Source organism: Pelobates fuscus, chromosome 13, assembly GCF_036172605.1.
Source record: "Pelobates fuscus isolate aPelFus1 chromosome 13, aPelFus1.pri, whole genome shotgun sequence".
NCBI lineage: Eukaryota > Metazoa > Chordata > Amphibia > Anura > Pelobatidae > Pelobates > Pelobates fuscus.
Genome location: NC_086329.1, coordinates 100,078,231 through 100,146,605, shown reverse-complemented (window position 1 = coordinate 100,146,605; position 68,375 = coordinate 100,078,231). Strand labels below are relative to the sequence as shown.

The following is a 68,375-nucleotide window of genomic DNA, read 5'->3' as shown; positions in this document are numbered from 1 at the left end:
AGCCAGTTCTCCAAATCATTATACATTAAAGTTTAGTGAAGGGATCCCAATGCCTGATCATGTCAGTCTCAAATTTTGGTTCTGAGTCATATTTTGCATTTTAAAAGTCTTGTTTATAATTCTCTTCTTAGAATAATAGGAGCAATTTATGTATTTACTTTTTTTTTATTATTAAACATGCATTTTTTCAGTAAACACAAATGTATCAGAGTTTCTCTTTTTCCCAGGTTTGTCCTTAGTGCAGCAAAAATTTAAAATATAAACAAACCCAACTTTCTTTATATATACATTTGCATTAATTAATGATTTGTTCATTTTGCTGCTAATATTTTTAAATCATGGAAATCACAAACAAAATCCAAGTTGCACACCCAGAGGACAATTAAAATTAAGCTGGAAATCATTCAAAATACTAACTTAGCTCAAAGAAAACATAATTCTTTATGCATTAACCCCTTAAGTACCAGGGACATGGTTTCATGTGTCCCCCCCCCCCCCCCCCAAAAAAAAATGCATTTTAAATATATTAAGCATAGCCGATATAAAAAACAAAACTGATATATTGTGAAAAGATTGTCATTCAGGGATAACTAAAAAAAAAAAAATCAATCTGGTACAATTACAGAAAAAACATATTAGTTCATCCTTTGTAGAAATATTGATTAGACATAAACTATTAGCATATAACTATAAGTTATCATGTTATCCCTTCACTCTATGTCCTTTTTAAGGGGTACTCCAAGCCAGAACTAACCATTTTCTTTTTAATTTGTCACCATACACTGACTTATTTTTAGCTCATTTGAAAAAATACTCTTGCACCACAAAAGGAGTATTCTTATTGCGCCCTCTAGTGACCAATAAACATTACAACATTCTGCTTTATTTTAATCAGAATTCCTCCTTTTACAATAATATAATCAAAGAGTGAGGTAGTCATCAGCCAAATCACTCACAACATTTTATACATGTGTACCCAAATACTGCATTACATGAAAGTTGACGGGTCACTCAAAATGACAATTAAGATATTGATCAACAAAATTTCTATCATTATTTTTATTATTATTATTGCCATTTATATAGCGCCAACAGATTCCGTAGCACTTTACAATATTATGAGAGGGGGGATGTAACTATAAATAGGACAATTACAAGAAAACTTACAGGAACGATAGGTTGAAGAGGACCCTGCTCAAACGAGCTTACAGTCTATAGGAGGTGGGGTGTAAAACACATCAGGACAGGGAATAGCAATCAAATAAGTTGGGAGTGAGGCAGTGCTGGAGGAGAAAATAGAGTGCTGTACTTTAGGAGAGAGCTAGAGACAGGTATGTGAGGTAGAGGTTACTCTGGGAGGCCATAAGCTTTCTATTCAGTTTCTTAAAAAATAAATGCATTTTTTACTTTGCTCAAGGAGATATGAAAGATACTCACTACAGTGTAAATCGTAGGGCTTCAAAGTGAATTAAACGTGAATTTTAAATTTTGAAGTAAAATAGATATCTCAACTGACTTTTTCCTTGACTGATGTTCGGTTTTTTTGTTATGCAGTTTATTTTTTTTTGTCTGTTGATTTAAGCTTCTTGAATGCTACCTGTAGGCACTTCAAAATCTATGTGCACTCCTTTGATGTGCATTTGTACTTTGCTTCAAATAAAATGCAAGTAATATGAATACTGATGTTTTCCCCTTGAAATATGGAGTGCTTTCTAACTAACTATACCTGGGTTTTAGACCAGTAGTGAAATGTTGCATAACGATATTGGTAACACTGTAGCTCTGTGGTAGAGGTCCGCTAGCCTCCAAAATGCATCCAAAAGGGAAGAACCACATGCTGTACTGCATAGGGTGAAGACTCAGATAGGTTTACTGAGTAACCAATGACAATCAAGCACAGAGCAAAGATATAGCATTTCGGCCATGGGCCTCAATCACCATTAAGGCCTCGCGGGCAAAACATCATATCTGACACTTTTTTCATGTCATTTTGTACAAAAGAAATAGGGCTTTCATTGCACATCGAATATTTATATATGAAACATAACTTAATATGAATAAAATCTTTCAAAAAGTGATAGTTGTTATTTTTACAGGATCTGCAGGGCATTTTAACTGTGCATGTCATAATACTGCGTTTACTGCAATAAAATACATATATTGGGGGCGGGGCCGGACCGCCGAGCTGGACGGTCGCAGGCAAGCAGAGCTCCTGCAACACCGCATTAAAAACGCCTAAAAACCATGCCTTTTAAACTGAAAAGCAGACCGATAGCAACGATGCCTAAAGCAGAGGGACTGCTGGATCCAGGGAGAGGCTGGCTCATCGAGCTAAAGTCCCCTGGAGGAGAAATTCTCGTGGAACTATCTGAGGCCTTCTCCTGCGGTGAGCGGGGCGGACGGCCGCCACCCTGCTATCCTGTTATCCCTGTTCCCCCCCCCATGGACCGGGGGGGTTATCCCGGTCCTCACCCTGGAGCCTTTATCGGGATGCCGCGGCTGAATTTGGGAGGTCAGACCTCTAGGTCCAAGATGGCGGGCGCCATGTGCGCAAGTGACGAAAGGAGGAGCAGCAACCAGCACCAGTGCCCACGGCTGACAATGAGACTCCTGCCTTCGGACCCGGCAAAGCTGAGAAGCGAGATCGTTATCTCCTACCCCCGCAGCCATTTGAATCAGCGACGACAACAGCGGCACAGGGTGGACGGAGGTAACCCGCCAGCGCGAAGACAGACCAACCACTCACCCGACACCCGGCCTGCAACAAAAGCACCCAGAGACCGACAACCACATGCCGACGACACCAAGCTCCCCTCCTCCATGGCTGACGCCGACCCTCAGAGAACCTAGAGGGACAAGCATACTGAAGCACAGCTGCAGAGTCAGAGGAACCAGCGAGAACCTTACAGCGCAGCATGGGTGGACTGTGTCCTGATGCCTGCTCTGATGGACACTCGCTCCATGTTACACAGATAGGGCAGAGCAGGTATCGAATGATAGAGGGACTCCCACTGAGTGTAGGGTCGCTGGACCACCAAGAAGAGGCAGCATGGATGGTCCCGGTCGGCAGGGGTGATAATAGCATTAAAGCGATTTACCTATACCTGTTGCTAACCAAGGCACGATTAGTGTTTAATTATAAAGCTTTAGTTTACTTTCAGAATATACATAAGCATTAACCCAGTTACCATATAGCTACTTCTACAATCGATTGTTTAGAATTGTCATTAATTTAAAATGTGCTTGTTCATCCTGTGCCCCGCATGTTGAGCGTAGGAAATGCTGGAGGACTGCTCTTCGGGCACCTCTTGCCTGCCTGTAATACACATATGCACAACAAAAAGAAAGAATTAAAAAAAAAAAATACATATATTTGTATAATGTGATGTTCCATGAGTACAATAATGCCACCCATGTACAGGGTTTATGGATTTTTGGAAAGTTACAGGGTCAAATAAAGAGCTTGCCTGAAGAGTGGAAGCCGCTATAGCTGCAAAAAGGTGGACCAACTATATGTTAATGTCTATGTATTTAGAATGCATAAAAGTCCCTGTTAGTGTAATGGTCAGGTGTCCAAATACTTTTGTCCTTATAGTGTATATATAATTAGATGATTTTATTAATTATATATCGGGGGATCTCCTTGCAGCCAATCCAAGTCATGTGATCGCAAGCGAAGAGGAGAATAAGTATCTTGGACGGGGAGGGGGCCAGATCGTTAGGACGTGCTTTGCCGCACTCTAACGGCGTTAAAGTCCTCATTTTGTAGGACGGCATAGCACGCCCTAATGTCGGTAATGGGTTAGATGAGAGCAGGTATTTGTACAGATTTAAAGAGGGCTGGATTACCCAATTGTGTTGGACCCATCTATTGACACCTGTCCACTAAGAGGTGCCTGTTCTCAGCACTTATACTTCTTTTATTTGCTTAAGTGAGCTAATAATGGGACCAAAGTAAGTACCAGAAACCTTGGGCAGTGTCATCTGATGACCAGTCAGCTTCCTATCCTTGACAGCAGAGTTGCAGGAACAGTTATAGAGAGTGTAAAATTCAGTGCTATCCCAGCTTCTCGAGTGTCTGAGGCTGGACTGCAAGTTACATAGGCAGAAATGTGTCCATCAAGTTTAGCCTTCATCGCATTTGTTTTTTGCTGTTGATCCAAAAGAAGGCAAAACAACCCAGTTTGAAGCCCTTTCAATTATGCAACAAAGTAGGAAAATAATTTCCTCTTGACCGCAGAATGGCAGTCAGGTTTCCCACACCTCTGGGGAAGTATAGACTCTTAAGCCCCAGGTATCCTCTGATGCCTCCTTTGGAGGTTGGGGGACCAAGCGATTCCTGTTCAAATATTGCCCAAACCTCAGCAGAGTCCCGATCTAAAAAACAATTTCAGAGTGTTTCAGGGTATCTCCCGGACAGGTGTTCGATGTGTAAAATGAGTCCAAGAGATACCTAGAGGTCCACAAGTGCGGCAGGTAAGCACAGTGAGTGTCCAGGGCAAACATACCCTCCACCCCTCAGTAGCAATAGCTAATTCCAGGGGCTCCTGGGACTAGGCCCTTAGTTATTGGGCAGAAGGCAGGCCTTCAAGTCTCTCCAAAAGTATGTGGCAAAGAAGCTTTGGGAAGCCTACTGTTGTGTGCCAAAATGGTGCATTCACATTCGGCTACACAGACCAGGATTTACCATTCAGAGAACCATAAAACGCAGGATTGAATTTTTAACAGTATAACAAACATATAATTAACTCCTTCAGTATTACCAACTCACTTATAATACCCCTTTTGTAAAATGCACTTTTCCCACAAAATGTTAACCCTTTGTGGTTCACAACAGTCTCAGTTCTCAACAGACAACCCTTTAGATTCCAGTAAGGATTAACCCACAAAGGCCCATTCTCCAGTTCCTGTTTCACTTAACCCAATGTTACATTAATTAACCATACATGGATCTCACTTTGTTCTCTAACCCCATTGGAGCTAAAGGGAAATTTTTCATCATAGGGCTTATCCCTGTGCAGGGTTTCCTTACATTCACAATCATGGAACTCGTTTTGCAAGCTTCAGGATCCTTTCCAAAAAAAACATGTTTCCAAGTGTCTTGTGTTACATTCCTAGCCATCCTTCACTTAGAATGTAAGCTCCTTTGAGCAGAGCCTTCAGTACTTTCTGCTCCTGTACATTCAACTTGTCTTTTTACAACTACTGGTTGTTAGCCCAGCTGTTGTACAGTGTTGTGGAATTGTAAATAATAATAATCCATGCAACGAGTCACTGGGACGTCACCTGTGTTTGACACTGGATGATCTGACCTTATGTAATTTCTTGATGCTAATACTTGTGCACTGTGCGCCATCCCATATCTTTGGATGATGTTACACCAACTCCACAGTGCAGTTGTCATTTTACAAGTATATTCCATCACAAACCACTGACCTGATCTATATACTTACTTTCCAATATTGGGAGATATCCCTGAGGATGCATCAACACTGACGTAACTACATAAGAGAGTGATTACTATATATGTAGGAGCCTCACATATGGTTACTGAAGTAATCTCAAACAGGGGGTAACTCTTACTGATCAATTTAGAAGCAAAAATAGTTAGAGAAACCAAGCAGAGTGGAACTTTCACTACGAGATTACTATAAATGGGTAAAATCCACTTAATTAGGATAAAAACAGAACTTTATTAGTTAATATTAAAAAGGAAAAAACGTGTCTGCAAACGTGAACAAACTAGTGTGGCTAGTGGGCAGAAAATATTGTAACAGCAGATATTCTTCAATAGAAAAAGGGGGATTAACCACTGTTAGATATAAGGTCAGTAAAGAACTAGTTAATACATTTAGATCACATAGAAGAGGAGTGTCAGAAAACTGGACACACTGTGTCTAGGCAACGTTGCCACAATATATCAGATAGATTGTTACAAAGTATTATTTAAGAGCTCTTGCTTAGGAGAGGTTGAAATTAAGTAATCAATTTACTCATGTGGTAGTAGGCAGGAAGTAAGTATAGTTGCAGTTTTATAACAGATATATACGCTAAATAAACCGCTTGAGCCATGGCATAATTAGATGGATACTTAGAAAAAGGAGTAACGATACGGCAGCGCTAAGATAGATATACAAAACGTCAATATGTACTCTGCCTATGACTTCTAATAAAATTAGATAGATTATGAATAAATCTTAATGCTAGATAAACTAATAACGCCCTTGAACTGCTTTGAGGCAGCTCTCAGTACCCACTAAGGAGCCCTTTCCTAAAGCTGAAACAGCCAAACAACCTAGACACTCCGTGAAATAAACTAAATGCACATCAGTGAATAGTGCTCTGGGGTGCCGTCAACTCAACGCGCGTTTCGGCGCAAATCGCGCCTTTCTCAAGAGATATGAACAGGGTACTCTCAAGTCTCTTCGTTTAAATAGGGTGTAAACCCAAAGTAAATCCCTATGTATCCTTATTGGAAAGATCACTGCAGCAGAATTTCACTTATGGGTGGGCTTACACTCTATTTAAACAAAGAGACTTAAGTAACCCCTCCTACCCCTCCCACCCTCAGTCGTGTTTCCAGAAATATCTCAGGGCGGGATCTTTTTACTGTCTGGCCTGTGACCAGGACAAGAAAATGACAGGAAGTAGGAATACATGTTCCTTTTTCCTGGCCATATCCATGGCAGCACAACAATGGGTAATACCCAAGCAATAGGCAAGGGAGTGAAAGAAATACACAAGACTTCCAAATTATGAATGCGAAGTGATGACACACACACCCATCATAAGGACATTGGAAATGAAAAATGTATTGCCTACTATTCCCACATTAACTGAAGTGTACCAAAAAAAGATGTCTGATAAAAGTATTGGCTGAAGAACAAGTAGCCATTCTACCTGTAAGTTCCAGGAAAATGTGTCCACTGACACTCAAGAAAAAGGGCTCTAGTGGAGAGCAAGTCCATAGAGCTCAGTAGCCTTAAAATAGCCAAGTCTGTCCATCTGCTGATGGCTTTTATAGAGGCTAGAAGACCTCTCCTGATCCATTAAGAAAGATAAACAGAACACCAGCTAGCGGATCTATAAAAATATATCCTAAGCCTAGGAGAAAGTTTCATTTCTGAGTCTTCATTTTAATCAATAGAGCTGGGATAATAAGTTGAGGATTATTCTATATTGTGAAAGACAGTAAAGAGTTCAATGCAAAATAGTGCTTGAAGATTGGATCTTCTTTTGCCTGTTCTAATGTCACCGATAGAGCTAACTTAATATTAAGCAAACGAGGAGAGATAGGGACTCATGGTTAAAAGGGTTAAAGATTTCAGAGCCCTTAAAAACCAAGGGAGCACTGGTTAACTAAGGGATCATATAAATACAGTTGACAGATATTTAGATAAATCCATATCAAAGAGAGATCGGAGAGTACTGAGACATGTACCTCTGAGGTGATGTGGCTAAGTCTTAGATGAGTCCAGGATTGAAGAACTCTAAAACCTACTTGTTAGAAGGAATTTGAATAATCACTTAATTAGAAATAGACCAGGAAAAAAGGCATCCCAACTCTGTAAAGGTAGCTGAGGATATATGTTTCACTGGCCTTCAGAAGGGTATTAATTACTGAAGCAGAGAAACCCTTATATAAAAGCCTTTCTTTTCAATATCCAACCTTCAGAATGAGGAAAGTAGCATGAACGAGAGAAGAATTATTTTGCCAGATTCCATGGACGTAGTGAAGAAGATAAGCAAAAGTGGAAACCATGGACTGGGTAACAATATGGAACTGTCATTATAATTGATATTGGCTTTTGTAACCTATGCAGAAGAGAGGTGTTGGATGTTAAGGATGTCCCTTTCCTGAACATATTTGATTTTGGATAAAAGTTCCTCAACCCAAGTGGATGGTATTCATAGTTATCACTGTTCTAAAGGAAAGTTAACCTTCTCCCTTGTGCCCATATTATTAGACCTATGGTGGATGCCATAGGTCTAATAATGCCCATATTATTAGACCTATGGTGGATCAAAACGCTTTTTGCTGAGGTAACATGACAGTCAACATCCTTTACTTACTTGATAAGTCTTACCGCACTTTCTGAAGAGAGCTGTACCGTACCTTAGACTGTGTTGAACCATGTTCCCAGCTTTACCCTGAACTGGTAGGGAGCAAGGTGACTTTAGCAGACATTCATCTTGCACCATGAAGATGTAAAAATTGTCCTTCCACTGCAATCTGATAAACCTCTGGTGATGTGGGGCTATGGGTACATGGAAATAAGCATCCTGCAAATCTACAGACATCATCCAGTGAACTAGGAATACTGTCTTTATGATGAATGTTCAAGAATCCTATAAACTTATGCAGATCTAGAATGGATCTCCATCTGCCTGTTAGAAACAGAATCTTTTTTTTTTTGGCTGCTTTAGAAATCTCTCACAATAGCTCAATTTAATTAAAGGGAAGCCATGAAATTTACAAAGTGTCTCTTTTTTCCTTTTCTCTTCCTCGGTCATAAGAATGACCACTTCTCAAGGTTGAGATCTACCATACTTTCTTCCTGGTGTGAAATACCTGGGTCATGAAAGGAATGGAATGCATTTCCTTCTATTAAAAGGATCTCTTGAACCTTAGGCCTTAAAGTAGACAAGCTTTCCTGCCCTCAGCTCTTGATCCATTCATCCAGGAGGATGCATCTGCAGACCAGGTACTGAGCCAAAGAGCACGACTAGTAGACACTGAGAGAGTCACATTTCTGGCCAGAGTGTAACACAACTTACGTAGGCTATCAAGCTTAATACTAATTTCGGCTTAATGACTTAAAAAAAATTGCTAACAAACGGAAGATTATCTCCGATATGCTCCTCCAAATTATCCATACCAATCTTAGATCCTTAGAGAATGATGTAAGAGCTTACAGCAGGGTGAGGCTTTTAGAGAGGATCAAGGCCATCTATACATCATGGATTCTCAGAGAGCCCCCGTATTGTTTACAGGCAGACTGGAACATTAAGCCAGTCTAATTACTGCATCGTCCAGTTAGGAGCAGAGTCCCAGGTACTAGAATCTGAAATCCCAGGATACGAACTTGTGTTTAAAACTTCTCTCAGTGTAGAACCATTCATCCATAATAAGGATCCTAATGGTGCCGGAAACTGGAAGGATGCTCTGTTCCTTCTGATAGTGAAAAGAAAGGCTAGAAGTAGAAGGCTCGACCTTTTTCAGGTATACAGACCTGCGGATTCTCTAAATCAAATTGTCCACTTGAGCTGATTCTGAAGATACTGAAATAGGCTGAATGTCCTCATCTGAGGAGGATACCTTAGCTCTGAATGTATCCATCTTCAAGGATTCCTCAGAGGATTCTTTTCTGGGAATTGTCCAGAGGATCCAAGATTTAACAGCTTCTATAATGCCTTTAGATACCTTCTGTTTGATATTGCATAATATACAGCACAGGGTTAGATGGGCCCGTAGCCACTTTCAGACAGTCTGTGCAGAGACTTTACTTACAAGGCTGTCTTATCATATGACTCACGGGATCGTTTAGGGCAACTTCCCTTGTACGATTCAGATGATTTTCTTGCCGTAGAGCTATCATCATAGGGTAATCCAATTATTAATCCCCTTGGGTCACTGCAGGAAATAGGGTGATGGCATGATCTTGCTAACCCTAGGGTCACAGCAAGTAAATCGATATGCTCTGTATGTGCCTGCCCAACCTTCTACCCCTTGGATCACAGCAAAATATAGGGTGATGGTAAACCCCCGGTCACTAAAGGGGTATCTTCAGGGGGATACCTTTTCACAAGGCTGTGTACTGCAGACTTCCCAAGGAAGAGAGGCTTAGCACCCTTGAAGCAGAAGGTAACAACCTTCAGGTAAGTCAAATAGAAAAATGAACTAGTCTTAGAATGACCAAGTCTGTCCTAGGACAGAAACAGAAAGACGGAGGGTGAGAGGGTGTTACTTATTCTGTCTAAGTAGGGATAAAGGAGGAGCTAGCATGTTGTGCTGCCATGGATATGGCCAGGAAATAATTATTAGAAACTAAAGCAGAAAAGTGAAAGTTCTACTTTGCTGTGTGTTCAAAGATTTCCAGTAAAGAAAAATACAAACCCCAAACACTGTTAATTAAAGATGCATTTGTATTTACACATATATTTAAAAATGTAAAATATTATGCTGCGATGGCCGGGAATCGAACCCGGGTCAACTGCTTGGAAGGCAGCTATGCTCACCACTATACCACCATCGCTGATATAAGAATGCATAGTTCCCAGAAAAATCCAGTGTACTCCAAAATTCTGTGTCACGTGTATGAGCTGTGAAGCTCCTCTAAATATAGCCATAAAAAAAATTGTAAATTTGCCAATCTTGCAAGTAAATGCAATGTATGTAAAACTTACAGAATATCTGCTTGGTACGTCATGCCGTTTCTGCTCTGTGTGTGTGTCAGTTATTCCCCCCAGGCCATCAATCACAGATTATCTGCTGTACTGTTTTACTTGCAGACTACATACAATCTTTAACTCTTGCACTGTTTCAGAGTTCTGTAGGAACATGGGGGGGGGGGCTTTATACATGCCATCTAACTGATAAGGCCACATAGATTTATGAAAATTATCTATTCTATAATTATCTCGTAAATATATCTATTTAACTCCTCCAAGACCAGGGTTAGGCAAATGGAAGCTCTGGCTAGAACATTATGTATATAGGCATCAAGATTTGTTATATATGTGCCAGGTCCAGACTTTTCTCTGAAAAGCCAGTGTTTACATTGAAAAGTCTGCTAGGACAGGATCTAGACACCAAAACCACTACATTAAGCTGTATTGGTTCTGATGACTAAAGTGTCCATTTAAGAATTGTATTTTTGTTGTTGAAAATTAAGGTTTGTTTAAAAACTTTTTTAGCTGGCTCCTAGATTCCCAGCAAATTTGTCAAGCCCTGCATTATATATACACACACACGCCTTCTCTATTTATATTATACACAAACAGTTGGAAACATAAAGGTTCTATGTAGACAATGGTGGTGCAAGTTGGTTGTGGTGCCCTGAAACCGATGTACAGGTAGACTGTCAATAAAAGAGGGCTCACCAAGGTAAAGAGTAGATAAATAAATATAATTGGAATATATAAATTAAATAAGGGGTAGAGGTGGGTGGGGATAAAATGAGACGGAACAGCCCAGGTAAGAGGGGGGCTAGGGTTTATATAGGCCAGTCTCCTCCCATAAAAACAGGCCCGAAGTCTTAAAACTTGTAGAGGGAAACATAAAGGCTGTATGTAGACAATGGTGGTGCAAGTCGGTTGTGGTGTGCTGAAACCGACGTATGGGTAATTAAAAGAGGGCAAAAAGGTTGCAAAGATTGCCTGTGATTAGGACAGGAGGTGAGTATGTGGTGCCAAATACCTGTGAGATCGAGTTTTATGGTATTGAGAGACAATTTTAGATAAAGGTGGCAAAGGAGACCATGGTCTCAATGGAGTAATTCACACTGATATGAAATTCGTTAACAAATCTAGAAATACTGCCCTATCATTTTCTTGGTGTTAACTGAAAGAGTGGCTTGTAACAAGGAACGGGCATGTACGAGTAAATTGGTCAGTGTATGATTAGCTCCCGAAACTAAAAGGTTCTGGATGGACACCTGCTGGCAGAAGGATAAAGCCGAAAAATGTCCTGTTGATGACAACAGGACAGAGTGTCAACAGCATAATTATTATGACCTGGAATGTGCTCAAAGGCCAGAAAAAAACTGAAACATGGCGGCAAGCCATGTCAATTTCCGGACCAAACGCATGATGGTTCAAGCGGAGGAGCGATCTTTTTTGACAATATTGCATGCGCCTTGTTGTCTGAATAGCATTTGACCGGTCTACCAGCCAATAGGTTACCCCAAGTGTAAGCTGCCGCCACAATAGGCTAAATTTCAAATAGGGCGGTCGTGTCTTTAAAGGAAGGCAGATCAATAGCCTCTTTAGGCCACTCATCCCTGAACCATTGGTCACCAAAAATGGCAGCAAAACCGGAATGGGCAGCTGCGTCTGTCCAAAAAACTGGGGACTGGTCTGAAAGAGGGGGGATGAACATTGAAATACCATTCCAATTGGTGAGGAACTGATACCACATTATTAAGTCGGATCTGGTTGGGGGATTAAGGATGACAGTAACTGTCCTCCAGGCAAACCAGGAAGGAGGCAAAGAAGCCTTGAGATGAACAATCTACCTAGTGGGATGATCTGCATAGCAAATTTGAGAGGTCCCACTAACGACTGGAGATCTCTATGGATACACAAACCAAGCAAAGGAACCTGTCCAAGTCTTCCCAGATGCGTTGTAGCTTCTCATCCGGGAAACTTGCTGAATAGCACTGTATCCTGAGTTATACCCAAAAACATCAGCTCGGTCATGGGGCCTAAAGTCTTCTCAGGGAAAAGAGCGATATCCAGAGTGGAGCTGAGAATGCTTTTGGGTGTGTAAGAACCTACTTCCACCAACAAAAAGTCATCCAGGTAGTGTATCACCTTGGGACATCTGACGATATCAAGGCACAGCCAACACAAAGTTTTTAGCAAAGAAAAAAAATCTAACAATTTAGGGCTGCTCCTAGACCCAAACTTGAGTCTAGTTGCAGAAATAATAATTATCCCTCCACTTGACACCATGGCTTTACCTAGGGATGGGTGAATCTGTGAATTGCTCGCATTCAAAATTGCCTGGATGCTTTGTCCAGGGTAGCATAGTGGAGAGAAACAGTGAGTTGATGCTCGGGTGAGAGAGGAATGAGGAGCAGAGAGATCGATAGTCACATTTTTGGGGGGGGACATTTGTTGGTGGCCATACCTATGGAATTCGTGCACCATATGGAAAAGAAAGAGTAAGGAAAGGGGCCTAACATGAAACCCTGTAGGATATCTTTCTGCAGTACATTGTCAACAGTAAGAGGGTTGTTTGAAGCAGACATAAGATTTGGACATTCCAGTGTGCCTACAGGGAGTGAGAAAATCCAACAAGTGAGTAGAAGAGTGCGATCGTTGGTAGAAGGAAAGCATGTCAATGTCTATTTCGGTTAGTCATTTCTTGGGGAGTAATTTAGCAGGGCACATGAACTTGGCATGTGCCCTGAAGTGGAGCGAGCAGATGTGTAACAACCTGCAGATGCTGAAACTGCAAGTACCTGCATTAAAGTTGTTACACACCTGCACCTACTGAGAAAGACAGTGGGCCTCCCCAGTTTGTCTTTCAAGCTGCACTCTTGACCACTACACTGCTATACTAGGCCAGAGCTGCTGCTGCTTTGGCAGACACCGACATATGGTAATGTGAACGAATTTACCTTGATTCCAAGGTTCAAGTTTATAGGTGTCATATTAGATAGCCTATATTAAAATTGGCTAACTCGGACTCAGGAAATGCTTAAAACGACACTTAAAGGACCACTATAGGCACCCAGACCACTTCAGCTTAATGAAGTGGTCTGGGTGCCAGGTCCCTCTAGGGTTAATCCTGCCTGCTGTAAACATAGGAATTGTATCCTTTCCTTTATATTGGCACCTCTTGCAACGTTCTGCGCCATTATTCCCTGTCAACTCTTATCGCCTTCTCATTTGACCACTGCATAAAGCGGAACTCCACAGCCCCAGAGACCAGCACAGGACTCCAGATCCACTCTCCTGGACTCTACACACACAGAGATCTATCCAAGCCATTACTTATATTTATTTACTTTTTGTATTGTGGCACAGCCCCATCCTTTTGTTGCCCGTCTGTACTGCCACCCAGTGAGCTTGTGCCGGACCTGGATAATTGGAATGAGAAGCACGCAATCTGTATAGTTCCGCTTTCTAGCCGTGGCCAGGAAGGATATACCTCAATAACGCAGTTCTGCCACTAATTTTGGAATTGTCCAAGACCTCAGGGATCCTGGAGTAGCAGGGTTAAGCAACTCAACTGGGGTACCGAGTCTGGCAGGGGTGCAGGGAAGAGACAGATCCTCTTTGTGAACTGATTCTTAGGACATCCTAAAATGGAAAAATATAATGAGTTACAATGATCAAATAAGAGCCCACACAACATGACCAGAACTGGCTTGCCTTCTAGTGCCTGTGTGGCAAAAAAATTAGCTACTCCATAGCAGATGAGGCGCTGCTAGTTGCCAAAGCGGCAATGAGAGGCTCTAATTATGAGTTGGGTCGAGGGCCTATAGCCACTAAATGATGTGGTGTGGTAATGGCCACTCGGTGACAATAAAAGATTAAAAATGTGTGCTCGTGACATGTGAGGCCCTAACTATAACCCTAGAGAAGGGTGAACAAGGCTATACCTATGACTTGGGATGTTTGGATGTGAAACCTCAGTGTTGAGGCAGGAAGTTGGCCTTATAGACAAAATAGTCCCTAGGTGTAACAGACTTGGATGAACAGATACCTAAAGAAGCAAATTAACTAGAGAACACAAATGACTAAGAGGGAGAGTGAAAATAAAAATCACCACGTACCTTTAGACAATAGTGGCTAAGAGTATCTTGCTAGAAGAGGGAAGATCCTGGATGCCACCTAAGAGTAAAATCATGCTTAACAACTGCATATAACCAGAAAGTAAAAATACCAGGTGTATAAAGTAAGTTCCTATAGTGTACCTGTAGTGCCAATAGTCAACCAAATCACCATATTATCTTATTCGCTCGAGTATGGCAATAGAACCTCTAAACAGAAGTAACAGATAACATTAGAGAAATGGTAAGGAAAGCAAAATTGCATATATAATACTTTCTATGAAAGGATGAAACAACGAATGTATGAATAACATGAACCCGTCGTGGGTCGAACATAATGAGACAAGCCCCATGTCAATCTAAGAGGAATTGACGTATAAACGACAATAGCCCTTTTTTTGGTCTATGGTGGAATGGCGTTCTGACACACCCTCTCCATTTACATTGTACACACAGTGCCATCCTCTCTATTTACATTATACACACACAGTGCCATCCTCTCTATTTACATTATACACACACAGTGCCATCCTCTCTATTTACATTATACACACACAGTGCCATCCTCTCTATTTACATTATACACACAGTGCCATCCTCTCTATTTACATTATACACACACAGTGCCATCCTCTCTATTTACATTATACACACACAGTGCCATCCTCTCTATTTACATTATACACACACAGTGCCATCCCCTCTATTTACATTATACACACACAGTGCCATCCTCTCTATTTACATTATACACACACAGTGCCATCCTCTCTATTTACATTATACACACACAGTGCCATCCCCTCTATTTACATTATACACACACAGTGCCATCCTCTCTATTTACATTATACACACAGAGTGCCATCCTCTCTATTTACATTATACACACAGTGCCATCCCCTCTATTTACATTATACACACACAGTGCCATCCTCTCTATTTACATTATACACACACAGTGCCATCCTCTCTATTTATATTATACACACACAGTGCCATCCTCTCTATTTACATTATACACACACAGTGCCATCCCCTCTATTTACATTATACACACACAGTGCCATCCTCTCTATTTATATTATACACACACAGTGCCATCCTCTCTATTTACATTATACACACACAGTGCCATCCTCTCTATTTACATTATACACACACAGTGCCATCCTCTCTATTTACATTATACACACACAGTGTCACCCTCTCTATTTATATTATACACACACAGTGTCACCCTCTCTATTTATATTATACACACACAGTGCCATCCTCTCTATTTACATTATACACACACAGTGCCATCCTCTCTATTTATATTATACACACACAGTGCCATCCTCTCTATTTACATTATACACACACAGTGCCATCCTCTCTATTTACATTATACACACACAGTGCCATCCCCTCTACTTACATTATACACACACAGAGCCATCCTCTCTATTTATATTATACACACAGTGCCATCCTCTCTATTTACATTATACACACACAGTGCCATCCTCTCTATTTACATTATACACACACAGTGCCATCCTCTCTATTTACATTATACACACACAGTGTCACCCTCTCTATTTATATTATACACACACAGTGCCATCATCTCTATTTACATTATACACACACAGTGCCATCCTCTCTATTTAGATTATACACACACAGTGCCATCCTCTCTATTTACATTATACACACAGTGCCATCCTCTCTATTTACATTATACACACACAGTGCCATCCTCTCTATTTATATTATACAAACAGTGCCATCATCTCTATTTACATTATACACACACAGTGCCATCATCTCTATTTACATTATATACACACAGTGCCATCCTCTCTATTTACATTATACACACACAGTGCCATCCTCTCTATTTATATTATACACACACAGTGCCATCATCTCTATTTACATTATACACACACAGTGCCATCCTCTCTATTTATATTATACACACACAGTGCCACTCTCTCTATTTACATTATACACACACAGTGCCACTCTCTCTATTTACATTATATACACACAGTGCCACCCTCTCTATTTACATTATACACACACAGTGCCACTCTCTCTATTTACATTATATACACGCAGTGCCATCCTCTCCATTTACATTGTACACACAGTGCCACCCTCTCTATTTACATTATACACACACAGTGCCACCCTCTCTATTTACATTATAAACACACAGTGCCATCCTCTCCATTTACATTGTACACACAGTGCCACCCTCTCTATTTACATTATACACACACAGTGCCACCCTCTCTATTTACATTATACACACACAGTGCCATCCTCTCTATTTATATTATACACACAGTGCCAATCTCTCTATTTACATTATACACACACAGTGCCATCCTCTCTATTTACATTATACACACACAGTGCCACTCTCTCTATTTACATTATACACACACAGTGCCATCCTCTCTATTTACATTATACACACACAGTGCCATCCTCTCTATTTATATTATACACACACAGTGCCATCCTCTCTATTTACATTATACACACACAGTGCCACTCTCTCTATTTACATTATACACACACAGTGCCATCCTCTCTATTTACATTATACACACACAGTGCCACTCTCTCTATTTACATTATACACACACAGTGCCATCCTCTCTATTTATATTATACACACAGTGTCACCCTCTCTATTTATATTATACACACACAGTACCATCCTCTCTATTTACATTATACACACACAGTGCCATCCTCTCTGTTTAGTGTACACACACGGTGCCATCCTCCGTTTACATTCTACACACACACAGTGCCATCCTCCGTTTACATTATACACACACAGTGTCACCCTCTCTATTTACATTATACACACACAGTGCCACTCTCTCTATTTACATTATACACACACAGTGCCATCCTCTCTATTTACATTATACACACACAGTGCCATCCTCTCTATTTATATTATACACACAGTGTCACCCTCTCTATTTACATTATACACACACAGTGCCACACTCTCTATTTACATTATACACACACAGTGTCACCCTCTCTATTTATATTATACACACACAGTGCCACTCTCTCTATTTACATTATACACACACAGTGTCACCCTCTCTATTTACATTATACACACACAGTGTCACCCTCTCTATTTACATTATACACACACAGTGCCACTCTCTCTATTTAGATTAAACACACACAGTGCCACCCTCTCTATTTACATTATACACACACAGTGCCATCCTCTCTATTTATATTATACACACAGTGTCACCCTCTCTATTTACATTATACACACACAGTGCCACACTCTCTATTTACATTATACACACAGTGTCACCCTCTCTATTTACATTATATACACGCACAGTACCATCCTGCTTATTTACATTATACACACACAGTGCCATCCTCTCTATTTATATTATACACGCACAGCACCATCCTGTCTATTTACATTGTGCACACACAGTGCCATCCTCTCTATTTACATTATACACACACAGTGCCATCCTCTCTATTTATATTATACACACACAGTACCATCCTCTCTATTTATATTATACACACAGTGTCACCCTCTCTATTTATATTATACACACAGTGCCATCCTCTCTATTTATATTATACACACAGTGCCATCCTCTCTATTTACATTATACACACACAGTGCCATCCTCTCTATTTATATTATACACACAGTGTCACCCTCTCTATTTATATTATACACACAGTGCCATCCTCTCTATTTATATTATACACACACAGTACCATCCTCTCTATTTACATTATACACACACAGTGCCATCCTCTCTGTTTAGTGTACACACACGGTGCCATCCTCCGTTTACATTCTACACACACACAGTGCCATCCTCCGTTTACATTGTACACACACTGTCACCCTCTCTATTTACATTATATACACGCACAGTACCATCCTGTCTATTTACATTATACACACACAGTGCCATCCTCTCTATTTACATTATACACACACAGTGCCATCCTCTCTATTTATATTATACACACAGTGCCATCCTCTCTATTTATATTATATACACACAGTGTCACCCTCTCTATTTACATTATACACACACAGTGCCATCCTCTCTATTTACATTATACACACACAGTGCCACACTCTCTATTTACATTATACACAGTGTCACCCTCTCTATTTATATTATACACACACAGTGCCATCCTCTCTATTTACATTATACACACACAGTGCCACTCTCTCTATTTATATTATACACACAGTGCCACTCTCTCTATTTATATTATACACACACAGTGTCACCCTCTCTATTTACATTATATACACGCACAGTACCATCCTGCCTATTTACATTATACACACACAGTGCCATCCTCTCTATTTATATTATACACACAGTGCCATCCTCTCTATTTATATTATACACACACAGTGCCATCCTCTCTATTTATATTATACACACAGTGCCATCCTCTCTATATTATACACACACAGTGCCATCCTCTCTATTTATATTATACACACAGTGCCATCCTCTATATTTACATTATACACACACAGTGTCACCCTCTCTATTTACATTATACACACACAGTGTCACCCTCTCTATTTACATTATACACACACAGTGCCATCCTCTCTATTTACATTATACACACAGTGCCACCCTCTCTATTTACATTATACACACACAGTGCCATCCTCTCTATTTACATTATACACACAGTGCCATCCTCTATATTTACATTATACACACACAGTGTCACCCTCTCTATTTACATTATACACACAGTGCCACCCTCTCCATTTACATTATACACACACAGTGCCATCCTCTCTATTTATATTATACACACAGTGCCATCCTCTATATTTACATTATACACACACAGTGCCATCCTCTCTATTTACATTATACACACAGTGCCACCCTCTCTATTTACATTATACACACACAGTGCCATCCTCTCTATTTACATTATACACACAGTGCCACCCTCTCTATTTACATTATACACACACAGTGTCACCCTCTCTATTTACATTATACACACACAGTGCCACCCTCTGTATTTACATTATACACACACAGTGCCATCCTCTCTATTTACATTATACACACACAGTGCCACACTCTCTATTTATATTATACACACACAGTGCCATCCTCTCTATTTACATTATACACACACAGTGCCACTCTCTCTATTTCTATTATACACACAGTGCCATCCTCTCTATTTATATTATACACGCACAGCACCATCCTGTCTATTTACATTGTGCACACACAGTGCCATCCTCTCTACTTACATTATACACACACAGTGCCATCCTCTCTATTTATATTATACACACAGTGTCACCCTCTCTATTTATATTATACACACAGTGCCATCCTATCTATTTATATTATACACGCACAGCACCATCCTATTTACATTGTGCACACACAGTGCCATCCTCTCTATTTACATTATACACACACAGTGCCATCCCCTCTATTTACATTATACACACACAGCACCATCCTGTCTATTTACATTGTGCACACACAGTGCCATCCTCCGTTTACATTGTGCACGCACAGTACCATCCTGTCTATTTACATTATACACACACAGTGCCACACTCTCTATTTATATTATACACACAGTGTCACTCTCTCTATTTACATTATATACACACAGTGTCACCCTCTCTATTTACATTATATACACACAGTGTCACCCTCTCTATTTACATTATACACACACAGTGCCATCCTCTCTATTTATATTATACACGCACAGCACCATCCTGTCTATTTACATTGTGCACACACAGTGCCATCCTCCGTTTACATTGTACACGCACAGTACCATCCTGTCTATTTACATTATACACACACAGTGCCACCCTCTCTATTTATATTATACACACAGTGTCACCCTCTCTATTTACATTATACACACACAGTGCCACCCTCTCTATTTACATTCTCTCTCTCACACACACACACTCTGTCACATTCCTTCTCTGACACACACGGTCACATTCTCTCTCTCTCTGACACACTTGGTCACATTCTCTCTCTCTCTGACACACTCGGTCACATTCTCTCTCTCTCTGACACACTCGGTCACATTCTCTCTCTGACACACTCGGTCACATTCTCTCTCTCTCTGACACACTCGGTCACATTCTCTCTCTGACACACTCGGTCACATTCTCTCTCTCTGACACACTTGGTCACTGTCACATTCTCTCACACACAAAGACATATTCTCTCTGTCTCTCACACACTCACTCTGTCACATTCTCTCTCTGACACACACGGTCACATTCTCTCTCTCTCTGACACACTCGGTCACTGTCACATTCTCTCACACACAATGACATATTCTCTGTCTCTCACACACTCACTCTGTCACATTCTCTCTCTCTCTGTCTCTCACACACACTGTCACATTCTCTCTCTCTCTGACACACTTGGTCACTGTCACATTCTCTCACACACAATGACATATTCTCTCTCTGTCTCTCACACACTCACCTTGTCACATTCTCTCTCTCTGTCTCTCACACACTGTCACATTCTCTCTCTGACACACTCGGTCACATTCTCTCTCTCTCTGACACACTTGGTCACTGTCACATTCTCTCACACACAATGACATATTCTCTCTCTGTCTCTCACACACTCACCTTGTCACATTCTCTCTCTCTCACACACTGTCACATTCTCTCTCTGACACACTGTCACATTCTCTCTCTCTCTGACACACACTCTCTGCCACATTCTCTCTCTCTCTCTGTCTATCACACACGGTCACATTCTCTCTCTCTCTGACACACACGGTCACATTCTCTCACACACAATGACACATTCTCTCTCTGTCTCTCACACACTCACTCTGTCACGTTCTCTCTCTCTCTGACACACACACTGTCTCTCAGTCACATTCTCTCTCTATCTGTCTCACACACTCTCTGCCACATTCTCTCTCTCTGACACACACTCACATTCTCTCTCTCTGACACACACTCACATTCTCTCTCTATCTGTCTCACACACTCTCTGCCACATTCTCTCTCTATCTGTCTCACACACTCTCTGCCACATTCTCTCTCTATCTGTCTCACACACTCTCTGCCACATTCTCTCTCTATCTGTCTCACACACTCTCTGCCACATTCTCTCTCTATCTGTCTCACACACTCTCTGCCACATTCTCTCTCTATCTGTCTCACACACTCTCTGCCACATTCTCTCTCTCTGACACACACTCACATTCTCTCTCTATCTGTCTCACACACTCTGTCACATTCTCTCTCCCTCTGATTCACACACACTCTCTGTTGCATTCTCTCTATCTCACACTCTCTGTCACTGTGTCACATTCTCTCTCTCACACACACACTCTGTCACAATCTCTCTCTCACACACACTCTTTGTCTGTCTCTCACACACACTCTCTGTCTGTCTCACACACACACTCTCTGTCTGTCTCACACTCTATCTCACACTCTGTCACATATTCTCTCTCTCTCTCTCACAGTTTGATTTGTAAAAGGCGGGAAAGGCGGTGATAGTTTGAGTGACACTAAGCACGTTCACGCGGTGGGCGGGGCTTTGCTATACGGTGGGCGTGCCCGTGCAGCTATGTGGGCGTTTCTCTGCTTCCAGAGAGTTCGAAAAGGGGAGAGGCGGGAGACTGTGGGCCGGGCTGCCTCGTCTTTCACATAAAACATGAGGCGGGCGGGGCTTACTACCTGCGATGGGCGTGGCTACACGGTAACCAGCGTTCGCGATGCCAGGGATGAGTAGAGTGAAGAGAGCGTGCCGTGGGCGTGGCCATACCGCTGTCCTGGCGGTCACTGGAGGTGTGGGCGTGGCCGGTATGGCTAGGGGGCGTTGCTGTGCTTCCAGAGAGTTCTTGGAGTAATTAAAGGGACCGGATCCGGGTGCGCTGCAGGCAGATACCGGGAGCGCTAGGTAAAGAGAGGGTGGGGTACAGGGGAGCTCTCCATGCCCCCATCATACCTGTCCTATCATAGTGTGCATTATAGAGGGTCATCTCATAGGGATAGGCAATCCATGGCCATCCTGCCAGCCTAGTTATTATTATTATTATTATACACTGTGTATATATATATATATAGACTATTATTATTATTATACACTGTATATATATATAGACATTTGTTATTATACACTGTGTGTATATATATAGACATTTATTATTATTATACACTGTGTATATATATATATATATATATATATATAGACTATTATTATTATACACTGTATATATATAGACTATTATTATTATACACTGTATATATATAGACACTTATTATTACATACTGTATTATTATACACTATATATATCTATATATATATATATATATATATAGACATGTGTATCTAATATTATACACTATATATGTATTGACATGTGTCAGTTATATCTATCTATATATATATATATAGCCATGTACATATCTATATTTATATTATATCTATAGACATACATACTGTATTGTGTGTGTGTGTGTGTGTGTGTGTATATATATATATATATATTGTCTATGTGTGCTTTATCTAAATCTCTAATATTTTATTACCATTCCTATTTATGGCATGGAAATAACTCAGACTGTTTAATATTTTATTATAATTTTTGACATCTGTATCATATATGTTTTTATATATATATATATAGATGTTTTATATCTCTGCTGACTTCTATAGCACTCACAGAGTTAATGAAATTGGGCATGGGTGCAGAGAGCATTCAGTAAATCTATATAATGCAATCCTAGTGATGTCTTTTTATTTGTGTATCCCCACATTCTTTCTGGGATACAAGACTTATTTGTGTGCAGAACTTCAAAAAGCTGGTCTAAGTCGAAGAGCTAGCAATCTACCAGCCCAGGAAGGTCCGCATGCGTACATCTTTGCAATGACCAGAGGCTATATGTTCTGATGCCGGGTGTACTAAAGCGCAAATAAGTCTAAATTTTACCTCCGAGCATTTATAATGTTTATATTGATGTTACTCCTGTTTGCATTTGTAATCGTAATGTTACATCTATGTGCTGCTTTTCTGTTTACCATATATATTTATCTATATATCTCTCATATTTTGTAACTAAACCCCCAGTATTTTTGCCTAGGTTAGGTGTTTTTAAAAAAATACAACCACAAAAACTATTAACATATGTGAGCTTTGAAGTTACTGTTTAGTGAATGAGTGGGTGTACTGAATCTTTTATGCTGGATGTGTGTGTATACACACCTTCTAGTTTACAGGTTCCTTATTTTGTCTTTGATACCTGGCAGTGTCAAAAGAGACATGACTTTATTACTGTAATGCTTTTAATAAGCCTGTGTGGCAGCTTTATTCTTTAACGGTTTGATGGGTGAATCTCTCTGGGCCATGTACGATACAGCGTGTGTCTCTTTCGTTAATAAATGGGTGACGACGCAGTTCTGGTAACACCCGTGGGAACATTCTTGACAAACACATATTTCCTGCATAGAATGCAAACTAGAATAGGATGGCGCAGAAATATGGAGAAAAACACAAAACCAATGAATGCAGCAACCTACAAGGGGATCTGATACAATTCACCAAGTAAGAAATAAACCATAGAAAGTAGGTGCGCAAGATAGGTATATCCCTTTAAACAGTGAAGTGTATAAGGCATGCAAATTTGTCATGCAATAGATTATACAATCGCAAATGCAAACTCTTATTGGGATAACACCATATATCAAGTGACTTATGCAGGGAAATGCACACTTATAAAAAGTAAATGAATAATAAATACTTGCACAGGTCTGCTCAGATGGTGTATTCTGAAAATATAAAGAGACACAGACCTAGTGCAATACTGTTTCAACAAATAATTATAACTAAAAAGGAATGTTCCAAACTCACAATTGTGGAGTGGTTGTAGTACCACTCCAAACTATTTCGCTCTGGGAGGATCAATCCCCTGTGGTCGTGGGATCCAATAAATTGACAACTGGAAGCAATCACCCGGTATCCGGTCCGTTTTAGAAGTAAAAATCCATTTATTCCAACATAAAAATGTGTGTTTAAAAATAACAAATAAGTATATTCCTATTGCTGGTTTGAGAGTTCAGTAAGTCCAGAGTTACGTTTTACATCAAAACGAAAGTGGTAGTTTCCTTACTCTGTCTCCGGTTCTCCCAGCCAGCGAGGTTACTTCCGGTTTCCGGTATCACGCAACGCGTTTCGCCCCGCCTCTTGGGGCTTTCTCAAGCATAAATGTGGGTGGCTCCCAATGTCTCTTAAATAGTGTTTATTCAATAGTCCAATTAGTTCCTTGGCAAACATTGTTATTTAAACCTATTGTGCAATACTCATAAAACACAAATATATCTTAAAAAACCAACTTCTAGTATGTCTTATCATTTGGTTTTAGTTGGTTAAATATGCATACATGTGCCTCAACAATGTCCGGACATTGTTGAGGCACATGTATGCATATTTAACCAACTAAAACCAAATGATAAGACATACTAGAAGTTGGTTTTTTAAGATATATTTGTGTTTTATGAGTATTGCACAATAGGTTTAAATAACAATGTTTGCCAAGGAACTAATTGGACTATTGAATAAACACTATTTAAGAGACATTGGGAGCCACCCACATTTATGCTTGAGAAAGCCCCAAGAGGCGGGGCGAAACGCGTTGCGTGATACCGGAAACCGGAAGTCGGAAGTAACCTCGCTGGCTGGGAGAACCGGAGACAGAGTAAGGAAACTACCACTTTCGTTTTGATGTAAAACGTAACTCTGGACTTACTGAACTCTCAAACCAGCAATAGGAATATACTTATTTGTTATTTTTAAACACACATTTTTATGTTGGAATAAATGGATTTTTACTTCTAAAACGGACCGGATACCGGGTGATTGCTTCCAGTTGTCAATTTATTGGATCCCACGACCACAGGGGATTGATCCTCCCAGAGCGAAATAGTTTGGAGTGGTACTACAACCACTCCACAATTGTGAGTTTGGAACATTCCTTTTTAGTTATAATTATTTGTTGAAACAGTATTGCACTAGGTCTGTGTCTCTTTATATTTTCAGAATACACCATCTGAGCAGACCTGTGCAAGTATTTATTATTCATTTACTTTTTATAAGTGTGCATTTCCCTGCATAAGTCACTTGATATATGGTGTTATCCCAATAAGAGTTTGCATTTGCGATTGTATAATCTATTGCATGACAAATTTGCATGCCTTATACACTTCACTGTTTAAAGGGATATACCTATCTTGCGCACCTACTTTCTATGGTTTACATATTTCCTGCATATCTTATGTCTGTTAAAGGGCTCGGTACCTGCCTGCCTTTCCAGAACAGACCGATTTTAGCTGTGAGATTTATATATTAAATAGTAGATTGTGGCAAAATAACAAAATACTGGCAACAGTTTGGGGGGGGAAATGATCATTGATGCTAATGTTAGATCACCTGGCTGTTTCGCCTAAATTTAGCAAGTTTGTTTTTAACCAAATCTGCAATATTGTGTCATTTGGCAGCAGTTATTGCAAGCCATGGTCGCAGTGTAAAAGTTTGACTTTTGGTCCTTTTTGTTAAGATTTGTTTTAAGAATAAATGTAATGGGGGATAGAGAGAAAGGTATACAGGTGCACACGTTTTTTTCCCCCAAAAAGTTTTTATTCCTGTTGAAACTTTATTACGAGAGAAGATGTAATAGTTTGCCGATCTGGTTTGGTGTTTGTCAGAGTGAGCATGGCACAAATATGGGGGTGTCGGAGTAATACGGTTACACAGCAGCTTGACAACTCCCATCACAATGAACCGTCTGCCACCACTCTCTAATACAGTTATTTGTCTGGTAGGAATGTGAGGCGTCATTGCTTCTTTTTTGTGTTTGAAAATGTGGTGCTCGTTGCTTTGCTTTTAACACATAATATTTTATTTCGATACGGAACCCCCCAGTGTACCTCTGAGAAGGAAAGGGGGATAGATTTACCCATGTGCAGCTGTTGGCATATGTAGCCTGTTAGAGGCAGTGTGCTTCTCACCTTCAGGAAGCTATGGCTGAAGTTATTTAAAAAGCCTTTGGACACATCAAGGTGTCGTTGGACGTTAGTATTCTCAAGGTGCCCTCTGGGCTCCTTTATAAGGCTCTGAAAATAGTTTATGCAGTTACATGCTCCGTATAGGTGTCTGACACTATAGGGCTGGTGTGTCTGCTTAGATGACCAGCCCCAATCAGATCGCCCTTAAAAGCTTTCCTTACCTTTTCTCCAGCACTGTGTTGGTCTCAACCTCAACGTTGTTGGTTCCACCTCCATCTCTTAGATCTTCAATCTTGATGAACTCTGCCAATCCAATGCTTTCCCGTAGGAAAGCATTGGGAGGCAGTTGTGCATGCGCGGCAAAATGCCATGCTGCGCCAATCAGCATCTCCTCATAGAGGTGCATTGAATAAATCTCTATGAGGAACGTTTAGCCTCCACTTAAAACATGCATGAAAAATACATGCATATTCTTTATGGGGTTTATCTTATAAACAGTGCCTTTAAATGGCATTGGCATGCTCTGAATATCCAATATATGGATGAATCCGCGTGCAATGCTTCTAAATTACTGAAGTTGACATTTTCAGCCACCAATTTTGGAATAACACAAACTGTGCTGGAGGGAAAATGAGAGCAGTTTGTTTACCCAATGCTCTGCGGAATATGTTACTTAATTTGCGGTATCCGCTCCTTCCCCCATGCTGTTTGTACAGTTGGTGTCTCGGATCCTGGCGTACATTATATTGACCTGATAGTACACTCCTCCTCCGTTAACTGGTGTCAGCAAATTATTTCATATTCTGACTGATCTTCTCTGTGTCATCTGATGAATGTGGCAGGCTGATAACAACTTCCTGATACAAGTAACCAGCTCCCAACCACAGCCTTTTCTAACTTCTCGTCATGTTTTAAATGCATTGTTTGTTTTAAATTCCTATTTAGTCCGTGTTATCAGATAACGTTAAGGCTGTAATAATGGTAATTGCTCACAATTGGATTAGGCAGAACACGACCGTGATATGTTGTCAGTAACCTTTATGTTACTTTTCTGGGATTTTCCATTTTTTATTTTAACAATTATGTGCATCTGTCATCGCGAATATGGGACTTTCCACCAGAGTTGAATAGAGAGAGCCGATTGTGTGTGACAGCATAACCATTGCCACTTAGATCTGTGTTAGCCATTTTTCCTCTTTATGCCTCCAGTTTGCGCTGGGTGTGCTGAGCCATTTTATTATTTGCTGTTGCCTTGGTTTATTTATTTTTCCTTTTCTATATTGTTTCTACCTTCAGGAGTTAATGCACCAACTGCAGTTGCCATTTGTAGTTTTGATTCAGGTTTTAGAAGGACCACTTCAGCCCCCCCATAACAACGAAATTTCAATATTGTCACTATTGGGACTGGAGTGGCTGGACGCTGACTTACCGTATGGAGTTAAACCATTTCAAGATGATTTAACCCCCAGGTTGTCCATGGGACAATAGTCTATTCTGCCCCTTTACCTCCTCCAGCCCTGGCATGGGTGAGGGAAGATTTTTATCTTGGACGCTGGTGGTCTGCTGAGTGTGACGGGAGTGGAAGCAAAGGAGCTAAGACGATGGGCACCAGGAGGACAATTTAAGGGTTAAACTGTTGCAAAATGTTTAACCATCGTAAGGTTAGATAGAGCCTTGGACCTCCAGCCCCCATGATGACTTAATGGAGATGAAGTTGCTATGGGCGCTGTAGTCTTCACTTATGCTTTCTGAGGTCAATCAAATAAAAAGAAAACTACATGACTCAACATGCTTGAAAATGCAAAGAAACAACAAGACAATTCATTAAGTTATTTTGACTCTGTTTTAAACTACTATGAAATTAACAGTTAATTAGAAAGGTCTAATAAATGAGGTGAGTGGTGCTGTGTCTGATGATAACTATAGTTTTTATATCCTCTTTCCAGAATAGCAAAAATGGTGAAAGAAACTGGTTATTATGACCTGCTAGGGGTGAGGCCCAGCGCGTCTTTTGATGAGATAAAGAGGGCGTTCAGGCGGCTAGCGTTGAAATATCACCCAGACAAGAACCCCAGTGCGGGGGATAAGGTATGTGGTAAATGGACCTTGAAGTGGAAGCTGCAGCCGTGTGGCCTTACATAAACCAGCTGTAAACATGGCGTTTTAAACAACTTATTATGGTGCAAGGGAATAAAGTGTAACCGGAAAAAGGCTTTAAAGTTCAAGTCACGTGCTAGTAACCAAGCCCCACTCACCACTGCAAGCTTGGAGGGTGCAAGCTTCACTAGGGGTGAATTTTTACCCGCCCGGACAAGTGGTAATTTTGAGTCCTGTGGATTATTGTGACACTCGCTACAGCCGAAGAGGTAACTTGCTATCCCGATAAAAGTTGCAAATACCAAGAAGAGTCATGGCAGCCATTAATGGTGAGGCGTAAGGGATGATAAACTTTTACTTTGATTGTCATCATGGAATAATGGAGTATGGTCACAGTACAAAATGGATACAATAACATAAATCTGGTTAAAACATTAAAATTATTTAAAAAAGAGCATTCCACAAATATATATATATATATATATATATATATATATATATATATATATATATATATATATAATCTCTCTAGAACCTCTTTGAAAGGTTGGGGACCCTTTATTGTTTAATATGCCATAATGGGAACTGTGGAATAACCCTCTAAAAATGTAAACATGTGGGGGGGGGGCAAGAAATAGCCAATCCACAATAAAAAAACAACAAAAATGCTTACATTTGAACCTATTGCATCTTCAAAAACTGTTTAGGCTTTATAATTTCAGTACAAGGCTCTCTCCAGACAAGGAAGTGATCAGCTAGTCAGGATGCTTAAATAGGTTTTCAAGGCACTTAATCGTTAAATTCCTCTGCAGCAAGGATTTCTGAACGTTGTGGTTTAGTTATCTGCTTTTTGGTGATTTCAGAGTCCCAGAAACCTTTGCTGTACTTTCAGATGACATGTAAAAGTGTTAATTGGTCACATGATGCAGGTTGAGAGGGAGCTGTGATGTCCCTTACCTTAATGTATTTTCGGTGTAATATGCCCTATGGGGAAGGCCCCCCCCTTAGTAGTAAAACTCTGGTGCTGGGGGAAGCTTTCAACGCTGCTCTTCTGCGTCCCCTCTTGACATCACTGGGGCTGTGCGCAGTCCAATCACAGGCCTCTTATAGAAAGGCCTGTGCTTAGACCATTTCACCGGCTCAGAGTGTGTGCGTGCCTCAGGCAGTTGAGGGGAGGGCTTTCTTAAAATAAATTTAAAAAACAGCGAAACCATGCACACGGAGGGAGAGGGGAGAGCTAGCTTCCCCTTGCAGGCTCTCTGCTGAGAATGAAAAGGTTTTTATGTCTGTTGCTAGTGTCCAGTACATGCTGACAACAGGCTTAATCTGTGCACAAAATTGACTTTAGCAAGCCCGGACCAGAGTTCCAGTTTGACGATGTCACGTGTGCTGGGGTTGCAACTAGCCCACAGCATACAACTTAAATTGTTGAAAAAGCTGGAGCACTGCTCATACTGATTCCTATCACCATGACTTGTGGTCATGGTGTTTGGAGTAACCCTTTAAAGAATCCTTTTGTCTGTTGGGGAAATCTCCTTTATTCAAGTCTCAATGATTAACCTTGTTTTTTACAGTCCTGTTAATGAAGCTTTATAGTCATGTATAGCTCCCGGTAACAAATTGTTTTTTTTTTTTAGGTTTTAATAATATGTGAATAAAAGCAACAACACTTCAAACCAAAAATCCCAAACTCAACCATAGGTCATTAAACGTCTTTATCCTTAAAGTTTTACTGTGGAGGGATTACAATGAACATCATAGAGAATCATCCTATATGTGTTTTGGGCTCACAAGCTCTTTCAATGTATTCGCTAAAGTGAGAATTTCTGGGAATGCAAAACAAACTTGTCTAATTAGAAAGCTCCTCCAAAATAATCCCGTTTTCATTTTGGCTTTTTTTTTTTTTTTTTATGGCCTGAAATTTGAAATTCACTTTGCATTCCCAGCATGTCACACTTTTGAGAATGGTCTTTCCTAATCGTACGCTAACTCACACTATAAATCCGTGAAACTCTGAGAGAATGTAGATTTGCATAGATGATTATTCAGATTGTTTGCTCTATTTGATTTGTGATATCTCCTTTAAAAACGTCATAGCTGGCAACTGGCTTTCATTCACTGTGTGCACGGTTAAGGTGACCTTAAGTGTCTATCACTACAGTTGTTTACATTTTATACTTAATGGCCTAAAACAGTCATGGGTTGACCTTCTTCAAAGACAAATCCCATAGCCCAGGGGTAGGCAACCTTCGGCTCTACAGATGTTGTGGACTACATCTCCCTTGATGCTTTGCCAGCAATATGGCTGTAAAAGCATTATGGGAGATGTAGTCCAAAACATCTGTAGAGCCGAAGGTTGCCTACCCCTGCCATAGCCAGATTTGAAAGGTATTTGATATTCAAAATGTATTTGAATTGTCACTCAGTGGGAGAATGTGTGTTTAAATATTTTTTTATTTTTTTTTTGTAGTTTAAGCAGATCTCAAAAGCACATGAAGTTCTGTCCGATAAAATCAAACGGGAGTTGTATGACCATGGTGGGGAGTCTGCTGTGAAGGGTGGCAATGTCAATGACGGCTGCAGTGCAGATACTGCCATGGGCAGCCTATTCAATCTCTTCTTTGGAGGCAAAACCAGGGCGTGTGGCCGGGCTGGAAGAGGTCAGTACTTGCCATTTGTATCTGTTTTTTCTAGCTGAGCATATATAATGGGGGGTAGGGGGGGACACAAAAACCTGGTGTATTTAAAGGGATACTCCAAACACCATGACCACTTCAGTGATTTGAAGTAGTCATTGTGGTAGGAGTCTGTATGTGTAGTGTTTCTGATGGAACATTGTACATATCTAGAAATTTGCATGCTTGGGCTGCTGGCTAGTTACGCCTCAGGCAGATGTGACTTGGGCAGCCTGGTACCCTGTTCTTGGTTGCCTAATATCAACTATGAGCATAGTTTACGTCTGTCTTGCAGGTTGCACGCCTCCATAGTCGATATTTAAAAAAAAAAAAATATATATTTTTTTTTTTTTTTTTAAGTCCCCTCCCTCACCGGAGGGTTTTCGAAACTTACAGTAACCCTTTAATGGATTGTGAAATAAACTTTTATTTGTAAATTAGCGTTGCCCTTTGTTTACCTGTATACATATTAGTAAAGACAATGTCATTCAGATTTATAGCCCCTCCCAAACACAGATTTCCAGCACTAACCCCCATCCCTTACCCTTGGTGTTTAAATTATTGTTATAACGGCAATTAATAAAGCACCAACATATTCTGCAGCGCGCACAGGGGGGGATAGTACAATATAAACAGACCAATAGAGAAGATAAAGAGGGTCTTTCTTTGCTAGATAGCCCATGATCTTACAATCCAGGTTAAAATGGGGAGTTGAGACAAGACGTAGAAGAATGAATTCGGAGGTGCACATTTATATAGCTTTAAGCCCCAACTAGGCTCTTTGGCATGACAAGTGGGCTCACCCCTGTACATTCAAGGATGCACGTGTTAATTATACATAGACCAGAGTGTTTGCTCACACTTCTGCCCTGTGTGTTTTTTATGGTCTGACTATTGAGTGCAAGCTTTGTGGGTTCCTTGGATGTTCATGAAGATTCCCTCTTGCTCCACAGGAAAATCAGTCACTCACAAGTTGTCTGTTACGTTGGAGGACCTGTATAATGGCACCACACGGAAGCTGTCTCTTCAAAAAAATATGATCTGCCCTAAATGCAAAGGTAAGGGGTTTAAAAACATTTTATACATAATTTATTTTATTTATTTTTTTAATGTTCACCAATAAGGAAATTATACCATCGTTTTCTTCCATATATTGTTCTTACATATCATTAAAGCAACTCTCCAAGCACTAGAACTAGTACAGTTTGCTGTAGTGGTTATGGTGCAGAGATTACCCTGGTGTCAAGACTTATTGCTACCCCTTTTCCTCCGGGTCTGAAGCTCCCCAGCCTTCTCTCAAGGGTACTTCAACATTAAAACTGATAGTACCTGGATTAGCTATTTTGTAGAAGAAATATACGTTTGCCCATATATGTTTGCCTATATCAACCTTATCTACTTCTCAAAGAGATACTGGACCATTAAAAATATATCTGTTGTCTGCAGTTGGGTTCCTACATTAATCAGATATTTAGAGTAAAAAATGGTCCAGGCACTCTGGGTAGCTGCAAAAATAGCCGCTTTATTGGGACAAAAGGAGCAAACTTTCAACCCAACCGGGTCTTATCAAGCTGCCATAATAATGCAATAGTGGCATTTAAATACACTGATTATTAACAGAAGAAAGTGAAATTGTACAGAATTAAGGATTTGACAAGAACATACATAGCAGCTCATGGTTCTTACATTGATTTGTACAGCTGTGATTTTAAATAAATAAGGGGCGGGGGGTGTAAGATAAGAAACCAACTGAATAATGCAGCTCACAACCAGGTGAGAGACTGCAAGTGGAGACTGCGTTTAGGAATAGAGCACATTCCATCCACTGTCTGGCTACTACCGATGAAGTCACCGCACCATTACTGGCTTGATAACGTAATCTGAAACTCCTATATTCTACAAACTTGTCATTCTGCTGTTGCCAAGTACGCTTTTGATGACGTCATCGCGTCGATTGGGTTAGTAAAAAAGAATAACATATGAAAACCAGACTGTATTATTGGCAGAGGTCATAAAAGACGTTTGTGAAAAAGATTAATAAAAACAATAAAAGGGAGGGAAGAAATTGTTAAAAAGCAGAATTTATTTCGAAACCAACTTCAGCATTTGTTATTTTTAAGAATAAGGAAACTTCTTCCCATTCAAAAAGATATTATATTAAAGTGACACCCTAGTGAAATAAAATTGATGACTAACACTTCTTTCTCAATATATTTATTAAAATTTTAAATGTGTATTAAAATTCTACAAACCAAAGTGGTGAAGCAATTATTTAAAAAAAACAAAACAAGGTGCTACATTAAAGTGTATATGTGATTCTCTCCTTTTATTAAAGCAAACTATCAAGCGTGCCAAGTGCATATCAAGCTAAAATTACAATATAGCTAGCAATGTGTTATGATACAACATTAGCTACAAAAACAAAATTTAAAATAGCAGCAATTGCTCCACCCTATTATGGAGAAAATCAATGAAACCCATCACCCAACGGCTGCAGGAGGCTGGCATACTCTACCGCTGCACTACGCCCAGATCCCTTACAGTACTCAAAGAAGGAGGACAACTAAAGGTTACTGACGTGGCGGAGGCCGCCACCTTCCTGACAGCAGTTGGTATACGCAATGTCCCGCAGGAACGGAGGGCCCCGAACGCTTCTGGGACGTGGATAAAATAACCCCCTTTACTCTACTGAATGGACAGGGAGCTGTGACATAATGTGCCAACTTATTTTACTTTTTACATCATGATGATATGTTGCTGTTTTGACTCGCCCTCTATGTTCTCACTTGTCAACAATACCTTGACTGTACTGACCGGACTGGAGCTCCAGGACAACCTGTGCGTATAGAAATTCTGAACCCTAGCGACGACACTAATAGTGTCCACTACCGAACGACTTAACACATTTGTGACAACGTTTACACATGCCATGTTTTACATCACAATGTATGTCATTGACTAACTTGACCACTGTCGTGGCATTGCAAGTGCTTATGTTACTGCTTTGATGCACAGAAAAATAAAGAAATTAGCAGCTCAAAAAGAAAAAAAATAGCAGCAATTGAAAATAAAGTGCCACATTTTAATTAAAGCGCTAATGTATTAATAATACAAAGTGCAATAGTCTAAGTGAATGACTAGACTAAATTCATAAAAAAGAATGTGCAATTGCATATGACCAAAGCATCTATTGAGATGACCCTTTTCAATATATCCTGAGATCAAGTTAAAATGAGGAGCCACCACAAAACGAATTAGGAATAAAAAGAAGAAAATTATACATATTCGTAAATAGGAAAAAAAAAAGTTTAAAATTAATTATTTAAAGCAAAGGCTGAATGGCTGGGCCATTATTTATTCTTTATATCTGGAAGTGGGGCCAGCCCCGGACCTGGAGCACCTTTGTTGTGCGGTGAGTGCGTTATCCATTATTTCTTTCCCTACATTAATCAGAAACACTTGGTGTAACACCTGGTGCTATCTCAGAGTAAGCAGTCACACAGTTTAAGATTAGTTTTACACCTGCCTGGATCAGTCTGGGCGCTCGCTTCCTCCTCCCCTTGCTGCCAGAAGATTCTGCTATTAGGCTGAGTGTGGTTGCATGGCCATTCATGGGATGAAAACGCTCAGGTGAAACTCTCAGCCAGTGAGCTGGCCCTGCACAGCAGGACTTGTCTCAGTGGAGGTAAAAACAAAACAACAACCCTTGCAGGAGCTTTTGGCATATGGGAGCCAGCACCAAAGGACACAGCTAAGTTGTCAAATGATTCTTAAACGGGCACTCCTGGCACCATAACCACTACAGCAGACTAGTGATTATGATGCTTAGAGTGATTCTGTAAAAAAAAAAAAAGGGTCGATCTAGGAACTTCCTATGTATATTAAAGGGATATGCATCACTTGACAAATGTATTTAAAAAAAAAAAAAAATTAAACCAGAAAGCAAACCCTTCTATACCATTATACAAACTAAAATTTGAAAAAAAAAGTAAAACCATTAAAAAGTATGTAATGAACCTTTATAGATTGTTGGTCATGCCTCTCAGCTAGTGGCGTTTCTTCAGCCTCATCCCCCTTATCCACCCAGCTCCGTTTTAGACCAGTCCACCAATGACAAACAGGACAGAGCGAGACGCACGGCCTGGAGCTTGCTCTGCGTGATCACAATGTTCAGACTCCCTCTCTATCCCCCTATCAGGACACTGCAAGGTGAAGAGATCTTCCAACTGCACATGTGTAAATTGACTTTTCCAGCATTCCTAGGGATAGATACTGATTGGTTGGATCAGTGTCCCCCCTGGAGTACTTGTGAGAAGCAGGTAAATATAAAAAGAAAACCCATTTACCAGATCTCTCTGACCTGCTTCTTCTCCCACTTTCTAACAGGATTATTCACTAGTGGAATTCAGAGGGAATTTCACATTTTAAATCCGAATGTTCAAAAAGTCCGCAATTTAATCCGTTTTATGGTTTTGGCCTTTAAATTTTAAATTCATTTTGAACTGTCCCCCGCCTCCCCTTCCCTCCCACCCCCACCCAAAAAAAAAAAATCATACTTTGAGGAAAAACTTTGTAAGTATATCCGTTTAGAAGGATTAGATGAGATTTAATTCTATATATTAAAAATGTCTGTGTCTATTTATTTATTTTTGAGGGGCTGCACCTTACCTGCTCCTGTGTTTACTGCTGTCATTGTCATCAATTGGATACCTTTTGCTTACTGACAGGCTAACACACAGTTAGCTCTATAATGGTCTGTAGTAGTTTTTGCTGTGAGGTAACATCCTGACAACATGGTAACCAGATACCAAAGAATTATGCTGTTGGTTACAATATCCAGCCGAGATCGATGTATTTACCTGATCCCAACCGTGTTCACCGACCCGCTTTATATTGTCAGCAATGCTTCTTGCATGCCTGGTGGTCATTAAGTAAGCCGCCATGGCAGCCAGGACATGGAAATTGGACAGTGAATAACACTGCGGTCAGCTAAATGCACTGAAATGGCATCCCTAGCACGACCCCTGTCCATCACACTTGATGAGTAACTCAGTCTGATTACTGTGTGGGATCAGACCAATGGGAAAGGGCTTTAGCACAGGCGAGTTTGACACCGCGATCAGTCTGTTTACAGTGGCTATTCCAATTGTGCTGGTTATGGGAGATACCTTTTGATGTCACACCAGGAGCGAATCCGTGGTGATTCATCTGGTTTTAAAAGAATGTAAATTGGATCTCTGTGTACATTGCGGGACATTAGAGCCAAGTGTGAAGAAGGAATAAGGAATCCAAACAAACTTGTCGATTGAACAGTTTGTAGTTGACGTTCGCTGCCATGATTTAGAAATCTGGTATAGCTATCTATGACCACGAATGGTCTCGACACATTTGTGCAGGCTGGGAAAATATTAATGTTTCCAGAAATAATTGCCAATGGCAAAGTGGGCAACGTAGGCATGCGTACAAAAGACCCTTGTGTCACAGGAACAGGAAGTATGAATATAGCTCCCTTTACAAATTTGATGAGCACAAAATACAGATTATGTTACTTATCTGAGTAAAACCATTGTAGTTGTGTAGACTTCGTGTCCTCTCATCTATTTTTGTAATCGGTAATTGCTAATAGAATGTTGCTTTGTTCTTCCTTCCAGGATGTGGTGCGCGGCAAGAAGCTGTGACTAAATGTGTAAAGTGCCATGGATCAGGAATGGAGGTTCACTACTTAGGGCACATACCTGGAGTGATGCACTCCATACAGACCATGTGCTCAGAGTGTCAGGGACAAGGCGAATGCATCAGACCACGGGATCGGTGCCACGGATGCAACGGCAGGAAGGTGACCAGGCAAAAGAAGATCTTGACAGTGCACATAGATAAAGGTTGGTCCTCTCTGAAATAATCACAGTTGGCCTGTATATTAGTCTGTGACCGGTGAAGTAAATAACATAAATTTTATTGTTACAATGGCACCTGTCAGAGGGTGGGATATATATTGGGCAGCAAGTGAACAGTCAGTTGTTGAATTTCATGTGTTGGAAGCAGGACAAATAGGAAAAGTGAAAATATCTGAGTGACTTTGACAAGGGCCAAATGGTGAAGGCCAGACGACTGGGTCAGAGCATCTCCAAAATGAAGTCATGAAGGGTGTTCCCTGTATACGTTGTTGGTACCTACCAAAAGTGGTGCAAGGAAAGCGAACTGATGAACTGGCATCAGGGTCATGGGCACTCTAAGAATCCATGAGGGGAGCGAAGGCTAGCATGTCTGGTACAATCACACAGAGGAACTATTGTAGCTCAAATTGCTTAAAAAAAAATAACACTACCCATGATCGAAAGGTCACAAAACACAGTGCATCGCCGTTTGCTGCATAAGGGGCTATGTAGCCACAGACTGGTCAGAGTGCCCATGATGATTGCTGTCCACCTATGAAAGTGCCTTCAATGGGGATGTTGGCATTAGAACTGGACCATATAGCAATGGAAGAATTTGCCTTGTCTGATGAATCACATTTTCTTTTAATTCCGGTAGATGGCTGGGTGTATATGCATAGTTAAACTGGGTTAGAGCTTGTAGCAGGATGCACTATGGATAGAAGGCAAGCTGATGGAGCAGTGTAATGCTCTGGCAATGTTCTGCTGGGAAACCTTGGGTCCTGGCATTCATGTGGATGCTACTTTGACATGTACCACCTAACTAGATATTGTTCCAGACCATGTACACCCCTTTATGGCAGTGGTGTTTTGTTTTGTTTTTTGTTTGTTTTTTTATGGAAGTGGCCTCTTTCAGCAGGATAATGCACCCTGCCACACTGCAAACATTGTTCAGGAATGGTTTGAGGAACATGACTGAGTTCAAAACAAAGAAAATAAATCCAAAGGTGGTCTAACTAAGAGACAACCATGAGGACAATTACCCAGTCCAATTCCAATAGTAAATGTTAACAGGAAAGAAAATAATAAATAACTTTATTAAGGTATATAATACAATGTATACATAAATACCAATCTAAATAGAGAGTCAGTTAAGAGGAATAACCCACCATCAAAAATAGAGATAGGTGGCTAAATAGTAGCCTACTGTATATAATCCTTCTAAAAAGAAAAGAAAAATAATCATGACTCAATGATGCTTGGGCTAAGGGTATAGAAACACTCATATGGGTGGAGAGGCTAGGTGGAGAGTAGTGGGTAATGGAATGTATGGATCATAATCTCACATTCATATAGCCCCACATATAGTAAACTCCTCCACAAGTAGTCACCCTTAGTGTTCCAACCCTATACTCCTGGGAAACACCTTCAAGGGTGTTCCAATACAGACTTATCTATAATAGAAAAATACACCAAACTTAAAATAAAGTAAAAACTAATGGTAACCAGTCTAAATAGAGAGAGACAGAGAGGAAAGAGGAGAGGCCAGGCACGAAATGGAAGTGGCTAATTAATAGCCTACTAAGAGAGCTACCTTTCTAAAATAGAAAGGAGATTAACTAAATAGTGCTCTGGCTAAGGGTGTACAAGCAATAAGAGAGGAGGGGAGAAATAAAGGAGAGAGGTAAATGCATAAGCATATATAAACGTTTAGGTAAGGTATCAAAAAACCAACCATATAATATAAACCTCTCCCCCCACTTGTAGACTCCCAGCAAACAAACACTCTCTATGCTAAACCCTATACTCTTAAGGAAACACCTTCGAGGGTGTTCTAATCTCAGCTCAAACTAACATTAGAAAAGGTTCCAAGAGTTTAAATAAGTGACAAATCATCTGTGCAAAGTGCTCAAATCGTGAGTGAAAAAGTGGCTAAAACCCGACGCGCGTTTAAGCGTGTTCCACACGCCGTCATCAGGGGTAACGCGACTGAGTTCAAGGTGTTCCCTTGGATTCCAAATTCCCAGATCTCAATGAGCATGAATATCTCTGGAATGTCCTGGAACGTCCTGGAACAATAAATTCAAGTTGCCCCATCTCGCAACTTCCAGGACTAAAAGGATCTGCTTTTGATGTTTTGGTGCTTGAAACCGCAGTACACATTCAGAGTTCTTGTGGAGTCCATGCTTTTAACACATCACAACTGTTTTGGCAACACAATGGGGACCTACATGATATTAGGCAGGTAGTTTTATTGTTGTGGCTGATCAGTGTACATACCAACATTGGGAGGTATGTGGGCGGGGCTTGGGGCTGGGTAAGCCGATGGCCGCGATAAGGGTGGGTGGTCCTGCCCAGAAATGGAACTATCTGGAAAGGAGGCATGTTTGCCAGGTGTGCTTTCACACTTAATTGACTGGTGTCCCCATGTGCAGGACACTGTTGTCCTCCTCAAATGTCCCCAGACAGTGTGACAGGTGACCCGAATCAGGGCTATTTTGCTGAATCCAGGACTCGAAGGTCTGATAAATAAAATTCAATATCTTGAATATACTCCCCAAGTCATATAAAAAAAAAAGCATTTCAAAGCAATTTAGAACCTATTTAAAGCATATTAAAACATTTAATGTAAACACTTGCTTTGTGACATCCACTTGCCATTCAGTAGCCCCAGATTTAGTAAAATAAATTAGTGCTCATGTCTGTGATTTGCTCATCTTACAGATGTTTGGTTTAAGAGTTGGAGCAAATGCATCTGTTTTGGTATTCTACAATACAGTGCTACCCTAATTTAAAGGGTTAATGCACCAAAAATAGACTTTTGTTAAAATACTGCTTTTGGTTGGAGCATGTTACTGGCATGCACCTCTTTATAGAAAGTTAAAACGGATCTGCAATCCAGTGCTAAGGGAATGCTCTAGTTATCTCTCCCTCACTGCAGGAGGAATGATGTCCTGACGATAGGCTGGGGAGGATTTTGGCTTACTAATGATGCTGTGCTGCCAAAGGAGTTACATCACCACTAGCATTGTGTTTCTGTGGGCTCCAGGCACCATAACCATTTCAAAACACTGATGATCTGATTGTTACAGCTCCTTAAATATTATCATCATTTATAAAGTGCCAACAAATTCCGCAGCGCTGTACAATAGGTGGACTAACAGATAAGTATTCGCAGCAAGACAAGTTGGACGCACAGGATCAGAGGCTTAGGCCATGCTCAAATGAGCTTGCTTTCTAGGGAATTATGGAGTTATATAATTTTAATTCAGTCTCAAAATCCGGGTTTTCTTAAGTACCTGAGTCACATGTTTCTGTCTGGAATTAATTTGTTGACTAATCTTTGCAGGTATGAAGAGTGGACAAAATATCATATTCCATAATGAGGGCGATCAGGCTCCTGGCTTAGAACCTGGTGACATTGTTATCATTTTGGAACAGAAATCTCACCCGATCTTCCAGCGTAAAATCCACGATCTGCTGATGAAGATGGAGATCGAGCTGGCAGACGCACTCTGTGGCTGCAAGCAGTTCGTTAAGACCCTGGATGGCAGGACTTTGCTGGTTACATCACAAGCAGGTATGGTGCATGAAGGAAGAAAATTGCTTATTTTTTGTAAAACCTACAGATCAAATAATGCATGTGATAAAACGCATGGAAAATGTAGCTCCTTCGCAAGCCACCTGCTCAGTGAATGAGGCACCTTGTGTTTAGCAACGCAGCTACAAGCAGAATCTCCAACAATGAATCGCAGGCGCCCATAGCCTTGTAATCCCTTGCCTGAGCGATTCATACTCCGATTGTAAAAGTAACACAGATACTGATTGTCTCATTGCGCTAGCTCCATTTTATTACTTGTTATTAGAAATGAATGAACCTATACGGTATGTCCTATAATGCTCACGCTCTACGTGAATATGCGCAAAGAGATCTTGTAGAAAAAGCGGGACTTTCAGAGATGGGTAATCATCGTTAATATTGTGAAATGCATGGATTGTGCTCTCTGAAATCGATTATGGCACGTCCCTCTAAAATGGAAAACTTGAAAGGGCATGTACCAAGCCATCCTAAAGCTACTCTGCTTTCCCACAGGTGCTGTGATCAAACCAGGAGATACCAAATGTATTCCCAATGAGGGGATGCCCATATACAGAAGCCCTTTTGAGAAAGGAAATCTCATAGTACAGTTTCAGGTAAGGTTTGCAATTAATGAATTGACTCAACTTAACGGAGAATTTGTAAATAACTTTATCAAATTAATAAATTAAATAAAAAAAATGTCTACCCTCATTTCAAAATTTCTGCTTTACCCTTAATGACTGTTAAAAAGCCGGAATATGTAGGTTCAAGTTGGTGAATTCGAAGATTCCGTCACATGACTGTATGTGACCTACAGCTGTAAATGAATAAAAACTGTCCTGTTACATTAATAAGTTCTGTTCTAGACTGGTGTGTGTGTGTATAGATAGATATACATACATACATACACACATACACACCAGTTTCAGAGAGAGACATTGACCTGCATATTTCTAGAAAAACTTAAAAAAAAAAAAAATACCTTCTGTATCAAGAATTCAGCCTCTCTGCTGCCTCCTAGTGGACACTAGTGGTCTCACATAATGAGTATAAGAAAGGTTATAATTTGACCAGAAGGCAGAGCATTATGGGTATTGTAGGTCAAAAAAGTTGGAAGGCCAGAGAATGTGCAACACCCCTGGATTACATTCTCATAAGCAGTCTGAATGTGATGCTAATATATATATATATATATATATATATATATATATATATATATATATATATATATATATATATATATATATATATATATATATATATATATATATAAAAAAGAAGAATATTACCGGCACTCGTGGATTTTCTTTCCAGTTTATTATGGTAGGTACTATTACAGTCAACGTTTCAGCTCCCGGTCGGAGCTTTCATCAGGACACCAAAGACGGAAAAAAAAGCTGAAACGTTGACTGTAATAGTACCTACCATAATAAACTGGAAAGAAAATCCACGAGTGCCGGTAATATTCTTCTTTTTTATATTTATTTGGAACTGTGCACCTGGTACCACTTTTTCAAAGTTGGAGTGCAAGAGTTATTTTTCTATATTTATATATATATATATATATATATATATATATATATATATATATATTTCTTTTTTTTTATGCTCATGTCTTCCCAATTATTGGTTTATTCAAGAACCATAAATCTGTTCTGGCTACTGTGGAGTGTTGTATCTTTGATGGCAACAAGCTAAATCTGCAATAAATGGAGGCACACTGCATTCCGTACACATTTCCTTCCAGGCAACCTGCTCCTGCAACGTTCATTTGATACATGTTAGTGTACGAATTATTTTCTTTATGTATACAGTTGCAAGAAAAAGTATGTGAACCCTTTGGAATGATATGGATTTCTGCACAAATTGGTCATAAAATGTGATCTGATCATCATCTAAGTCACAACAATAGTCAATCACAGTCTGCTTAAACTAATAACACACAAAAAATGAAATGTTGCCATGTTTTTATTGAACACGCCATGTAAACATTCACAGTGCAGATGGAAAAAGTATGTGAACCCCTAGACTAATGACATCTCCAAGAGCTAATTGGAGTGAGATGTCAGCCAACTGGAGTCCAATCAATGAGATGAGATTGGAGGTGTTGGTTACAGCTGCCCTGCCCTATAAAAAACACACACCAGTTCTGGGTTTGCTTTTCACAAGAAGCATTGCCTGATGTGAATGATTCCTCGCACAAAAGAGCTCTCAGAAGACCTACGATTAAGAATTGTTGACTCGCATAAAGCTGGAAAGGGTTATAAAAGTATCTCCAAAAGCCTTGCTGTTCATCAGTCCACTGTAAGACAAAATGTCTATAAATGGAGACAGTTCAGCACTGCTGCTACTCTCCCTAGGAGTGGCCGACCTGTAAAGATGACTGCAAGAGCACAGTGCAGACTGCTCAATGAGGTGAAGAAGAATCCTAGAGTGTCAGCTAAAGACTTACAAAAGTCACTGGCAAATGCTAACATCCCTGTTAGCGAATCTACAATACGTAAAACACTAAACAAGAATGGATTTCATGGGAGGATACCACAGAGGAAGCCACTGCTGTCCAAACAAACTTTGCTGCACGTTTACAGTTTGCACAAGAGCACCTGGATGTTCCACAGCAGTACTGGCAAAATATTCTGTGGACAGATGAAACCAAAGTTGAGTTGTTTGGAAGAAACACACTATGTGTGGCAAAAAAGAGGCACAGCACACCAACATCAAAACCTCATCCCAACTGTGAAGTATGGTGGTGGGGGCATCATTGTTTGGGGCTGCTTTGCTGCGTCAGGCCCTGGACGGATTGCTATCATCGAAGGAAAAATGAATTCCCAAGTTTATCAAGACATTTTGCAGGAGAACTTAAGGCCAGCTGAAGCTCAACAGGAGATGAGTGTTGCAACAGGATAATGACCCAAAGCATAGAAGAATGGCTTCAACAGAAGAAAATATGCCTTCTGAAGTGGTCCAGTCAGAGTCCTGACCTCAACCCGATTGAGATGCTGTGGCATGACCTCAAGAAAGCGATTCACACCAGACATCCCAAGAATTACTCCTGACCGCTGTGCACGTCCGATCTGCAACTACAGGAAACGTTTGGTTGAAGTTATTGCTGCCAAAGGAGGTTCAACCAGTTATTAAATCCAAGGGTTCACATACTTTTTCCACCTGCACTGTGAATGTTTACATGGTGTGTTCAATAAAACATGACAACATTTCATTCTTTGTGTGTTATTAGTTTAAGCAGACTGTGATTGTCTATTGTTGTGACTTAGATGATAAGATCACATTTTATGACCAATTTGTGCAAAAATCCATATCATTCCAAAGGGTTCACATACTTTTTCTTTCAACTGTATATACAACACTCATGTTGCCACTATATGCTGCCAAACCTATATTAATGATCTACTGGATTATTTTAATGAATCGGTGGGATGGACTCTACCGAAAGTAACACACTGGTCAGTCACTGCTGTTTCCTCTTCGGGAACTATAGAGTACAAATACTGAAAGAATATCTTTGGTATTGGTGAATGGTGACAAAGCTATGACCGAGTTGTTTTTTGTGGCTTATTAGGCAAGCAAGAGTGTCTCTCACAGTCTGTCTAAAACTCTGCACTCTCCCAGTCCTTGACTTTATCTTGTCTTATTTTTTTTTTTTTTTTTTCCCCACCAGGTGAAGTTTCCAGACCCCGGATGGATTCCCAGGGAAAACCTGCCCCAGTTACACAACTTTCTACCATCACGGACTGAGCCAATCACAAGTGATGTTACGGAGGAGGTTGTTCTGTCGGACTTTGACCCATATGAAGACTACAAGCAGAGATGCAGGCAAGAAGTTTATGAAGAAGATGAACACCCATGGCAGCAGATTCCATGCCAAACCTCATAATTTGAAACTTGACTTCTTCTTGTTGGATAAATTTGAAAGTTGGGATGCTCGTTTTGTTTGTCTCCCATTCTGGATGTGAGCTGCTCCTGGCCAAAGGACATGTTTTCTGGAAAAAGCCTAAATAGCTGCGAAACTTGCAGTCTTCCATCGTGTCTTCCAGAACCTAGTCAGGTGGAATAATGCTGGTCAGCTAGCTAAGCTTATCATATCCCATAGGGCCTGTGTCTAACATTCTTGATCACATTCAGTGGAGACCTGGATGTACCGATGGTGCTACCTCCTCACAGGACACAGAGTAGATGAGCAAGTGTCCTCTTATGTCTTATTTATAGGAATATTGGATGTAGAATTTTCTGGAACCAGGTGTTTGTTCCATACTGGACTAATCAACTGTGCACTTTCATAAACTGATTAAGCTAGTTTGAGCCTCATTGATCATAACAAGCCATGTGACTTGCTCCTTTCTCCTACTGACCAAACTCATCCAGATAGATATAGTTAGCATAGTCCTTAAACTAACAGTCTCATTATTCTTTGTTTATCCATGTGGATGGATGCATTCCTCTCATTTGCTCCTGGCATTCGGCATACAGGGTCCTTTTTCTCCTGGGCTTCTGCTGATTTCTGAAGATGCAATGGTAGCAATTAGCCACACGTCACCGATACCTCAGTGGATCTCAATGAACATTTCAATGGATGATGTTATTGCACAATAGAACCATTTATCCCTTTGTATTGGTTTGAATTAAATGAAAACCATTTTCAAACTTCTCTTTCCACATTCATTGTTATAATTCACATTTATATATAAAGAATATTAACAATTTACCAACTTGCATTTCATTGGTTATAATCTAGAGTAGTGTTTCCCAGATCTGGTGGTAAACAGGTTAATTACTAGTGGACCACATGCCTATGGGGCACTGCAAAAACTGTCAACCTGGGCAACCAAATTTTCATCAACTTTAGGTGGCAGTTTAAATCTCCTGACTGGCGCGAGAGCCTGGATTGAGCTACTGCAGGGGTACTGGTCTGGTACCAATGCCTTCAATCTGGGACTGTTCTGATTTTGGCCTTGTCCCACTGTAGATGCACTTGAGCTGTCCAGCAGGCACTAGCACAATGCAGGGAGTGCTTCGGCAGCACTTCCTGCATGGCCCTAAAGGTTGGGGTCAGGCCAGGGTGTCACTGGTGACACTCCTCAGGTTCATGCCCAGCCCATCCCTATTTCGCAGTTCAGATTGTTGAGAGGTATAAGCTGTCTACTGTCCTGGAGGCCCAACTCTCAAACACTTCATGTGTAATTCTCAAGATATCCCATGAAATAGAACTGGGGAATTTCTAAATCCTGAGCTTTTGGGGTACGTGTACATTTTTATGGTCCCCTACACCAGTGGTCTAGTTTCCAATTTGAACAGAGCTCCCTGGTTAACTGCAAATAAACACATACAAAAAAAGTACAAAAATGTTTTAAATTATTTTATTTTTTTGTTAGTCCTGTGGTTGGATTATCACAATGGGAATTCAGTGCTATGTAAAACTGCACGACAGATTATCCATCTATCCCTTATATGGTATGCGTATCATGGTGGTACAAACAGATATCACGGTGAGCCAGTATCTGGCTGAACATGAAGTGGGTTGTTACTTACAAAGTATCAGGAAGAAGCCAGATCTTCCTCACCTGCATCTCTCCAATAATACGTCCCAGGTACGGTTTCTCTTCTGTGTCCACACCCTCCCAGTGTCCCAGCTTGGAATATTCTCTTGTTCCTCCAAGGCAGGTATAATGTTTTGTACCTGCCCTCCGTCCAAGCAGGGGTGTAGATAGTGGGGAGGCGGCTGCTGAGTGGGGTCCTTAAAATTCCTGCTTCCAATTTTGGTCAAGTTTCCTACAATACTGAGAGAAATAACCCCTCCAACTACATAATGTGTGACAGTGCCACCTTAAAGCACCATATTTTTAGTTGAATACGGCATAGAGTGAATTATCGTTGTAGGTGCAAGAATTTAATCTCCCCTCTAAACCGCCGCCCCCCAAAAAAGAGTATTTCATAAACATAAAATCTTTATGAAAATCAAATACTCAAACTTACGGTGTTGGAACTTCACTGACATTCCAACCCAGTCAAAAGATTTACTTACACAAAGTAGGTTCTCCTATGTCCTATGTATTTTCTTATACTTTACAAACAAGCAGAGCTACCGTTGTCAAGCCTTCACCCATCATTAGTGACCACGGAGTGTAACAAGGCTCTGTCTGTGGAAGATCCTGCAGTCTTGCGGGATACTCCATAGACCTTAGTGTCGTACTCATGCATGCGCAATAGAACAAGGCTGATGTCAGCTCCTGACAAAGTACCAGAAGCTGAAAGCATTCTGCGGAAGATGGCAGCGGTGACTGTGACATGTTCAGGTAAGTACAACTCCCCTATTTCTGCACCCCATGGCCATTACACTGCAATTGGCAAAGGCAGCATTGGGACTTTGCAAAATATGCAAAGACCCCAGAAGGTGACAGAACTGCTTTAATGAAGTGAAGGGTTAATATGGTGGTTTTGGGCTAATACCATAATATGTATAGGTTCATGTACACTCTGAATTCAGATCACGCTGTGATTTATAGAACACTTGGTTTAGGGTTGGCCTTACTAAAAGTAATGGTGTAATTAAGCAAATTTGTCTTTTGGACCAGAGAAGCAAATTTCTGACCAAGGATTTTTCGTGTCTAACATTAAAGGGACACTAGGCACCAGATCAACTTTAGCTGAATGAAGCAGTTATGTTGTATATCAGCGTTTCCCAATTGGGGTTCTGCAGAACACCAATTGGGGTTCCGCCAAAAGTTTAAAAAATAAAATGGCAGCGAGGGAGCAGTGAGCAGTGATGTCCCTCGCTCGCACAACAGTGATGCTGGAGCCGGAACATGACGTCGCTCCGGCATTACTAAGAGGAGCGCGAGCCGCTCAGCGCCCCACTGGACCCAAGGGACTCCATGCCAGAAATCCTAAAGGTAGGGGGGCTCGGTGGAGTAAAATAAAAATAAATTGTACGTGTGTCTGGGAGTTTATGTGTTTGTCAGTGAGAGTGTATGTCATTGAGAATGTATCTGTTCTTGTCAGTGAGAGTATGTGTGTTACTGTGTGTATCTAAGTGTGTGTGCGCGTGCCAGTGTGTATTTGGCCACAATGTTGATACACTATGTCAAAGGGTTCCACGGGAAAAATTAATTGGGAACGCCTGGAGTATAGATCAGGCCCCTGTATTCTCACTGCTCAACTATCTGCCATTTAGGAATTAAATTACGTTTGGTTCTGTTTATGCATCTGTGACTCGCACAGCCTGCATGAAAAAAAATGTAACTACCTTTAATTTTTCAGAGCAGGAGATAAAAACTTCCAATGGGAAACTATAGTCACCAGAACAACTACAGCTTATTGAATTTGTCCTGGTGAGTAGAATCATTCCCTTCAGGCTTTTTGCTGTAAACACTGTCTTTTCAGAGAAAATGCAGTGTTTACATTACAGCCTAGTGATAACTTCACTGGCCACTCCTCAGATGGATGTTAGAGATCCTTCCTGGGTCATGGCTGCTTAAAATGCATTCAAACATTCAGTATCTCCTCCCTCTGCATGCAGACACTGAACTTTCCTCAGAGATGCATTTATTCAATGATGGTGTTTTTAACACACTAGGGTCAGTAATACATGTTTGTGTTCCTGACCCTATAGTGTTCCTTTAACACAGGGGTGTCCAAACTTTTTTCAAAGAGAAACAGATTTGATGAAGTGAACATGTGTGAGGGCCAACTATTTTGCCTGCTATTCTTTGAACCATTAAAATTAAATGCAAATTAACTATTTTATGCAAAGTTTGTTGCAATTGGCATACTTTTCATTTCATATCTTTATTCTGTCTCAAATCTCTTGAATCTGTCCCTTCTCTCTTAATACCGTCCCATCTCTCTTTCTGTCCTGGTATTTGGTTCCTTCTCCCTGAAGTAACCGAATCCTGTGACGTCCACGAGATCCCGCGCCATCCAAGAGATCGCGAGAACGCAGACTGAGGTCACTGCACGTCCGTCTGCGTTCTCGTGATCTCTTGGCCCCTAGTGAATCCCTGAGTGCCGCTCAGGACCGCGGCGTTCAAAGATCCAGGGGTCCTGAGCAGCACTTGGGTATTCACAGAGGGTCACAACAGATAGATTAGCCAAACTACCTGTGGGCATGACTGTTTTAACACTAAACACACTCGCACACACGGAGCTCCTACAGGGTCTAGAAATCTATTAACTGAGCGGGAAATAAATTCAAAATGAAACCGAATTCATAAAAAGAAGTTTAAACTGTAGATCTCGCTTTACAGGAAGTGTTTAAGAAGACTGTGTAAGTCACATACAGGGAGGTGTGGCTAGGGCTGTATTAACAATGTGATTTAACTCTTAAATAATAGAGAATTTATCCCTTTAACACTGCTTTGGGTTTTCACTGGAGTGCTTGGAATGAACTATAAGAACCAAACAAGGAGAGAGGATGTTCAATTAGGCACCTCCAAATAGAATCTCTATAGTTTCTGGGTTAATATGTAAAGATTAGTAGATTAGGTTTCACATCATAGAAACAACTGAGTATTATATTGTGTTGGTACCAAACACTCTATTTATTGAACAGTGAATTTTAATAATTTGGTGAAAATTACTGAATTCTGACCAGATGGGCAATTCTCACATTTACTAAAGCCAAATCTCACTGGAATTCGGTCATCCTCCTAACTGAATCTGCACCATTCGGCTGAAGGCACTTAGTGAAACCAGTGCTTTTCACAGCTACATCCTATATCAATTATTAGATCTAAACCTTTTATAAAACTAATTTTTAAGAAAATCTGGACCGAATGCATCCGGTAGAAGGTACATTCACAAATTATTGTTTGCATGTGAACGTCAACGATAGTAATTGGTATTATTTAATAGTTGCGTCGCATATTATTATTTTTGCTCCATGGGTGGGGGGTCAGAGGGTGATAATTGCATGTATCTCCATGTCTTATTATTGAACTCCCAGGGCTGGCCATGAATTGGGGCAGGGGATTGTCCGTGACTCCCGGCTTCTCAGTGCCAGGTCCTATCAATAAACACTTTGATTTATTAACTGTGAGCTGCTCACTGCTTAGCAGGTAGGCCCCAACAAGCCATGCTGCATATGGGAGGTTTTCTGTCCAAACACAAGTGGATAGTTTTGCCTCCGTATGGAACATTCAGATTTTAAATAGAACACCCAATCTTACACTGAACATTCCGTGCAGTTCTCAAAATGTCTTTTGAATAAAAATAATTTTTTTTAAAAAGTAAAAACTTTTTATGATGGCCATTGATTAAATACAATAGCTTTATCGGGAATGATTTTGATAGAATACACTCTGAATGAGACATGGTCTGCATGTGTACACATTTCTAATTGGCCAAGGGGTCTATTACTGCACTTACTTTGTCAGTTTGTATCAATTACACTGCAGCTAAGTATTCTGGGTAAAAACACACCTAAAGTTAACTTAAACCTCTGGCCTCCCTGCTACATGGAATGCCTTAGCCTAATGTGTTCAGTGCCCAAGTTAAATTCTCATTGAAGTGGTCTGGGTGCTCTGCCCCTGCTCCCCTTAGTGTGTGTGTGTGTGTGTCTCTCTCTCTCTCGCTGGAGGTACTCATACTTTGCATGAGGATGTCCTGCGTCCCCAAAAATCCCCATAGGAAATCTTTTTGATGGGGAAGGGCTAACGCGCACTAGGTGCTTGCTGTGCATGAGCATTAGGTTCTTCCTCGGCGCTGCCATCACAGGAGACACAGTCGGCGCAGAGGGACATTGATTCTGGAATAAGGTCAGTGAAAGGAAAGGTTATTTAACTTTTTCAGTGCCGCAAGGGAGGAGGGGGTCAGAGGAACACTTTATTCCTCTGACCCACTATAGTATTCCTAATCCTATAGTGTCCCTTTAAGTAAACATGGAGGATGAGAGCTAAGCCAGGTTTAAAACAATCTTGGCTCTCTGGTGGTCAGACGTACACGGGATCAAATAAGTTGTAGATTAATTGTCACTTTCCTATCTAGTATGGGTAAATGTTTCCCTAAGAGGGGAAAAATACATTGTTTTCTCATAGGTCACATGAAAAAGTTTTTGTTGTGGTTTGTTATTTTTAGTGTATAAAAAATCCTGTAAGAGTTTACTTGAAGCTATTTTTAATGTTTCCAGTATATTAATCATATATTCTAGTTCTATGTTTATTGTAAATATTAGCCTATAGACACAGCACTTTGATATAAGCTAAACTGCCCACAATCAAGACGTTTTCAGGGTTATTTTCTAAACCCCAAATTTTCACAAATTAAAGGGACACTATAGTCACCTGAACAACTTTAGCTTAAAGGGACACTCCAGGCACCAAGACCACTTCTGCTCATTGGAGTGGTCTGGGTGCCAACTCCCACTACCCTTAACCCTGCAAGTGTAATTATTGCAGTTTTTCATAAACTGCAATATTTACATTGCAGGGTTAACTCCACCTCTAGTGGCTGTCTATTAGACAGCCACTAGAGGTCACTTCCTGGGTTCTAGCACAGGTTTCCTGTGCTAGAGCGTCGCTGGACGTCCTCACGCTGTGTGAGGACCTCCAGCGTCGCTCAAAACCCCATAGGAAAGCATTGAAATGATTTTTCAATGCTTTCCTATGGGGAGACATAATGCGCATGCGCGGAATTTCCGCGCATGCGCATTAGGTCTCCTCGGCCGGTGAGCGAGATTAGTCTCGCCCACCGGCCGACGTAAACACTAGGAGGAGCGTCGCGGAGACAGCGGCGAGGGACATCGCCGCTGTCCCAGGTAAGTCACTGAAGGGGTTTTCACCCCTTCAGTAACCGGGGGTGGGTGGGAGGGAGGGAGAGGGACCCTCCAGTGCCAGAAAAACGGATCGTTTTTCTGGTACTGGAGTTTCCCTTTAATGTAGCAGTTCTGGTGTATAGAACATGCCCCTGCAGCCTCACTGCTCAATCCTCTGCCATTTAGGAGTTAAATCCCTTTCTTTATGAACCCTAGTCACACCTCCCTGCATGTGACTTGCACAGCCTTCCATAAACACTTCCTGTAAAGAGAGCCCTATTTAGGCTTTCTTTATTGCAAGTTCTGTTTAATTAAGATTTTCTTGTCCCCTGCTATGTTAATAGCTTCCTAGACCCTGCAAGAGCCTCCTGTATGTGATTAAAGTTCGATTTAGAGATTGAGATACAATTATTTAAGGTAAATTACATCTGTTTGAAAGTGAAACCAGTTTTTTTTTCATGCAGGCTCTGTCAATCATAGCCAGGGGAGGTGTGGCTAGGGCTGCATAAACAGAAACAAAGTGATTTAACTCCTAAATGACAGGGAATTGAGCAGTGAAATCTGAGAGGAATGATCTATACACTAAGACTGCTTAATTAACCTAAAGTTGTTTAGGTGACGATAGTGTCCCTTAAAATCTAAACGGGAAAACAGCTGATCTGGAGTACTTGGAGAATGTATTAATTTTGGCTATTTTGGCCTTACATTTGAGATTTACTTTAAATTCTCACTTTAGTGCAAAACCCGGTTAGTTTTATGGTTTAGAAATAATTAGGAAGAATTTGGAGTTAAGCGAATAACCATGAAAGTCTTACATTTAAGTTTATTTTCATTACCTTCCACATAATTACCACTAGAGGTCAGTGTATCCCTTACTACTGATGGTATACAAAATAACAAACTGCTTATTACGTGGGTGTTTCTAAGTTATGATAGTTTCAGATGGAAAACACGTGGCTGTATAAGTTGTTTCTGTTGAAATAATTAGCCATATTTATCAGTTATAACCAGATGGGTCAGTATCGTCTCATATTGCTTTGAAAAGTTGCATTTACAAGTTCTGTTGAGGACAGATATTGGGGATTATTTATCAAAGTGGTTTGTTTTAAAAATTGGTATAAAGTAGTAAAAGTGGTACAATCCCCATGGAAACCACTTGGATAAGTAAACACATTGGTGACTTCTCCCCTCTTATTTTTGCATCACTTTGTAGAATAGAACACTTCGATAAATAACCCCCTTCGTGTTCGCATTGGGTGGGTTTATTGACCAAAAGTAGGAATTGTGGATAATTGCCAAATAAATAAAAAATCTATGTCACCGTTCTAAAGTTGTAAATGTAGCTGATTTAAAAACATGACACTTCCACATCTGTGACAAGTCAGTGTTTGTATTGTGCAACCTTCACAACCTGGCTGGACGGCTATTTGGGGACCACTCCGATTGAAACACACATACACAACTTGATGTAAAGGTGGTCTAAGCTGGACCCCTGAACTATGACCTAATTACTCCCCCACTCCCGTGGGCAGTCGTGTTCTGGGCATCTTTAGGTTCAATAATTGCTCTTGATGTCTGGGAATATGAAACCAATTGACAGATCCAGGTGCGAACCCATTGGTACGAATAGAACTCCACCTGATCTTAATTCAAGGATGTAAATGTTCTGTATACATTGCTGAGCATACAGTGATTTCACTTACATACCTTCCTTGACTTCAATAATCACCAGATCTAAACAGCAGCAGTATTTTAACATATGTCCACTAAGCTGTTCTGGGGGTTTGGTGTGTCATTGCTTGTTATGGGGAGCTTTATAGGAATATATAGTTGTCCTATTCTTACAAATAAAATGATGCCCACAGAGCGTTAGCCATACTGCGTAACTCGTTGTTTTCAGTTTTTTATAAATCCTAGTTTTTGGTAATAGTGATCTGTATGGTATATCAGAGCTGTAGGAAATGGGGCAGGTCCAATTTAATATTTTTAGATAGACTTTTACATTTTTTCCCTTCAAAATATTGTAATATATCCTACATATAAATGTATTATTTCAAATGCTTATCCAAAAATATTAAATCGAGACAATAACATGTTCCTCTTTTAAGATCTCAGAACATTCAGTCTACATGAGTGCGCTCAATGTTAAAACTCACATGCATTGCGCACCTCACATTAGTGTGAGTTTTATTGCTACGGAGCCCTGTGATAAACTCACAGTAATGTGCAGTGTGTATGAGTTTATTGCTGTGGAGCTCTGTATAACTCACACACTGCACATTACTGTGAGTTGTATTGCTATGGAGCTCTGTGATACTCATACACACTGCACATTACTGTGAGTTTTATTGCTGTGTAGCTCTGTTATCAGGGGTGGACTGACCAGTCGGGCACTTCGGACATGGTCCGAGGGCCCGCTGCCAGGGCCGCCATCAGGGGGCCCGGCGGCAGGGCCGGATTGACCCACCGCGGCCGCGGCATCTGGGGACTGAGCACGTAGGCACAGTGGCACACTGACACACTGAGGGGGCCGGCCGTGGTACATGCTGGAGCCGCCAGGCCGGGTGGCAGCCTCGCTGGTCTCGCGGCACTCCTGTCAGGCTGTCACTAAAGCTGAGGACGGAAGGAGGGAGGAGCATGTTTCTCTCTCATGCTCCTTTGCGGTTCCCACATCCTGTGCTGGGAATTGTGGGAACCGCAAAGGAGCATGAGAGAGAGACATGCTCCTCCCTCCTTCCGTCCTCAGCGTTAGTGACAGCCTGACAGGAGTGCCGCCGGACCGGCGAGGCTGCCACCCGGCCCGGCGGCACCAGCATGTACCGCGGCCGGCCCCTTCTGTTGGTAAATGGGAGGGGGGAAAATAAAACAGAGAGGGGGAATAGATAGAGGTGAGGGAAGAAACAGACAGTGGGAAAATAGAGAGACAGGGGGAGGGGAAGGAAAGAGACAGAGGGGTGGAGAGAGTGACACAGGGAAAGGAGTGAGAAAGAGACAGGGGGGAAGAGTGAGACACAGGGGGAGAAAGAAGGGGAATAGAGAGATGGTGGAGGGGGGAGAAAGAGACAGAGGGGAAGAGAGATGTGGGGTAGAGAGAGACACAGGGAAAGGGGGGAGAAAGAGACAGAGGGGACGAGAGACACAGGGAGAAAGGAGAGAGACACACAAGGGGAGGGGGAGAAAGAGGCAGAGGGGATGAGAGACTGGGAAGGAGAGGGGAGACATGGACACAGAGGAGCAGTGAGGGGGAGAAAGAAACATACAGAGGGACTGGGGGAGACAAAAAGGCACACAGAGGGGCTGTATATATCATTGGTGGGTCCCCCCAGCCGATCTCTCTCTCCCCGGTCTGCAGGCACCGTGCGGGCAGCCGGTAGGGGAGGGAAGAAGAGAGAACCCGGGAGCTTAGCCTGCAGCTCCTCTGGGTCCTTCTCATGCGAGCACAGAGCGTTGCGGTTACCACGGCAACGCTCCGGTTCTCGCAAGAGTGAACTCTAGCCCTGGAGCTATGGGCTAGAGTTTACTCTCAACACTGCGACCACCAGGGATTCCTGGTGGTCGCAGTAGTGAGAGTGAACTCTAGCCCCATACACACACTGCCCCCACACACACACACACACACACCATACACATTCACTCACTGCCCCCCATACACACACACACACACACACTGTCCCCACACACACACCATACACATTTACACACATTGCCTCACACACACACATACACTGCCCACCCATACACACACAGACCCCCATACACAGCCCCCCATACTAACATTGCCACACACACCCTACACATTCACACACTACACCCCCCCCCACACACACACACTGAACCTTTCACACACACACTGCACCCCTCACACATTGCACCACTGCTCATATACCCTACTACAGCCCCATATCCCAGCAGACCCCAGGTAAGTTTTCAAACTTTTCTTTAACGGTTTGACTACTTACTCTGGGAGGGGGTCTCGGCCCTCCTGGCACCATAACCACTACACAGAGCAGCAGTGGTTATTGTGCATGGATTAATTCTTTAAATAATCTACAAGCGCCCCCGTAGTCAGCCAGCCAGCCAGCCCACAGGCCAACCAGGCCACCAGCCAGCCCATAGGCCACAAGTTAGCCAGCCCACAGCCTGCCAGTCGTAGCCAGCAAGCCCACAGCCTGCCAGCCACAGCCTGCCAGCCGCAGCCAGCAAGCCACAGCCTGCCAGCCGCAGCCAGCAAGCCCACAGCCTGCTGGCAGTAGCCAGCAAGCCCACAGCCAGCAAGCCACAGCCTGCCAGCCACAGCCAGCAAGCCCACAGCCTGCCGGCAGTAGCCAGCAAGCCCACAGCCTGCCGGCAGTAGCCAGCAAGCCCACAGCCTGCCGGCAGTAGCCAGCAAGCCCACAGCCTGCCGGCAGTAGCCAGCAAGCCCACAGCCTGCCGGCAGTAGCCAGCAAGCCCACAGCCTGCCGGCAGTAGCCAGCAAGCCCACAGCCTGCCGGCAGTAGCCAGCAAGCCCACAGCCTGCCGGCAGTAGCCAGCAAGCCCACAGCCTGCCGGCAGTAGCCAGCAAGCCCACAGCCTGCCGGCAGTAGCCAGCAAGCCCACAGCCTGCCGGCAGTAGCCAGCAAGCCCACAGCCTGCCGGCAGTAGCCAGCAAGCCCACAGCCTGCCGGCAGTAGCCAGCAAGCCCACAGCCTGCCGGCAGTAGCCAGCAAGCCCACAGCCTGCCGGCAGTAGCCAGCAAGCCCACAGCCTGCCGGCAGTAGCCAGCAAGCCCACAGCCTGCCGGCAGTAGCCAGCAAGCCCACAGCCTGCCGGCAGTAGCCAGCAAGCCCACAGCCTGCCGGCAGTAGCCAGCAAGCCCACAGCCTGCCGGCAGTAGCCAGCAAGCCCACAGCCTGCCGGCAGTAGCCAGCAAGCCCACAGCCTGCCGGCAGTAGCCAGCAAGCCCACAGCCTGCCGGCAGTAGCCAGCAAGCCCACAGCCTGCCGGCAGTAGCCAGCAAGCCCACAGCCTGCCGGCAGTAGCCAGCAAGCCCACAGCCTGCCGGCAGTAGCCAGCAAGCCCACAGCCTGCCGGCAGTAGCCAGCAAGCCCACAGCCTGCCGGCAGTAGCCAGCAAGCCCACAGCCTGCCGGCAGTAGCCAGCAAGCCCACAGCCTGCCGGGAAGCCACAGCCTGCCAGCCGCAGCCAGCAAGCCCACAGCCTTCCAGCAAGCCCACAGACTGCCAGCCAGCAACAGTAATTAAGGTAAAAGGAGCCAACTTGGCCTAGGTATCAGAAAGCTATGTTGTGTTGCTATATTGTAAATAGGAACCAGAGTGTTGGAGAGACCCCACTCCAGGCCCCCATTAGACTCCATTGTAGTCTCTAATGGGGCCTGGAGTAGATTCTTTCTAACACTCTCTAAAGGACACTTAGATAGCCTCTGCTAGAAAGACCTCCCCTCCATGGCCCATTAGCCCTCAATTATAGTCTCTACTGGGGCCTCGAGGGGATTATTGCACTTTTGTTCCTTGTGTCTAAAGATTGTGTAGGGTGTGGCTGGAGGCGGGACAACAGTGGGGCTTGCTGCGGAGCATGTGTGGGGCCTGTAAGGGGGCCCTTGATTTATTTTGCCCGTGGGGCCCTGAGGGTTCTCAGTCCGCCCCTGTCTGTTATAACTTATACACACTGCACATTACTATGAGTTTTATTGCTGGGGATCTATGTGATACATTCACACACACTGCACATTACTGTGAGTTTTATTGCTGTGGAGCTCTGTTATAACTCATACACACGGCACATTACTGTGAGTTTTATTGCTGTGGAGCTCTATATAACTCATACAAACGGCACATTACTGTGAGTTTTATTGCTGTGGAGCTCTATATAACTCATACACACGGCACATTACTGTGAGGATTTTTTTCTGTGGAGCTCTGTATAACTTATACACACTATACTTGATGTATTGTTGAGATAATGTATGAATACATCACTTACTGAAATCTATGCACTCTGATTAGTCAGTTTTGCTACTCTCCTAACATCTTACTGAGTGCATACTTTTGTTTAAGTTGACAAAAAATTGAATGAACTAATAATTGAATGTACTCTCCCTGTTGGTCCTCACATAAATTTATAGCATATCTTGAAGTATGTCTTAAAAGTTATTATGCACATAGTGCATTATGCGTTAAAGAGTTATTCAAAGTACCATGACCACTTCAGTGCACATGAGTTTTAAACCCTTTGCTGCCAAAGATGTAAGTCCACCCCCGGTAGCATTATTAGGGCGGCATTAGCCAGCCGGTACAAGAATTCTGGACTGGCTAATGTAAATTCTGTGCATATTTCTGAATTAATTGGCTGAAAGCGGACAGCTGATGCTCTCAGCCAATGAGTGACCAGCAGCTACAGCTCTTATTTATTTTAAAACCATATTAAAACTTGAATTATTTTTTAATTTCCATCCCATTTTTCTTTTTTTTCTCTTTAAATCTAGGGTTAAGCTGCTGCAACGTGAGCCTCTGGCTTGTGCTTGCCCCTTGGGCCACAAGCTGCCAGTTAGAACCTGACTTTAACATAGTGGTGCCTGAAATCTGAAATTTACCCTCCAGCCATGGTGGTTACATCGTTTTTGTCCAAGCTCCAGTTTGGACGGCATTCATTGACTGAGTGTGCCACCTGCTCACCAATGAATCGCGTTCAAATATGGATAAAATTCACATTGCTTCCACAGAAACAGGACTCTGCAACCTGCTGAGCTCACAGGAGATCCTTAAAAAGATATATAATAGACGCTCACTAAACACTGATACAAAAAGGAAACAAAAGGGCTGCAGTAACTAATACAAGGATTCCCAGCCTTGTGAGTGATAGAGCACAGAAAATAGAAAAAGAAACCGCGCACAAATACGATAAAATGGAAATAAAATAGTTATAGTACTCACATTTACTAGAGCAGAACTTGCTCTAGTATAAATACAGGAAGCATCAATCAGCACACCAGGAAGCGTTTTTAGAATCAAAGACTGCCTAAATAAACAGCATTTGGAAAGGACAAGACCACAATTCTGAAGAAGCCTTTGATGAGGCGAAACGCGTAAAGTGGACTGTCTTAGCTGTCTTATTTTTATTGTTCATATCCAATTTTATTTCATTTACACTTTTTTATTTTTCATCATTTCTTCGCTTCCTGGTTCCTGCATATCCTTGGGTGGGGAGTATACCACCAGCGCTATATATACTAGAGCAAGTCCTGCTCTAGTAAATGTGAGTACTATAACTATTTTTATTTTAGCTCCATTTTATCGTATTTATTTCACCATTGGAGTACGCTCTTTTGATTTGCATATTGCCATCCATATGAGCTTTCTGGACAGCTGTACCTACTCATATCCTTAGACGGGGATTGTTCCATCAATGCGCTGACACAGCTGAGCTCTGATATAGCTCACATAAATGTGAGTGAAATCACTATAGACCACACGTCACTTGTGGATCTGCACATACTGTATTGCACTATTATTTTTTATTTTTGTTTTCTTTGAGGTTCCAAGTATATCCCAATTTACACATTTGTGTACGTATATTTATTATTATTTTACATACTATTTGGGCGCGGTTTCTTTTTCTATTTTCTATGCTCTATCACAGGAGATCCTGTCATTCAAATATACTCCATGCAAAATATTTGGTAATCAGATATAGATAAACCGAAAAGGCGTGAAAATGGGCCAATCTGTGTCCTGTATATATTTTTCCAGTAGACTGATAGGCACATGTTTGGCGCCATATATAGAACTCTGAATCACAAAATAAACTAATATATTCGCCCATTGTCTGGTTCGTTTGTTTAGGATACATCCCTACGGCGCTTTGGCGTTTCGAGAATTCAGATGAACTGCTGATTGCCTGATATTTGGACAAATGCCTGTTTGTTTGAAGTGAATTGCACAAGATAACCATTCTTGAAATGTGATGGCTTAATGGTAAAATCCCCCTCTGAAACTCTTATCTCTGGGTTTAACTTTCACATTGTGCTAAGTACCTGCTGTCCTCATCTCCTCTTATCTGGTGTGATAAGTGACTGGTCATCTCTCCGCAAACATAGTGAGTAACAGACTTCCCAGAGAATGAGAGGAATTCCCTTAATCTACTCTCCCAATTCTATGGAGCTGGGATTCATCCCAAAGGAATGTTATCAACACACGCAACAGGGTTAAATAAATGCACCCACCACAACAGTGCATATAAGCCTATCTAATGTTTTTATGAAGATTTGTGTGTATTGTTTTTTAATTTTTTTGTTTTACATTTTTTTTAATTAATAGATGTATTTTAGCTCTGTTTTGATGTGACGGTCTATCGTCTAACAGAGCATCTTGCATGGGACAAGTTGTTACAATAGCTTGTATTATTATTATTGGTATTTATATAGCGCCAACTAATTTCTCAGGGCTTTACAATATTATAAAAGGGGGTAAATCTACAATAAATGAGACAATTACACATGAACTATAGGTAGATGAGGACCCTGCTCAAACAAGCTTACAGCGTAGAGGAAGTGGGGTACAAATACACAACAGGGCAGCAAGGGTGACAGCCACCAAACAAGGTGGAAAAGTAGCGAGCTGGAGGTGAGAGTGGAGTGTGGCTCTTTAGGAGAGAAAGAGACAGATATGGATAGGTATAGATAAGTACAGATGTGGTTATAGCTTCTCCTCCTTCTAAAGGGAGGGTAGTACGTTGGCCTTGATTTGAGATTCACTTTGAATTTATGACAATTCCTATTTTAGTAAATCTCAGTTTAGATGAAATTTAGAAGCGTTTGACGCTCTTCGTGTCCGATACATTTTTAGTTGGTTGCAGAGCTGCCTTTTATCATGAAGGTAGCAGGGGATTGCCTAAAACTGGGTAATTCAGGCCTGGAAAGTTAAATCACAGATGGCTCCCACATATACAGTAGCTTTCTCTGCTGTGATTCCCATCACCTTTCCCTGTGGAATTTTAAGTATTTCCTCTTAGTTAGGAATGGCAGCCATTCTGTGTCAAGTGACCCTGACAAAGGTCAGGATCTCCCATTCTTAAATAAACAAAAGGGAGAATTGATCCTTGCTCCCTGTCAATCTCAGGCACAAGCTAAGTAATAATACTTGTTACAATAGAGCACAGCCAGGTGTAATTGCATTAAAGATTATATACACCATCTTAATCCTTATAAGCGGATCATTGGGAGCATCACTTAAGGATTTATTGATTAAACAGTGACTAAGCCTTCGGGTTGATCTGATAGATTGGAATTCATACCCTCCCAGCCTTATAACAGTAAATTAAGGTTTAATTCATGGCAGTGGATAGAAAAATGGGATTCTGGAAAGCCTAATGCATGTGGTCTTGGAGGGTCCCTAATGAGATCAGTTTGGGGGAACTTTGTTCCAAATTGTTGACTCCATGTACCCTCAGATACGAACTATACATTCCTAGACAAGGCTGTATTGCTCACACTATAGTGCCCCTCCTTTGGCACACAAAGTGCTTAATAACCCTTTAAACACTCACCTTATTCTGGCACTGAGGATCCTTGGCTCTGTCTCTGTCTCCGCCTCCTGTGATGTCATTGCGAGGGGACATTGAATCAGTCCTTGTTTTATTATGGGGACTTAGAAGACATTTACATGAGGATGTCAAGCCTCTAGTATCTGCTCTCTAAAACCGCAATGTTCTCAGCTGCACGGTTAAGGGGACCGGGATGAGATGAAGTGGCTGAGAGCGTCCCTTTAAGCAATTTGTCCGAATAAAATTCCTGGCAATCATCAAACTAATCAAGTCTGAAAATTCGAATCAGAATCATCCAACCCTTTTATAAAGAATTTTAATTGGGGCGATTCTGATTTGATTCGTTTGATTCTCATAGGAATTTTCGTTTGATTGCCCGGATATTTATTACGACATATCACCGTAAAAAATTTTTTTGCACGTCTAATATGAAAAATGCCCATTAATTATTGAATTTAATGTGTTTGGGCTCGTTTGGGCAGCAATCTTTTTATCTACAGTTCCTGTATGTCAAACGTATTGTTCGAAATACTTGTCTTCTTTTACCTATTGTAAAGCGCTGCAGAATATGTTGGCGTTAAATAAATACTAATCGTAAAAAGACGCCCTGTTCAAATACAAGCTTAGAGGACCCGAGGCTTCCTGCTATAAGAATGATAGTATCCTGTAAACCTGTTATTACTACACACTCACTAACTGATAAAGGCTTCACATTGAGTAATATTTAGTATTAATATTAATACTATAAGGTTTAATATCTGAATATAAAATTGCAGGCAAAATAGCGGATCTGGAAAATTCTCCAATGACAACCCCTATGATTTTAAATAGGGTTAAAATAATAATAATACAAAAAAAAAAAATAATAAATATATATATATATATATATATATATATATATATATATATATATATATATATATATATATATATATATATATATATATATATATATATATATATATATATAGAGAGAGAATTATGTTAGATGTGGCGACACTTGCTGCAACTCATTTTACCACAAGGGGGCAGTGTTTTCTTACTATAAGTTTTAACTTATTGTAGTTTTTAACTACAGACAAAGATGTTTCACCGACAGATGTCTAAATCCAAATAACACACAATCCTGTTCTGTGACTCTTACATACCGACATGCATCACGCTCTTATTTCACGCTGGCCGAGCATAATGAGGATTGCAATATTCTGAAATGTATTTTTATTGCGTTATATGAAAATTGTCCCATTTTGTGAAGTCGGAAAAACAGATCAGGAACTGTAGAGGTTTGTAACAGCAGCTCTAGTGCGTTTACTGGTGAATTGTTATTAATATTTTATTATTTATATAGCGCCATCACATTCCGTAGCGCTGTACATTGGGGTATATTATATGCTACTGAGACATCCAATCAGTCAACTACATTTTCTGCTTCATTAATTAATCTGGAAAAAAAAAGTTTATTCTGTTAGCCGAAAATTTAATAGGAAATTTCACATTTTAGGTGAAAATAATAAACCTGGCAAGGTTGAGAAGCCAGGGAATGGTTGCAATTTGACTGTTGTGGCCTACAATTGTACATTCTCTGGACATTTCACTACAATGTGTAGTGAATAAACCCTTCCATAGTGAAAGATCTACGGAAAGAGGAAACACTATAGCTATAGACCACTCTCTGTCACGTGTTATAAATACCATGCAATCTCCTGTCTATACACCTCAACATAGATGAACACAGGGACAGGTTCCTTTTAGGTGTGTGAGGGGGGGTGCCACAGGGCAGGCCTGCTTTGAGAACTTTTAGGTGACTTACTTATTATTGTACAACTAAACATTACTGGGAGTATTATTGCTGTGGAGCTCTGTTATACACTCAGACACATTACTGGGAGTATTAATGCTGTGGGGCTCTGTTATACACTCAGATACATTACTGGTGGTATTATGGTATTATTACTGTGGAGCTTTGTTCTACACTCAGACACATTACTGGGAGTGTCATTGCTGTGGAGCTCTGTTATACATTCAGACACATTACTGGGAGTATTATTGCTGTGGAGCTATGTTATACACTCAGACACATTACTGGGAGTGTCATTGCCGTGGAGCTCTGTTATACACTCAGACACATTACTGGGAGTGTTATTACTGTGGAGCTCTGTTATACATTCAGACACATTACTGGGAGTATTATTGCTGTGGAGCTCTGTGATACACTCAGACACATTACTGGGAGTGTCATTGCTGTGGAGCTCTGTGATACACTCAGACACATTACTGGGAGTGTTATTACTGTGGAGCTCTGTTATACATTCAGACACATTACTGGGAGTATTAATGCTGTGGAGCTCTGTGATACACTCAGACACATTACTGGGAGTATTATTGCTGTGGAGCTCTGTTATACACTCAGACACATTACTGGGAGTATTATTGCTGTGGAGCTCTGTTATACACTCAGACACATTACTGGGAGTATTATTGCTGTGGAGCTCTGTTATACACTCAGACACATTACTGGGAGTATTATTGCTGTGGCGCTCTGTTATACACTCAGACACATCACTGGGAGGATTATTGCTGTAGAGCTCTGTTATACACTCAGACACATTACTGGGAGTATTATTACTGTGGAGCTCTGTTATACACTCAGACACATTACTGGGAGTATTATTGCTGTGGAGCTCTGTTATATACTCAGACACATTACTGGGAGTATTATTGCTGTGGAGCTCTGTTATACACTCAGACACATTACTGGTAGTATTATTGCTGTGGGGCTCTGTTATACACTCAGATACATTACTGGGAGTATTATTGCTGTGGAGCTCTGTTATACACTCAGACACATTACTGGGAGTATTATTGCTGTGGCGCTCTGTTATACACTCAGACACATTACTGGGAGTATTATTGCTGGGAGCTCTGTTATACACTAAAACACATTACTGGGGGTGTTATTGCTGTGGAGCTCTGTTATACACTAAAACACATTACTGGGAGTATTATTGCTGTGGAGCTCTGTTATACACTCAGACACATTACTGGGAGTATTATTGCTGTGGAGCTCTGTTATACACTCAGACACATTACTGGGAGTATTATTGCTGTGGAGCTCTGTTATACACTCAGACACACAAACAATTTGAAGCTCCTTGAAAAGTGGGACATCGGGATAGACAACAGAGACAGAGGGATTTGGGCCCAAAATAGGGACTGTCCCTCCTAAATATGTACACTTGGGAGGTATGTAGTCTTTATCTAGACATATTAGAAGATTAATGCACACATCTTAAATACCTTCCAGACCCCAAAAGCAGTTCAGCTTTGTCCCAATTTATAAAAGTGACAATTTCAAGAGAAATCAGCCCTTTTTAGGATTATCAGGTTTTAAACTTGGAGTTCCTTTCAAACAGGGATTGTCAATTGGCAGAGCCCTGATTGCTCTAGTTCTGCACCAGCTGGGGATCTACTTTTTGCCCATAAAATAATAAAATATTCTAATGGCCAGAAACCGTGCACTTTTTATAAATGTGATCACCTTTAACTCATTTTTTGGCTACAACTTGCTGCTGATGTTCCAAAAAGGATTGTACCTCTGGTTAGGGGGACGTGTGTGTTTCAGCAAGGGATCCAATGTTTAATGGAATCCTGAGACTTCTTTTTATTTTTTTGTTTTCATCCAAACATTCGTGGCATGAATTGTCGCGCAGAACAACTGTCCTGTGATTAGACAGACACCACTGTCGCCCTTGCCATTAGCAACACAGAAAGTGCCATTATTTCCTGCAGAAACCCTAGCTGCCCCAAGGGCATTACGCTGAAGAGGCGCTCAGACCTGGTATTTGTCTGCACAGTCTCCTGTTTGTGCCCTCGATACCCCCTCCTCCGATCTTTAGCCCCTCCAGCCTTTTATAGCTTTATCTGTATCTGAATATGCTTTAATGCCAAGTCCCATAGCCCCATGGACAATGTGAATTACACAAAGCCAGATGCTATTAACGTGCCAGGTACCATTGCCTGTTTAGAGTTACCAAGCCGGTGATATACTCTTGGTTTTTGCCAGGAGAGTTGGCAATAGATGGTTTTAAATTGGAACTTAACTTAAAAAATGAACCTTTGATACATTGTAGTACATATTAATGTACAGACCATTAAAGGGGGGGGAGGGGGGGATCTTATTCCACCTCCGGCCTCTCTGTTGTTAGCTAGACAGCACTCTGCACAGAGCACTGGAAGGATAAAGGCTGGTCATGGGGTCTGGGGAGTATTTAATAAATACAGGGATCTTCCAGATGCCATTAATGAGTATTTATTAATTGACTTGCTTTTTAATTTGGACTTTGACCTCATGTTGTCTGGGTAAATGGTCAGATTGTCACGGTCTTTGAATGACTTGGCACAATTCTAAGGTGAATGAGTCTATAGGTGCTTGGTAACAATATCGGGGTGACCCCGCAGTGTCTACAGTTGAATGAGCACAATATCAGAATGATTGGTCAGATTTTCTGGCTTTCTGATTGGATGCAATCATAGCGTCCAGAGTAAGTGTCTCTCTGATTGGGCCGGCTCACTTTTATAAATTAACCTGTTTGCATTGGGAAGTCTGTGATTGGACAGCCACAGAAAGTCTGGGCGGGGTTAGAAGGGGAGGGCTTGCAATGGCTGCAGACAAGAGACCTGCAGATTTTGCAAGCTCTTTTTATATATTTCTCCAATGAAAAAATACATAATGAAATGCATGAATGTTGTAATTTGGGGTATATCTACTAAACAGGAATTTATATTTATTTTATATTTGGGCAGTGGAGTGTCCCTTTAAATCTTCCAAGCAGAGACATATTCACTCCAAAGGTGCAAAATAGAAAATATTTAATTAAAGGCATATGTGACTTGGGGTGCTTTAGAGTGATTGAGTCACAAGGTCTCTGATTAGACACAATCTCTGCTTTTTAGTGTGAGTGGGAACATTCTAATGGGGCAGTGGGTGAAGGAGTAGATTCTGAGGGAAGTCTTGTCACCTTCGGTGTGCCACTCAACATATATGCAAGCTTGAGCGTCACCTTTCGTATTGCTGTATGTGTTCTGACATGATGCTATCAGGTCTTGGCAAAGTGTAGGGAAAATGATTTGCATCATATGCCAGACTGTGCCTTTACATCTATTCATATACAATGGAAATAAAGCTAGCTGTCAGGTGTGCGAACACTATGGAAGTAACAAATCCACTGAAACATGCACGAACGAAACATTGTAATGTACCAGAGTTTTATTGGGAGTTTAATTAATCGAAACTTAATTTATAATAAGAATTAAAATCACTAAGATATTACGTTATTGCTGTTCTTATGCTGAATTTAAAAAAAGGATTAAATCTCAGATGATCACAGATCATCTTTCAAAACAAAGGCAAATCCCCGCCGTCTTTGCCAATTGCTAAATATATGAGCCTAGCATGCGCGTCTTGCATATGTTATCCGCGTTGGGTTTCAGCTGGCCAAATGATATGTGAAGTCAATACCACCCCGGGGCACGGGTTAATCAATCATTGTCTCTTTCAGCCTCTTCGAAACACCAGAGATCATGTTTTTAACAAGACAGACGATAAAAAGGGTAAGGGTTACGGTTGAGAGATTCACCATTTTTCTGGGCATGGCATGAAAAGTGATGCCCTCAGTATGTTCAATTCCAACCATATAGGAGGGGAAGATAATTATTTGATCAACACAGAATCCTGCAAGATCTACCTTATTTAACCAATAGATTTCCATATAGCAGCATGTATACACTGCGATTGGGGGTAGGCAACATTTAACACTACAGATCTTGCAGACTACATCTCACATAATACTCTTACAGCCATAATGCTGGCAAAGCTTCAGTGGAGTTGTAGTCAACAACATAAGGTTGCATAACACAGCATTTATATCCTACTCATCAGCATGAATATGTTTTATGGGGGTCGTTTATTAGAAGTGTGTTGGCTTTTTTCATGCCAAAATGTAGTTTTTTTTTGTGTCAATGTTTTCTTTCGTCTCTCAAAACTGTGTATTTTCGCCCTTTATTGATTAAAAGGTATATACGAAATAATCCTTCTAATTCTGATTGCATTTTCACCCCCACTAGTAGCAATACTCCTGTGAAAATTATCAGATAGGCAAGAAACATAATTGGAAAAAAAGTTTTTAAAAGCTAAAAAAAAAATGGTGTATAATTTTTTTTATTATTATTTATAAATAAGCCCCACTGTGTCTAGCAAACCATGGCAAATCTTTTCAAACATTTGTTCAAAATAAAAATAAAGTGCCATACTAAACTGAGTGTTAATTCGTTTTTTCCTAGTAAGAGGCACACAACCCATGGGGTAGAGAAAACCAATTATTGTATGACTAATGAGACAATCCATATAAATGCCCCCTTGGAGTGGGTGTAACATATAGTTACTTTGTTTACAAACCCCCCATTGATTTGTGTGTTTTCCAATCTTTAAAAAAAAAAAAAAAAGTGGTGATTTTGCCTTTAATTATGTTCATCGGGATTAAGGGAGATTAGATTCCTGATGTAAAGGCATTAGACAGTGAGGTCTCAGATCCCCGCTGTCCCAAGAGCTTAGTATTTAGACACTATGCAAATGAGCTTAATTTGTGAGCCATTACTGTGCTAATTGACAATACCTAGAGGCACACACTGGCAATTATCTCATTAATTGATAAGATGGAAGAGGAAAAGGTCAATACAAAACGGAAAATGACACTTGGTAAAAGAAAACTCATCAAATGTTGGGTAAACCATGCAGGTGGAGATACCTTTAATAGATCAAGATAATTTCTTTAGTTTTTTGGGGAAATTGGTTTACTGTAGATTTCAGTGAAGGTAAGCTCTAATTACCCCCAACTAGGAACCAACCTACAGCTGCTAACTGTTGGGAATTTTAAATTCGGTCAAACTGGAGGTATGCGGAGGGGATATCAAAGGAACTACCTTGACATTAATTTTTTATTATGATTTAAGGTAGGTAGATATATATCGGTTAGATGTCTTGCCCAGGGACACTTCCTGGTGAGGTGATTTGAACCTGTGATGTCACCACTGCTATGCTCCGTGTGAATTCTAGATACTGTGGTCAGTACTCTTCATGTGTTGCCTATCACTGTGACGAAAATGTAGATGTCCAATGAAACATGGTGGATCTGCCAACACCATAGGTACATGTAGGCAAGAGAGTGTCCTTCTGGAAATGCTAAAA

At 41.1% G+C, this 68,375-nt stretch overlaps 1 protein-coding gene and 1 non-coding gene across 2 annotated transcripts; one reads left to right on the top strand and one right to left on the bottom strand.

The window, feature by feature from the left end:
* Positions 1–10,184: 10,184 nt before the first annotated feature.
* TRNAG-UCC (transfer RNA glycine (anticodon UCC)) lies at positions 10,185–10,256 on the bottom strand. Its single transcript has one exon. It is a non-coding gene; the product is annotated as a tRNA-Gly (tRNA).
* A 12,099-nt stretch (positions 10,257–22,355) lies between these two features.
* Positions 22,356–45,515, top strand: LOC134582466 (dnaJ homolog subfamily A member 4-like). The gene is made up of 8 exons (XM_063439071.1): positions 22,356–22,504; positions 28,552–28,693; positions 31,173–31,362; positions 32,331–32,435; positions 37,029–37,256; positions 40,600–40,830; positions 41,344–41,444; positions 44,507–45,515. The coding sequence occupies exons 2-8, from the start codon at positions 28,562–28,564 to the stop codon at positions 44,720–44,722; spliced, it is 1,203 nt and encodes a 400-aa protein (XP_063295141.1). The 5' UTR covers positions 22,356–22,504; positions 28,552–28,561; the 3' UTR covers positions 44,723–45,515.
* Positions 45,516–68,375: the final 22,860 nt, after the last annotated feature.

What these genes read in the sequence shown, in the direction of transcription:
- LOC134582466 (XM_063439071.1), top strand. Translation starts at nt 28,562, where the DNA reads ATGGTGAAAGAAACTGGTTATTATGACCTGCTAGGGGTGAGGCCCAGC. An exon ending in GATCTGCCCTAAATGCAAAG is followed by an intron (nt 32,436 to 37,028) that starts GTAAGGGGTTTA and finishes TCTTCCTTCCAG; the next exon opens with GATGTGGTGCGCGGCAAGAA. An exon ending in ATCTCATAGTACAGTTTCAG is followed by an intron (nt 41,445 to 44,506) that starts GTAAGGTTTGCA and finishes TTTCCCCACCAG; the next exon opens with GTGAAGTTTCCAGACCCCGG.